This window comes from Odocoileus virginianus, chromosome 8, assembly GCF_023699985.2.
Source record: "Odocoileus virginianus isolate 20LAN1187 ecotype Illinois chromosome 8, Ovbor_1.2, whole genome shotgun sequence".
In the NCBI taxonomy this organism is placed as follows: Eukaryota; Metazoa; Chordata; class Mammalia; order Artiodactyla; family Cervidae; genus Odocoileus; species Odocoileus virginianus.
Genome location: NC_069681.1, coordinates 53,772,423 through 53,844,511, shown reverse-complemented (window position 1 = coordinate 53,844,511; position 72,089 = coordinate 53,772,423). Strand labels below are relative to the sequence as shown.

Genomic DNA, 72,089 nt, shown 5'->3' with positions numbered 1-72,089 from the left:
TTTAAAAGGTGTGATTATATTTTAAATACATTTGCAGATCAAATTCCTGGAAAGATTACTATTATTGCTCTACAAAACCTAGAGTTACAAAGTATTGACAATAACTCTGAAAGGTGGAGGAAGCCTCTAGGATGTACATATATGTGAAAACATATATATATATATATATATATATATACACACACATATATATACACATTATGTATACACGTGTGTATATATACAATTTTGGCGAGGGAGATGATACTTAAAATCAAAGCAGGCATCCCACTTGAAGCTTATTTAATTCACTTTAACATCATAACTGAAGCTTGAAATTCCCTTTACTCAACGTTCTTCTCCTTCCAGCCTCCTGCTGATAAACCGCTGTACCCCTTTTGAACTGTACTCTGGCTGTTTGCTTGGCAAATAAATGCTGTTCCGCCCTATTAAACCTTTTAGGTAGTTTCATCTTCGGATTTCTCAAATACGGAGCTAATAAGGAGGTGCTTTGATGCTGTTTTACTTTCAAACTATAGCCTCGAGGCGTTGAGACGCGCAAAAGGTAACCGAAAAAGTAAATTGCCACGAGCAAGACGCACCCTCCCTTTCAAAATCGCTCCGACCCTCTGCATCGCACTGCGTGGCAGCCGAAAATCGCCTGTTCCCGTGCAGAACTGCGTCCTGTTGGCAGCCCCCGGGATTCTGAACCCGTGCCACATAACCCGGAGGATGAGGAGAGGGGGAAGCACTTTTAAGTTTAAAAGCCCTGGGATCCCTTGAGGGAGGATGAAGACAGGAGGCAGAAAAGGCAAAGCTTCCCCAAAGTTGATTCTAGACAAAAAAAATATCAGACGGGAAGTGAAGATTAAGAAAAGGCAACCTGTTTAATCACTCAGTAATCAAACTTTTGCATAAGGCGTGGAGACGGAGCACAAGAGCGTGTTCTTTCTTAGGCGCTAAATCTGCTTTCAAACCTTGGGCTCTGATTACACTTTGGAAGGAAGACCCCGGCGCGCATTAATGCCTTTCACACATTTGATTCCCCTACAAACCCAGGCACGCGCGCGAACACACACACACACACACACACACACACACACACACACACAACCTCTTAGTTGAATATAAGCAAATGAAACAATTGAAACCATATCTGTTTTCTTTAAAACTGGGATGAAAGAGACACCCCCTCAAAGGCGTCATGGTTCCTCTTATTTAGATATCTTCTCAGAAGAAATGAAAACCCCCGGGAGATACCTCTGCCCAGAGTCAAACGGATCCTACCTGCTTTTTAAAATGCCTGTTTTTTCCATTGCTAACTCATAAAATACATTTTAAGCAGGGTAACTGAGCTCCAGTCTCAGCCTCAGAGCTCCTTGTCACATTCTGCTTCTTTTCTTTCCCTTTCTTTCATCACAACGCCTTGGTAAAGTCGCGTAAGTGATCAAAATTAACATAAATCATTATTAGTTATTAGGATTTGCTCTAAATTACACTGTGACTATCGCACCAGCCCCATCTGCCGCCCCTGCTCTCACAGCAATAGATTGCAGATAAAATAAATGTCCTTACCCCATTAGAAGGTTCCTGTCTCTGTAGCCAAAAGCCAAACAAAAGCAATAAATACCGGGCTTTTTCTCTCCACTATTCAGCTGTGACTCTTTTCATCAGCTCTTCTAGAAAAGCTCGATAGCTGCCTGAAAATATTGCATTTTATATCACCAAAGGGCGATTAATATTGCATTAACTGTATTTAACATTTTTTTTAAGCGCGAGTACTCTACAATGAGTTAGTTTCCGTTAATAAGTACAGGGGGTATCAGAACTACTGCAGATCACTTAAGATATCCGTATAAACACATTATTTGTCTCACACTTTGTATTTTTACATATATGTAATGTTACAGTGTAGCGCGCGTTGTTTGAAGTAGAAGCCGTGCTAATGGTCTGCTTAAAGGATTCAGACACTGACTGGGAGACAGCCAGATCCCTGCCTTCATTAAATGTTTATTGTCAACACTTGGCGGGGGCGGAGAGTGGGGGGCGCGCGGGAAAGACTCTTGCAAGAGAATTTCCAAGGTGGGAAACTGTCAACACTTGTTTTATTCTGATCTTGCCTACAAAAGTTTGCATGCGTTTTGCTGCCCTAAAGCCAGGTATCAGAGCTACCAAACTTTGGTTTGCAATTCGATTTACCTAATCAATGCAAGGAATCTGCCTCTCTTTCTCCTGCATCCCTCCTTCGCCACTTCTCTCCAGGCTTCCTTACTTTCCCTTCTCTTTTCCCTATCCTTTTACTTTTCTAAATCGGAGAGAAGCGACCTCCTGGGCACTCAGGCTGGGGGCAGGGATGGGAAGCAGGCGCTCCTCGCCCCAACACTGGGGCTCAGGAGCTGAACACTGGTCACTCTACTTGAGCTTTGCCAGCACCTCTCGGGCCCGAAATTTTCATCCTCCGTGTTTCAATCCAGAACTCCACAGAATCCTCCGGGACAAATGCCCAGCGGCCAGCCTTCCTTCCGCGCCCGGTATAAGTTCTTCCCTAATAAGGTCAAATTAGTAGCAGGACTTTGCTGGATGCATCCTAACAGCAAAACAGAGACCAAGACCTTATTGCTCCCCGTTCTTTTACAAAAATGACCAGTTTTGAAAGTTTTGCGGTGTTTAAGATGTCTCTTGACTTTAAACAAACGGTGGGGAGGGGGAGTCTTTTTTAATCTCTGTGAGAGACTAGTTCATTCCCCTATTCTCGCAGGACGCCCTCAGAAGCACTTACAGGGTGGGAAAGAATATTCCAGGAGCGCTTAATTACCAGCTGCTGAACTCCGGCACTATTCTCGGAGGTGATTCTGCCCACGCACTGCGCATGCGCAAGCTCGGCGCGCCCGCTGTACGTCCGGAGCGCGCCGGGTCCGCCCGGCGCTCCCAGCGGTCCGCACCCCGCCGGGCACGCCTGCGCACGCGCGCCGGACGCCGGGGACTCGTTCGTTTGACCTGCTCGGGTCATCCACACGGCCTGCCTGAGTCCCGGCCGGGGCCAGTGGGCGGTGGCTCTCCCGCCGTCCGAGAGGAGCTGCGGCCTCGGGCATCTGGAAGCCTCGGGACCCGAGTGGAGGCCGGCGGCGGAGGGACGCAGACCTAGCGTACCCAGGGCGCTCAGCCGCGGCTCGCACGCCTCGGGCGCTGGGATGCCCCGCGCGGAATGTCCGGGTGGAATGGGTGTTTCTAGGGAGAACGGGGACCTTGCCTGGTTCCGGGGAGAGTGGGTCCCCTCCGGGCTGCAAATTCTGACACAATCAGCTCTGCTTGAGGTTTGAAAAGGTCCCCGCCACTCCACCCGCTCCAAAGTCCAGCGGGGAGACGGACGAGATGCCGTAGGGGGCTGGAGGGGAGGGAGCAGCATCCGGGGCCGCCTCTGAAATCACTCCCGGAGCGGGAGGAGCGTTTGTCCGCTCGCGTTTCGAGGCCCATCCGGGCCCGCGCCCCCCGGCCCAGCGGAGCCACGGGATTTCGAAGAGTTGGGGGAGGGAGGGCTGCCAGTCTCCCACCAAGCTGACTAGACAATTACGAAAGTTTTTAATTAGCTTCTTGTTATCATTCATTTTATTAATTTCCAGAACTCTCAGGCCATGAATTATTCAAAGGACAAGCCGACCCGAGCGGGACTGCTGGGCGCCCCAGCCGCACGTTCCCGGCCCGGCTCGGGCCTCGCCGCTTGCCCGCTGCCCCGCGAGGGCGGGAGGCGGCCCGGCCCCCGCCAACCGCGGTGGCACAGAGGTTTGATCAAATATTAAATAACGTAATTATTACGACAAGACTTATCTCTCAGGTGGGAAAGAGGTCCCCCGTGAGATTTAGAATTCGGCTGCTATTTTTAAAAAATCAATTAAGCTTGCGTTCTCCTTTGAAACCCAACTCGAGAGGACTGGGGCTAAGACTGCGGCAGCAGGAACACCCATCAGCTCACCCACACCAGAGAGTAATTGTGATCATCACCTTTGTCACCTCACCGGCTGCCAAGACCATTCGAATGGGGTGGGGAACGCTGCTTTTAGCCAGGTCAAAAGTCACAATTCCAACTTCATGAATTAGAGAATGAAAGCCAATCCAAGTGAAAGACGGGGTGGGATGCTGCGGACAAGATTGGCAGGAAAGACCTGGACGACGGGGCAGGGAGCTGAGGGCGCTAGCTGGCCAGGTGAGTCCTGGACCCAGGGCACCCTGTCCTCCTTTGGCGCAGCCTTGTGTAGGAACGGGACCGAAGTCATCTTAGTATCACAAGAAATTAAACATCGATACAGTCACGGCAGTGAGTGCCTACGGTTTATTTATGAGAGTGTAATCGAAGTTGAGAGCAATTTCAGAACACGCATTAAACAAAAATCTATTCAAAAGTTAGTTGAAGCGTCTTAAGGACATCATTACCTAGACCGACAGAAGGAGCGGCCCCAGAACTAGGACTGGGTAAAAGGAAATTTAAAACGAATGGATGACTTAAACGTAGCAGATGCATTTTATGTTTGCTTTTCTTTTACCTTTCCTACTTCACCTCCGCCTGGATTTCCTGAGAGGCTGAAATGCAAACACAGCACAATTTCCCCACTCTCTCCAACTTATTTTGACATTATTTAAAAGAACCACCCACTATTTCCACTCAACGACTGGTGCAGGAATTCGCTTGAAGTTCTGCTCTTCAGAACCAGCAAACTTGGTAAGGCGAACTACCACTGAGTAGCAAGCCTTAGCACCCTCTCCAGGAGGACATTTGTTGGCTTGTTTGTTTCTTCATGTTAAAGGTATCCTTACAGTTATTTGACAGTTAAAGGTATCTTAGAATAGTCTTATTATTCATTGGGACAGTACACAGATTCACTTACTAGATAGCAAGACATTTCTTGTTTTGCACAGTTTCCTACTACATAAAATGTAAAATAGGAAACTCTGCAAAGCCTGTATTTTCATGATCTGTTTTATTAACATAATATTGTCTTCTCTTTATTTGGTAAAGATTTTACTTAATACAGAACAAATGCTTAGGTTCTTATTACATACATTGATCATCATTATATAATACAAATATATTTGCAACATTTCCATTTGGGGCAGACTTTAAAAAAAAAACAGCCTTTGTAAATTGTTTATTCATTCCTGGTTTTCCAACAATGAGATCTGGTCATATTTTTCTATAAAATAACATTTTTTAAAAATGCATTTTATTTAAAACTTTGATGACATTTCAAGTTAATAACAAATCAATTTTGATGGAAGAGATCTATTTTTAAAAATACCTCTAATGCTCTTTTAAAAAAAAATTAACTTTAAAATCACAGCTTTTAAAATGTACTCTTCTTTTTTTTTGAACATCAAGCATTTTGTTTCACAGATTTGCCGGTGAAATTAAAAAGATTTGGCTAAAGTGGGATGACTTCAGAAGATATAAGCCTAGCTATTAAGAAACTTGATACATTTGGCATCTGATCTAGTCCCAGGTCACCAATAGGGAATCTCTAATCCCTCCACAGCAGTAGGTGGCACACTACAGTTCCAAATGAACAGAGGCATTTGACACCACGGCTGGACAGATCAGTGGATGGTTTTTATTTATGTTAACCTCCAGAGAAAAGTTCTTTAGTTACAACATCTTCTTAGAAACGTTTTTTTTTTTTTTTTTTTAGACTGGAACAATACATGTAAACCTCCAAATGCCTCTGCCCCTGAATCCTGATTCAAGTATTTTGAAGGTGCCTGGCTATTACCTTCCACCACTCTGAAGTGAGGGCTGTGCTTGAAGAGATTCTGCAGTTAGAAGAGAGAGAAAAAAAAAAACTTTGATAAACACAGACAACTAATATAGAATTCATTTTATTCAAGAGCACCGCTTTCACATGAGTTATCTGAAAGTGAATTCTGATTCAGCAGAAAAATACATCATTCTCATCCTTTCCCCTCTTTGTGCGCCCCCCCCCAACTTAAACATCCTCCCCTTCCCTGTATTTTTGGTTGAATTGAGTCTCATTTGTTGACTGGCTCTACTGGGACTTGGCCCAGTAGAAACACAAAAATGCACCCAAATCATAAAACTGTTCTTCTTTCAGTTATGTTTTATTTGTAAGTGTACTGGGACATATCTCTCTGTTGTATTTTGGTGCACAAAAGTGGTTCTGATAAGGGAGGAGGGAAAGATAATAGAGCAAAGACATAACCAAGGAAAAAGCTCAGCAGACATTGATGGACAGGTAGATCAACCCGTGAGGCATTTCAGGATTAACACTGGCAGTTTGTAACCACTGTGTGAGTGTGTGCGTTCAAGAAAATATTTACAGTAATCTTCCTTTTTTCCTTTTCCTCTAAATACAAGAATATGACAAGAATGTTGTGTTTTCGGTGAAAACAGGCAGTCGACTGTGAAATCACACTATCCACAAAACGGTCTATCAGAAAGCTAGCCCAGTTTAGTGCTCAGTTTCAAATGCATAGAATGTTTGCGCTGCAAACAATGATATACAACATAATTAAATAAATAATGCCTAACCAGAGTGAGATCTAGTTGTGTTTCTTCCTGCACCTTTCAGATCATGCATGGTTTCAGTCTTGTGTCTTATCTGTTCTCAGTTTTTTAGTTCTTACTAAAGGATGGTAATAAACCATCTCCACCCAATCAAGATCAAGGGTGTCTTGTGCACCAAGCAGGCATTTAACCTAACCACCTTCAATTGTTTTCTCTCTTTTTAATCCATCAGCAGTTCATAAAGTACCTTTATTATTACTATGAAATACTATACATGATTTTCTATTTGGGAGACTGATAGTGCAAATTAAAGTTCTTGCTACCCAACATTTATCCCCAGCAATAAATTACTTTTGGATAGTAATAATAATGAAACAGTTGTTCTGCTTCCCCCCCCTCCCAACATGCAGACCTTTTTGAAATAAATGGAGGGCTTTAAGCCTGTCTTTCTCTCATCTGGGATTTTAGCTGATTTTCTCACAGCCAAGTCCTGCTCCAAGTGAAAGCAGAAACTTCTCACTATTTCAATGATTTCGTGTTCTCCAAAAGAGAAGGAAAGGGGACCTAGAAGAGTAAGATGGGTCTTGATCTGTGGAGAAAACGGGTCAGAGTATCTCTCCTACTGTCTGCCACCCCATCAATCTATTTGAATCAATAGAGAGAAAAAAAACAAACAGTAGTTTAAAATAAGCCACTTAGGAAAATAAATTAAAGGGCAAGCAAGTTCTATGAGTGGAGGGAAAAGCTTATTTTGAAATGGTCTGTTTTCTAGATCTTAGCAATAAGAGCGCGTATAGAAAGAGAAAAACCTGATTTAAATTGTTTTATTTTCCTAAATAAATATTTATTTCAGAGCCTCTAAAATTCTGCTTTTTAGTCAGCTCTCTCCCTAAAGACCCTCACCGACCAATCAGGCCACAGGAGTATATAGGCTGGGTCACTGGAAAACTTGGACTTCACCTAAACAAGCAGCCACTCCCGCCTCCTTCCTTTCAGGTGGGCTCCCACTGCCTTTCTGGCAATGGAGAGCAGTCATCGGAGGAGTCTTATTGAAAAAGAAAAAATAAATCAAAGAGGGTTTGGATGGGGTGTAAGACTTAGAGAGAAAATTAAACACAGTGACAGAACAACTAGCTTTGCTACCCAGAATTTCACCTTCGGGTTCGTCTGGTTTTTTTGGTCTTTGACTCAGTTCCTGTGCGTAAGGTTGGGGCGGTGGTAATAATCGTGCGTGGTGCTCTTTTTTTCTCTTCCTTAAGAGTTGTGGGGGGAGGGGGGGGTGGAATGAAGCTGCAGAATACGGCTCTCTGGAGTTACATTTCTAAAGTATTTTTTTCTTTGCTTTTGTTCTGTTTTATTTTAGTTTGTCTTTATTTGTCTAGTTTTTGGTGGTTGGTAGGTTTTTTGTACATTGTTCCTTGGTCCCCAGGAGATTCTGATAAGTGTCTCTGGTCAAAAACAGTCCATTTCCCTACCCTTCCCGTCTCCCCCCACCCTCACCCCCAGAACCATCCTGCTCCTCAAACCCCCTTCTCCAGTCTCCTCTTTCCTTCCCCCCACTCCGCCTCCCCCAAGTGCTCCCCCTTCACCTCCACCCTACTCTCCGGAGTACACACCGGGCACCCAGTCTTTTAGGCTGGGGAGGGTAAGGACGGGGAGGGCAGAGGGGAGGTGGAGAAGGAGCGCTCGAGGAGGTACTCCTCAAATGCAAGCAGGATAACGGCCGCTCTAAATCCGGGGGAGGTGGGGGCTGATGGTGGTAAGCAGGCTCGGGGAAGGCCCCCCTCCCGGCGAAATGCCCCTTCGGCTCCCAGCTCTGCCCCGCCCGGTCCCTCCCATCTCCCCCCTCAGTAAGTGGCTGAGAATTTCATCCGCTTCTGCTTCTGTCTCTGGTTGCAAAACCACACCCGCACCACGTTCTTTTTGAGGTCCAGTTTCTCGGCGATGGCGGCGATCTTCTCGGACGAGGGCCGGGGCTGCACGGCGAAGTAGGCCTCGAGGGAGCGCTTCTCGGGCGCGGCGATGGAAGTCCGCTTGCGCTTCTTCTCGCCGCCGTTGAAGAGCTCGGGCTTGTTCATTTTCTCGCGCTGCGCGCCCTCGGCCTCCTCCAGCCACGCCTGCAGGATGGGCTTGAGCGCGATCATGTTGTTGTGCGAGAGCGTGAGCGACTCGAACCTGCAGATGGTGCTCTGGCTGAGGGAGCCCACGCCCGGGATCTTGAGGTTGGCCAGCGCCGAGCCCACGTCGGCCTGCGTCACGCCCAGCTTGATGCGCCGCTGCTTGAAGCGCTCGGCGAACGCCTCGAGCTCTCGCGGGTCCGTGTCCGAGTCGCAGATGGACGCCAGGCCCGCCGCGCCCACCACGGCCGCCGCCGCCGACGCCGCCGCCACCTGCCCGGCCGCTGCCGCCGCCGCCGCCGCCGCCGCGCCGTGGTGGGCCGCGGCCGCCACCAGCCCCGGGTGCGGCAGCCCCGACGGCATGTTCATGGCGGCCGCCGCCGCCGGGTGCGACAGGTGGCCCAGGCCGTGCATGTGCGGGTGCGGGTGCGCCGAGCCGCCCAGCAGCCCGCCGCCCGGGCCCCCGCCGCCGCCCCCGGGGCCGCCGCCGCCGCCGCCCCCGGGGCCGCCACCGCCGCCTCCGGGGCCACCGCCGCCGCCGCCCCCCGGGCCGCCGCCCCCCGGGCCGTCGTGGGCGCCGCCGCCCGCCGCGCTTGCGCCGCCCGCGCCGGCCATGAGCGCGAGCGAGGGCGACGAGATGTGATCCAGCAGGTCGCCGGGCTCGAGCGCCTGGTGGTGGTGGTGGTGGTGGTGGTGGTGCGCGAGCGGCACGGTGGACGTGGACGTGCAGGGCACGCTGTTCATCGTGTGGTACGTGGCGTCCGGCTTGAACGGGTGGCTCTTGCCCTGGGACACGGCGATGTCCACAGCCGCCAGCGCCTCGGCCCGCGCCAGCAGCGTTTCGTCTAGGCTGGCGAAGAGGTTGCTCTGCAGCTGCAGGCGACACAAACCAAACCAAAAAACAAAACAAAAAACAACAACACAAAACCAAAAAAAAAGCAAAAACACGGAACAAAACCACACAAGCCGGAAAGCACAGCGAGCCAAAGGCAACACACAAAGCAACCAAAATAATAACAACGGGAGTGGGGATAGTGGAGACCGGGAAAGACAGAATAGGGACACATTGGGGACGAGATAGGGGGTCAGACGAGAAGGGACGGGCGTGTGCGGAGAGGGGGGCAGATGCAGAGGAGAGAGGGACATGGGGACACATTCCGGGGACGGGAGTGAAAGACGAAAAAGGAGGGGGAAAGAAGAAGAAATGAAGATGTAACTCGCAGCCGGGGACCGTGTCACGCACCCGAACACGCACAGAGACCGCCTTTCCAAGGCATGAAATCAACAGAGAAAGTGGAGGGAAGTCGAGAGACCTGGCCCCAGCGCTCCCCACTCCGATCGCCGGCGCCCGACACGGAGGCGGAGGCGACGGGAACCTGACATTAAGCGCCAAGGTACAAAGCCTGCCTCGCAGCGGGATTCTTCTAAAAATCCCCGCCCGCGAATCCCCGCACCGGGATCTGTGCACATATCAGTACCCGACATGCAGCGTCTCGGAGACGGGGAGGGGGCGGGCGCATGGGCCGGGTCCGCGGGCTTGGGGCGCTTACCGGCGGCGTGGGCAGGCAGGCCCGCCGGATGGCCTCGGAGCTGGAGTGCAGCGACGGGTACTTGTGCTCAGGGAGCGTGGGGTGCATGGCAAAGTGAGGCTGCTTGCTGTTCATGGACATCATCTTGATGGTTTAGCATGTAAATCCACAACTCCGAAAGTCCGCGGGAAAGTGCGCACGCCGGCTCCCCCGGCCTCGCTTCGGAGGCTGCAGCCGCGGCGGCTGGCGGCGCGGAGGCGGCGCAAGCGCCGGGGGCCGCTGCTGCTTCTGCCGCCGCCGCTCTCGCCTCGCACTCCCTTTGACCGCGCAGATCGCCGCGCACCGGCCTCGCGATCCCACTTCTCCGCGAGCTCTAGCCCCGTGCGCCGACGGGATGCACTCCTCTTACACCTGAGCCCCAATTCTCGCGGCCGGTCCGGGGAGCTCTCGCGAGAGCTCGCGGGCCAGCCGTGCTGACAGGCATCAGCTGTCTCCGTCTGTCTGATGCGCGCTCTCCCTCTCGGCGGCGCCTTGCGTCTGCGCGCGCGCGCGCTCGCCGGGCCGCGACCGGCGCGTGGGAGCCGCTCTTATAGTGACCACCGGCTAGGACAGCGCAGGTGATGCACCTGTAGCTACCCGGACATGCGCACTGCACGCCTCACCTTTCCCATCGCGGGTCTGGAGAAGATCAAAAGGGCCAGCTATTGTCTGAGGGTAGGCACTTTTTAGGGGGGAGAAAGACAAGATGCTCGCTGGCCCCTAGATGGTTTCCCTCCCACCTCCGAGCCCGGACCCAGATTGCTAGCCCTGAATATATGCGCATCACTCGGGCACACCTCCTCTCGGGGACGTCTAACAAGCTGTTATATAATGTATACAACTGAGCATTTGTATGTTAAATTATGCCCGCGCGTTCCTCTGTATACAGTATAAATAACACAGAAATGCAGAAGGTGCTGTCTTTTGCTGCAAGAACCTGTTTCTTTTCATGGTTTATAAATAGGTTCCTGGAGAATAATCGCGGTGACAGACATTTGTTTGAAGCAGTCAGCTGGTATTGATTTCCATATAATTTAATTTCCTCCGCACACTTCGTTGTTGTTGCGACTATAACTGTATCAGGCACCGACAGTGACAGCCACTTAGGAGCCACAAGGAGCGTGTGCTTTCTACCAGGGAACGGCTGTTGAAATGAAATTGTGAATTTCTCTTATTGTTTGTCTGCTTTAACCGTGTACAAACCCACATTTCAAACGAGCTCCGGGTGATCTGAGGCTTCTTGTAATCAAAAGGAAAAACAGTTTACAGGGTGTAGTTGGGATCCTTACCTCGCTTCAGCGTACACACACACACACACACACACACACACACACACACTCACACACTCACACACACTTCATGTTGGAAACTCCAGGAAAAGGAAATCGCTTCAGAGAAAAGGGAATAAGATATTGAAGAGAGCTTTATTTTCCCTTACATCGTGTTGGACTGTTTGCCTCTTTCTCTATGCATCTATCTATAGATAGATGTATATACACACACTTTTTTTTCTTCACTAGGAGACAGAATCAAGCCAGTTTATAGAAAAGCATGATTAAAAAATTAATTCAAATAAATTTAAAAGAACCGGACTCAAGCTCTCTTCCAGCCTTTATTTTTATTTTTTATTATTTTTATTTTTTTATTATGAAATCAAAACGTAAGAGGAATAAATCAATTAGCCAACCTGCTATATGGCTCTTATGTGGCAGACAGATCAAGGGGCTCCTGGGGGAACCCAGTTCAGGTGCCCGAGTCCCCAGGGGCTCAGCGCTTGCCCAGGGTGATAATAACAGCCCAGATGTTATCGCATCTGCGGCGAGAGAGCTGGAGAGTGGCAAGGGGCTGCTTGTGGGAGGCAGAGATCAGATAGATAATCTTTCTGGTCTGTCTCACACCAAGGAGATCGGTATTTCCACCAAAGATTAGATTCATTTCTATAAGCCTAATTTGCGTTCCCGTGGATCTCTGGATAAACGCGAGCGTGTTTAGCGGACCCATTCAGTACTCACATTCCAAGAACAGCCCACAGGCGTCACCAGGGCTTTTTTCCTCTTTCTTTTCTTTTCTCGCTACCTTTCTCTCTCCCCCACCCCCTTGCAGCTCGAGAGGGGAGTAAGAAGGATGCTCACTTGCTAGTGTGAGAAGGAACCTTGTTTTCATCCATTACGCTGTCCCCTGGGACTGCTAAATGCAACTTTATCTCTACGGGGAAAGGACTGCGAGCAGGACATCGCTGGAGGGAGCGAGTGAGTCTACGGTAGTCGTCGCACAGGGTGTCCAGGCTTAACTTAATCCTTCCTGACACCTATGGCTGCGGTTCCTTGAGCTACCCGGCGGGGGAGGGGGTGGGTGGCGGAGGGTGGGGTGGAGGAAGGGCCCCGCAGAGGAGGAGCGCCTAGATCCTGTCTCCCCCACCCCCTAGGGAAACAGTGGCTTTTAGGGACCCCAAAGAATGCAGGGGGGAAACAAATTTAAATAGCTACATGGACTGTACGGTTTGGGGCTACACGGACTCTGCGTTGGGGGGGGGGGCTCCTGAGTCCCCGAAGCCCATCTCAGTTTACCTTCCAATTCTAAGAGGGTACCAACTAACCCACTGGTAAGTCCCTGGCCTGAGGGCAAGAGTTCACCATCTTGTTGAGACTCCTAGTTCACTTGAGTGAACTGGCCCAGTTGGGGATGGGGGGCAGATCTTTGCCCAGAGTATCTCACTTTTCTCCAGGGTTGGGTACAATTACCAAGTCACTACCCACCCCTCCCAGTAACGGATTGGAAGCCCATTTAGAGCACATCTGTGTGTACCCTGGCACTTAGGAAAATGCCCCATAGAACAATACATGTGTGTAAGAGAAGGCAGATGGGGAGGGGCGGGAGCAAAAAGAAGTTCAGCAAGCCAGGGTCATTGGGGTGGGGGGCGGTGAGGAGGGGGGCCAGAGGGAAGATCACTGAAGGGGTCTCCTCTCTACCTAAAAAGGGAAGAAGATTCGAACAGAAGGGCCTGCTGTCCCCAGGTAGAGCTGCGTATCTTGATTCCAGACAGCTCTTTCTCCAAAATAATTTATTTCATCCCTCCCTCATTTACTTTCTACCCTATCTTCCTTCCTCAAATACTTGCTGAGCACCCATCTCGGCCAGGGCAAGACACTGGAGATTAAATGAAGTACAAAAGCCAGGTATCTGCCCTCTAGGCAGTCTATGATAGTGGGGTAGCTACAGGTGAAGGGGTGTTTCTTTGTGGTCCAGGGCAAGACCAAGGTGCAAAGAGAGGGACTTGGTGGGGGATGATGCTTGGGAGAATTAACCTACCAGTTCCCTGCCGGGCCTTAGTTCCAGGCTAGAGAGTGGGAGACGGTGGTGGATCTGCCGGCAGTTCCTTGGATCTTATCAAGCCTTTCCCTACGTTCCCCAGAGCAGTGAAAAGAAAGGGTGGCCAACTGGGGCTCAGTCCATCCATGTTACTGCTTTGTTTTCCAGGTTTGGCGACTGCAGTAACTGGATGGCCCACGCCTGAACTGGTGATACCCTCATGGGATCAGAGCCCTGGCATAGAATTCTGGGCAGGTTTTTTTTTTCCCCCTGTTTAATGACCAGCACAGATTCCCTCCTTCCCCATCTCATAGCTTTGCAGTTTACCAAGAGGGAGGTAATGAATGCACAGCTATTGATTTCCAAGGAATTTCTGCCCCCAGGGACAGGGAGTCTATCATCTGGATCAGAGACACATTTCTTTCCCTCATTAATTAATTTTCTCCTCCTTCTTTGGCAGGCCCCACTTCACGTTTCCTTTGGCAGCGCCTCTTTCTCCAACCCAGGGAGCAGACGTTGGTCGGTGGGAGTGAACACCGGCGGGAGAGAAGCGGCGCAAGGGAGGGACCAGCCGGGGGTGAATGCCCCCCGCCTTTGACCACCCCGCCTGCTCCACAGCTGCCACTCGCGGGGCAGCCTTTCTCTCTCCAGAGGAGCGCGGGGACAGTCTGCCCCTACCCCCCCCACCCCCGGTGGGGTTGAACCCGATTTATTAATCCACATTCAGGGACGGGGATGGGGGTGGGGGCGGTCCTGAGGGATGTCCACTGAAGTGAGTGGAGATTGTGTGTGTACAAGTGGAGGAGGTCGGACCCCACGTTCTTGCCCAAACCCGGGGAGCTGGGCCAACCTACAAGCCCGGGCGGCCCCAGAGGGAGCTCTGCTCCTCGCAGACCCGGGGCGCCCCGTTTCCTCTGGGCTCCTGCCCAGAAACTCGGCCCATTCACTGCGCAGCCGGCGCCCTGCGCTGGGGAAAGTCGCCAGAGCCGGGAGTTGGCCGGCTTCCGAGGCCTCCTGGGTTGCCTTCAGCGATGAGGCTGAACTGGTCAGCAGGGAAGTAGCAGGCCTAGAATTTGGGGGTGGGGGTCGGTCCTTGGAGGAGGGAATGCACTTGGTCTTTAGACCCCCTTCCCCTCCGACACCATCTGTCCGAAGGGTGGGACGGAGGAGGGACTCCTGCCGGACTTTCGCTTCCCCTCCGGGCGGCGGTGCGAGCGCCAAGGCTGGGCTGCTCTGACCTTGGGCCTCTCCACCCCTCACGCATCCCGGCCCAGCCCTCCCGCGGGGTAGAACCAGGCTCCTGGCCCGCCCGGCCCGCTCTGCCCGCCAGGCCGTCCTGGGCGGGTGCCGGGTCCTGTGCCATCCCCGAGTCCCAGCCCAACTCAAGGCGCGAGTCCACAGCCAGGCTCTCGTACTTTCCCGAAGGCCTCTTCCTTCCTTTTCCACCTCCTCTCCCACCCGCACCCTGGCCTCTTGTCCCGCTCGGTCCCAAAAGGCCGTGGGTGAGTTACTGAGGCCGGTGGTCATCAGCTCCTGTAAAGCTCCGGGCTAGGACCTGCGGCGTAGGTTCTCGAGGAAGCCGATGGATAACCCACTGCTTTCATTCCTCTGGCCGTTTAATTCAAAGGCAACGTCCGTTGGGAACATTGCGACCACCCCACTCCCTGATACACTTGCGACCTGGGTGATGAGGCAGTAAAGTTCACAGCCGGTCATTATTACTCTTGGCCGGTACATTTGTAGATATCTATGTATATATACCTCCACCCTAACCCCGCGGTGGACTTAAACCCACCTACCTTGTGAAAGCCCTAAGGATGATGCATGACCACGTCTCCGTCCTGACAGGGGCCGGCCTCCCCCGCCCGCTAGTTGCCAGGACCAGTTTCGCTGTCCGAGTGACAAGGGTGGGATCGCTAAGCTTGGTCACGGGGCCCCTGGGGTTTAGGTCCCAAAGGAAGCAGAGCTCCCCCGCCCCGGCCCCTTCCGGAAAGGGAGATCGCGCTGGTCAGAGAAGGGGCTTCGAGGTCTCCTGGTTAATTAAGAACAGCAACCAACCCATCAACTCTACAGCAGACACCCGCTTCCCTGACCCCACACGACGAGATGGAAGTTGTGTCGCCTTCCTGTCCCCGGAGAGCCGCCGGCGCAGCGCTCCTACCCAAACGCTCGCGCGAGCTAAAGGAGACCGGAGGACCCCCAGCCCCCCGCGAGTGCAGTTCCGGGGACGGAGAGACGAGCGCCCATCGCACTCCGCAGGCTAGGCTCTGCCTGCGGGAGCGGGATCCCCAGGAGGGTCCCGACGCCGCGGAGCAGAGCGCTAAGCCGAGTGCGCACGCCGAGGTGCGGAGCTGGGTCCTGCCGCCCGGCTCCAAAGCTCGCCCGCGCCGTCATCAACCGCCCCTCCTCCCCGCCGCCTGCACAAATCAAAGCCCCTTGCGAGGGACTGGGAAATAGTTGCCTTGTCATGTAACACATTGCCCTGATTTATTATAAAATTTTAACGAAATCATGCATATTTTAACAGCCTTTAATCACTGCATGAAAATTTAATTCATGGACTGTAGCGCGTTTAAATAAATGAAGTGTTAATTCATTAGGATTAATTAATTTGTTAAAGGATTGTGTGCAAGGTTAAGGTGGAAAGAAAACTCTTTGTTGGTTTCGCGTCTTAATCGCCAGGTTTCGCGAGTAGTAATAAAATGAAAGGAATCCTCGGCCCGGGTCCCTTCTCTGGGTGGAGCCTGAACGGGAGCTTCTGAGAGCGCCCTCAAGAGCGCGGGAAACTCGAGCTGGAGGGGCGCGGGCAGGTCTGCTGTCCCGGGAGCCTTGGGGAGGTGGGGGAGCGTCACTGGCTTCGAGAATCCGGGAAGGAGGGGTTCGCCGGCACCAGAGGGAAGAAAGCGGGATCGCAGCCCAGACAGACGGGCCAGACCACACTTCCCCGCCCCCAGCACAAATGACCCGGTGAGTGAAGCGAGGTCGCGCCTTCCGGCCCTCGGAGCGCCAAGCCTCGGCTTAATGGGCAGATGATGGCCCAGCCCTGCCACCTCCTGAGCCTGCCAGCGCCCAGGGAGTCACAGTCTCGCCGGCAGGCCGCCGGTTCTAGCGGCGAGGGCGAGCCTGGAGTCTCAGGGGACGCCCAGAGAGAGGCGGCGGACCAAAGCCAAACTTGGCAGCGCAGGCTGAAGCAATCGGGAAGTCTTTGTCCATCGGGAGCCCGACTTGGGTTTCTTCAGCACCTCTTCCGTGACGGCTGGGAATAGGCGCCCACTGGCAGGATAGCGGGTACACACGCAGAAGTCGATGTTCTCTTCTGCATCAAGCTCTTATCCATCCTAAAGACCCAACACAAATAGCGCTTCGGAAGCCATCAGCTTTCCTCTCTGCTCCAGGCTATCCCCGGTGCAGACACTTTTGTACTCACCAATTTTATAGAAGAATTAAAGTGGGCCGGACCTAGGTCCTCCTTGGTTTATGTCTATGTGAAATCCTTGCCCTAGGGTATTGGATCTTTACATCCTCAAATTATGTGTCACATTAGGCACACACTTCTACACACTTGGTTAATCCAACTAACATTAGAGAGGATCTACTCCCTATTAAGACAAATCAGACCTAGGAATGTACCTAGTTTCAAGAAGTGGAGCTTCAATCAAAGGTATTCTAGACTGCCTCTGTCACAGCAGACTGAAGATCAACCAAGCCTAAGCTTCAGATGGGTCCTTAAAAGAAAACTGCAACTTAATAGATGCTTCCTCTCTGAGTGGGGTTCCGAGAATTAGGCAATAAATGTTCACTATGCACTCTGAGATCATTGCTTAAAAGGTTTTCTCTCTGCCAAGTATTATTAAAAGGATCGGGTTACATCATGATAGGCAAAGACTGTGGTAGGACTCCCTAGAATAGGAACAGAGACCTTCTTATGAGGCTTCAGGAAACCCTTCTAATCTAATAGGCCAAACTCCATGAAATGAAACTGTTCTCTACAAATATCATCCACAGGTACAAAAATGAGGAAGGGAAATTCTAATGCATGAATTACACTTTGAATAATTGAATACCATTCAAGTATATAGAAACAAGTTCCTGAAACATCTTAAGAATCAAGACCAAAGTTCTTCCCTTGTTCAGTGGTACCTTTAGAGGTTTCAAACCAGTGTAAATATGAGTTTATAAGAAAACACAGCAGATTTGATATTAAGGGACTATATATCTTAACGTCTGCCGTTTTAAGTCTCAGTTGATCCATTAAAACAGGAAAAAGACATGTAATTTTGAATGGGATGGAGATTTTAAACATTAAAAGATAAACACTAAAGGTCATGTCAAAAAAATACCTAGCATCTTGCCACATTCGCTTAGCTATAGCGAGATGAGCAGTCAAAAGGTACTGTTTTTATAAAGACATGAAGTGATGTCTTTTCCCTTTATCACTTGCACATCTTTTTCAAATATAGCCTTAGTGCTATTTTGAAATTCATCTAAATGTCGGAATTAATGTGAATCTTTATAAACTTAAAAGTGGCACACACACAATTCCCATCCCTGAGCTTCCATTTAGGAGCAGCCTTAGATCCAGGGCATGGGCAGGAGTTAAATGCTACTTGAAAAGAAACATGCTAATACTTCCAAAATACTACTTAAAAAAAAAATCCTTGGAAATTTCAAATCCATTCATCCTTTGGCCTGCAAATGTGAGCTCCCAAGCATCTGATGCTTGAGGGATGAATGCTACAATCTCTGGAGTCTGAGGCCCAGCTCCAGGACAGGGTTCTAAGCCCATGCTAGCTGTGTGATCACTAATTCTCAATTCACTGATTGGTAAACTGGAGAAAATTCTTGGCTCACAGAGTTTGAAAAGATTACACAAGACAGAGGCTAGCAGAGTACCTGGTATCAATAAAAGGTAGCTTTTGAGTGTGTATATACAATAGATACATTTTAAAATGGGACTGGGCCTCCCTGGTGGATCAGTGGTACAGAATCCGCCTGTCAATGCGGGAGACTCGGGTTCAATCTGTGGGTCAGGAAGTTCCCCTGGAGAAGAAATGGCAACCCACTCCCATATTCTTGCCTGAAAAATCCCATGGACAGAGGAGCCTGGTGGGCTACAGTCCATGGGGTCGTAAAAGAGTCAGACATGACTGAGCGACTAAACAACAACAAAATGAGACTACCATATCTGTCATGACATTTGAGATTATGGTAAAGAGGTTAGGAGTACAAATGTGAAGGATCATTAAAATCAAATCCTGCACAGATTATTTCCTTTAATTGAGTAATGTCAGGTTATTTTAATATGATACATGAGATAGTGTTTTGGAGAGGATGAAGCAGTGTTTCTGAAGCAGCTGGGAAATACTCCAGCCCGAGAGAGACACCCTCACCCCCATTAGGCATTAGTCAATCAGGCTGCACACTCTGCATTTCCATGACACAGTGTCAGTTTGTATTAAAAACTAACACACTCATGGTGAAAAAAAAAAATTACAGACAGAATTAGAGTGAGGTTTACCCCCAAGTTTACTCTATTCAGAAAGATTTTAGATTTCTACATTTAATAGAACTTCAAATGCATATCCAATTGTCAAAGATATTTAAATGGCAGTATCTATGAAAGTTTACCCACTAACTTAAAGATTATCAGAAAGACAAAGTCATGCACAAATACTTATTGGAAAAAATATGATAGAACAAAAACTACACTTTACATTAAGCCTTTTGTCGGGGTGGTGGGGGGTGGGGGAGATTCTTATTACTTCTAAAAGCAGAGGTCATGATTTTTGAACTCATAAAAGTGATTTTTTTATACTTCTATGGTTTCATTGAATCTTGAGTCAATTACAAGAAAGGTCAGCAAACTTCTCTGTAAAAGGCCAACTAGTAAATATTTTAGGCTTTTTGGGCCATATGGTCTCTGCTGCAACTATTCAGCTCTGCTCTAAAAGTGCTAAAGCAGTCCTATCAGATAAAATGTAAAACGTGTAGCTGTGTTCGAACAAGACTTTGTCTAGAAATATTGAGATTTAAACCTCATATCATTTTCCTGTGTTATGAAATATTCTTTGGATTTTTAAAAACCATTAAAAATGTATAAAACATTTTTGGTTTACAGGCCTTTCACAAAAACAGGCACAGGTCAGAATTGGGACCACTGGCCACAGTTTGCCAACCCCTGTATAATAAGAGCAATACAATAAAAAATGCTAAGTTGTACTGGTCTTTGTAGGCTAATTCAACATGGGACAACATGAAGGATTACAGTGTTTATGACATCCTTTATTCAGTTCACATAGAAAAGCATGCAGTATTAATGTAAAACAGTACAGTATTAATGTAAAATGTTCAGTGCACATTAGATAAACAAGTCATTAACATACAAACCATTTTTAAAGGCCTATACAGGCATACCAAACATGTTTAGAATATACTTTTTAAGAACCTAAATTAAAAATTGTGCTTAGCTCACCTATTTTCACCCTCCTCTCAACACTCTTCATGAAAAACAATCTTTTTTTTTGTCCTACATAAAAGATAATCTTTTAGCCAACTGAAACTTCTTTTTCTTAAGTAAGTAAAACAGTGCAAGCAAGACCACTACCATGCATACCAAGTTTCCATAAAGAACAGTAACATGCAAACAAGAACTTTACCACTCCAAAGAAAGCTCTCCTGGGACATAAGTGGATCAAGAACTTGGCAATGAATGCTTTTGCACCTATCTGAAATAATGAAAAGCTACCATGTTTAATCTTCTCCAAACCCAACTGTTCCCTGCCTTCTTGCTAAAGTAGGCAAATTTCTGACTTTCAACACACACAAAAAGGTAAAAGAATGAAAGCTACCGGACAAAAAACAAATATTTTCATACAGAAAATGTATTCTCTCTTACTAGCAACACATTTTCACAAAGACTAGACAAAACACACTGTTAAAAATGCAAACATATATGTAAAACCTAAAAAAAGAGCCAATGAATATTGGACTAAGGTTTGAGTGCTGTTTCTCCATCGTGGCCTTGAATAAAAGTTAGACTATCACTAAACATAAATAAAAAGGGGCAGGAAAAGTAATTTCCACCCTAGGAAGCTTTAAAGAAAAGTGTCTTATGAACAGTATATAGACTGCACCAAAGCTTTTATTTAAGAAATCCAAATTCTGAAGATAACTGAGGCTTACTAATAGGTCATTGTATCTGAATAGATAAATCAAGATTCAAGAAAACAAAATATACCCAAACCAGACACAAAACGAACCCTCTCCCTAACTTCTCTGGTCAAAAAAGATCAATAAATGGAAATGAAAAGATTAACTCTTCAAAATGAACAAAAGTATCCAGGGTACAGGCTAATCCACCATTCTGACTTGACACCTGACTAAAGATTATCAATTCAAAATTGTACAGAGCTTTCATGAGGGGAAAAAAAAGTAACTTTAAAACCTTATATTCCTCTCAGGACAAAAACATAAATGACATCTTTCTAATTTGTCAACTTTTAGTTGCTTTTGATGGGCTGGCATTGGAAAGGCTGCTCTGGATTTTTCTTTTTGCTGACTGATTCACATTTTTATTCCTCTTTTCAGGCACAAAAGAAGTAGACCAAGGAGACTGAAGGTGGTTATGAAGACCAGGCATCTCTGAGGACATCTTAAACAAAGATGACCCAAACCTTTGATCCTCAAATAGCCGGTTTGTACTGCTTAGCAAAACACCCTGGGAAAACTCAGTCTGAAACAAACAACTTGGTGGTTTGATTTCATTGGTTCCTGGGTTTGAACTGGAATGGAGTGAAAAATCTTCATTCATTTCTTGGTCAGATGGAGAGAGGAGAAAAAAAGAATTGGGTTTCCATTCATTTCCATTTTCTAACTGATCAGTAGTCAGAGAACCTTTAGAAAGGTTTGGTTTAGTTCTTTCTTCCAACTTATCTGTTTCCTCAAGGAATTCACTGCACTGAGATGACTTTGATAACCCATCCAAGTCCAGCGACTTAAAACCGTTATTACAGGGGCTCTTGCTATTGTCTGACTCTGACATCATTGAATCCAGCTCCGAGATTTTGTCAAGGTAAGCTGCATCCATTGATGCTTCACTGGATGTTCTTGTCCGATTCATTTCAAAAGAGCGGAGAGAATTCAACCTCTTGGATAAACATGAACCTGGTTTCTCACTCAATTTTGAAGAAATTTCTCCAACACAATTTGCTATTGTGTTCTCCTCTGAGCTTTCAAAGTCCAAGCTGGGGGCATAGCTTGTGGAACAACAATCCCAAAACCCTGTCTTTGGGGAAGTAAAACACTCTGATTTCTTTTCACTCTCACTTCTATCATCTTCTGAAGAATCTTTATTACACACATTCGGAGAATCACAGAAATCATCAAACATCAATTTTCTGAGATGGTTTGACTGCTTTTTAGACCCTCCTGCTTTGACCACAGAGCTCTCTCTATTATCTGGCGTATTGAGCTGAAGACAACTAAGGGACAAAGGAGTACAGGAAGCTGGAAGATCATAGAGTTCTTCATCTTTGTAGGGCACGCAATCACTTGGCTTATTTCCCCATTCTCTTTCCAGATAGGTATCCATACTTGTATCTGTCACAGTGAGCATTGTTTCCACTCGCTTCTGATACAGGTCTTGGTTCTTAGAACAGTTTGCTTCTGCTTTGCCGGTGCCTTCCTGCCTGACAGAACTGCTAGAAGGTTTTGCCAGATGAGAACTCGAGGGGGCTGAGCCGAGCTGCTTTCTGGCACCATCACCTTGGTTCTTGGATGCCATATCCTCCTCGGTGCCTTTGTTCCCTTTGCTGTCTGTAGAAAGTGCTCTCTGACAAATGGCATTCATCGCTTCCTTCTCGTCACTTGAATTCTTCAGCTGTGTAATCTGAGACTCCAGTTCCTCTATATATTTATCACTTCGTTCCAGCGCTTTCTTGAGACGATTGGTTTCACGTTCGTACTGCTCTACTTTGGACTGCAGAGCAGCCACTGTAAACCTTCCAAACCTGCAAGGAATGGGAGGATAGTTAACCTTACAGTTTAAGCTTTCTTCTTTCTAAAGTTTAAGAGTGCAAACTGTGTCCACCCATCCTAATTTCATGTAACAGTGCCATTTCAGACTGCTCAATGAACAGGATAAGAGCAAGGACAGATGTAGTATCTTCAAAAGAGGGTTTCCCCATTTATATAATTACAAGCATATGATAATAACAGGAAACACCTAACAGGATACTTCTGTGGTCAAATCACACTAGTGCTGACAGCGAGGCAGAAACTTGCTGATGATTTCCCTCCCCAAGAGCTGGCGCTATCAATTCAGCTCATATATGCATGAAGAGTTATACCCTAAAACAATGGCAAAGATTTATGATAACATTTGAACAGTGGTCCACATCTTGAAATATTTACATTCAATCATTTTCCTATTGTACAGCAGTGTTTTACAATACATTTCTTATACAATGTCACCTTGTCAAACATAAAATGCCAATTTGAAATTCAGAAATCTTAGCAGTTCCAGCAGGGAGTGGTTTTAAATACTTATTTGGACCCTTTCAATTACAGCTACCCTTGATCTGAAGTTTTTACTTGGCCTTTCTGAATACTGGGCTTTAACTCATTTCAGGTCTACTTATTTTTGGCATTTTACAACTGTGTGGGACATCAATCTCATTTCTTCCAACTTTGAGATACAAAGCCAGTGCTTGAGGTTCCAATGTAATACACATAAAAACATTTTCAGATTTTCTGAAAAGTATGAGAAAAAGAACACAACAATAATTCACTCCTCTCACTTGGGATTATCTTGTGTTCACTATTCCCTTAAGAATGGGTACTGGGTTTGGCTCAGAAAGCAGTTTTTGAGCACCTAGTATGGCTGCTGATATATTTGGAGCTGATGATAAAATGATTGGTAGGACTGTCCAGATCCAAGGGACTTAAAACATCTACCTTAAATTCTATCTGATCTGACCACCAAGGAAAATTTCATCTTTCAGGAAACTGCTTCATAGGAGTCAATAAACATGGGTTTTATATTCTAATCCCATGAAAAATAACTTCTCTCCACAAAAGTATTTTAGAAGGCTTTTTATTAATCATCTTTTCAATGACTTAAATAGAGATTCATCTTGAAGAATTCAGGGATTGTCTGTTTGGAGCAAGGTACTTAAGAGAAGGTGATTTTTAAAAACTGCTTTAATCTATGGGTTTATATTTCTTTTTTTCCCTAATTACAAAAATAATTAAAATTAATAAAATGTACTAAGTATTAAAAAAAAAAGGAGAGGGAGTCAACAGTAACTGTACCTCTTTGAGTCACCCACTGTAAGTTCTATGACTCCCACTCAACACCCATCACCTCCTCCTAAACTAAAGCCCAATTCACTCCCCAACTCTCCCCTAACATGATTCCTGCTCTTGTCACTAAGGGATAAGAATAAGGGCAAAGGTAAATATAGACTCATAAAATCTCAGGATTAGAAAGGACCTTAAAAGACAGGCTGCTGAATATTCATCTATACCCTGCAATTAACTGAACTCCCAAAAAGAGCATACTCCCTTCAACTTCTAAAAATCAAGCAGGTACCATGAGTATAACAAAAATAAAAGCAACTACAATAACTAGCCTCCTTGTTTTAAAGATAAAGTTTACAATTACAAGTATTTGGTTAAATCAGTGATGGCTGGTTTTCCTTTTTTGCCAAAGAAAAATAATTTTGGTTTGTAAAGGTGGTATTTGACAGAGCAGCAGTTTCTGCAAGAGAATTTTAAAAGGTAGATAAAGATCTTTAAGTTCATTCAGCAAAAATATATGTGGGGTTTGGGGACTTCCCTGGTTGTCCAGTGGTTAAGACTATACTTTCAATGCAGGAGGTGTGGGTTCAATCCCTGGTCAGGGTCCAAAGACCCTGCACAGCTTAGTCAAAGAGTTAAAAAAACAAAACAAAACTGTGAGTTCCTGATTGTAACTACTCTGGCATAATCAAACCCACATATTTTTTAACAGAAAAACTGTGTAGCATGTTTAGTTAATGCAAACAGCAAAAGTGACAGCTTTAAATTTGCTTACCAAGATAAAACTTCTTTTTATTTCTGCAATTTTTATAATAAAACTATCCTCAGATGAAATATCAATAACCTCAGATATGCAGATGACACCACACTTACGGCAGAAAGTGAAGAACTAAAGAGCCTCTTGATGAAAGTGAAATAGGAAAGTAAAAAAGTTGGCTTAAAACTCAACATTCAGAAAACTAAGATCATGGCATCCGGTCCCATCACTTCATGGCAAACAGACAGGGAAACAATGGAACCAGTGACAGACTTTATTTTTGGGAGCTCCAAAATCACTGCAGCCATGAAATTAAAAGACGCTTGCTCCTTGGAAGGAAAGTTATGCCCAACCTAGATAGCATTTTAAAAAGCAGAGACATAACTTTGCTAACAAAGGTCCATCTAGTCAAAGCTATGGTTTTTCCAGTAGTCATGTATGGATGTGAGAGTTGGACTATAAAGAAAGCTAAGTGCCGAAGAATTGATGCTTTTGAACTGTGGTGCTGGAGAATACTCTTGAAAGTCCCTTGGACAGCAAGGAGATCCAGCCAGTCCATCCTAAAGGAAATCAGTCCTGAATATTCACTGGAAGGACTGAAGCTGAAACTCCAATACTTTGGCCACCTGATGCAAACAACTGATTCATTTGAAAAGACTTTGATGCTAGGAAAAATTGAAGGTGGGAGAAGAAGGGGACGACAGAGTACAAGATGGTTGGATGGCATCACTGACTCAATGGACATGAGTTTGAGGAAGCTCCAGGAGTTGGTGATGGACAGGGAAGCCTGAAATGCTGTGGGTCATGGGGTCACATTAGACAGAACTGAGCAACTGAACTGAACTGATCCTCAGATGAGGAAAAAGAATCAAATCAAATCAAAATTATTTGATTTTAAATAATTATTTGATTTAAAATCAAATAATGTTACTAGATAGTAAGTCAGCTATTCCCATAGGATGTCCCTGGGGACTCAGTAGTGACAAACAAGGAATGTTTCCCAAAATATTAGCAGCTTCTTATTATAGGTTTTAGCCTGAAATTCAGAGATAATATCATTTTATGATGCTATATTTGATGATGCCCCTCATTTTTTATTATGATGTTTTTTTTTAAGTTAGTTAACAAATGTTCTGAGTTGAAGTCAAAATGATAGCCTAAGTGTAATTTTTGTATTACTTTGGAGAGAAAGCCAAAGTGGCATGAGAACTAACAACAGAGGCCAACAACAAAGCACATCTGAGAGGGACAAGCCAGGGGGAGTCACTGACGGAGCTGCTGTTTTCTAAAAGGTAACTGCCCTCAATTCTCCAAAGTTCTACTTCAATACTTCATAATACTTTGAATAGTACCTTTTTACCATGCTAATAAGAACCCTGAGCTGGTGGGCAAACCAAAAGATATATATAGTGAAAGTCAATGAACTGATCAACTAAATTAATTGATCCATGTAGTTTATCTGTTTTCTGTCTCTTTCTCATTAGAACATAAGCTCCAGGAAAGCAGAAATCATGGTTAGCTCCCTACAACTTGGTACACAGTAGTTTCTCATTAAATATTTCTTGAATAAATGTTATTTTCTTACTTCAAGATACATCAATGCTTTACATTAAGACAGAGGCAACACCATAGGATAATCCAAAGGTCCTTGGGCCTCTTTCACATGTATCAGGAGTCACCATATTAGTAAACTAAACGTTCCATATGTCCGACTGTTTATTTCCTTTTTGTCACTGACACCAAGGAAAGCAACAGAGAATGAGACACACAGTGGAGCTCCTCTTTTTATACAGGCGTGCTGCTCTACACTCCACTGAGAGTAACTTTCCACTTTCACCTTAGGAAGAGAATGAAAACGCATGAGACTTCTGACACATTTTTGGCTTACCCTAGATACTGATATTAAATTTGGCAAAAGACACTTTACTTGCTCATATACAAATAGCAATTAGAGATGCATAACTGATGCTATACTTCCATGGAAGAAAACAATGAGGATAAGAGCTTATTTAACTTGGGTTTTAATACTTCCTTATTCTCTAATTCCAGATATTTCCAGAGTACACAGCATTAAATGAATCAATGCCAAGGCAAGCTAGAGGGATTTCTAAAATCATTTATCATACTTCCTTTTCCTGAGCAAATTTCAAAATGGAGTATTTTTATAAACATTCCATTAGAGACCAAAGGCTTTGATTTTCAAAGCAGCAGTGATGGCCAAAGGCTTCATTATGTCAGAGAAAACAGAAAGCAGTTTGAGAGCCGCATCTGATATCAGAAGTATGTTTTGCTATAATCTAAGAAGTTTCAGGGATTTTTTTCTCTTGCAGTGTTAACTGATGTACACATTCTGGCTGAAGGCTCTCCTGTTCAAAAAACGACATAGGTACAGGAGTGTTCCTGTCCCTACTGGAAGTAAGGGAAATGAAAGTCCTACTGGTTTGACCTCTGAGGTATCAAACTAGAATAAGGGCCTCTCTAATAATGAAAAAGTCCCATGACCACACTTTCTCATAGCTTATCACACAAGAGGAAGAGAATCTGGTGGAAGGGGCGAGGAGAAGGAACTGTGGTGCAAGAGTAAAGGCCAGACCTAGGTGTGAAAAGAATGGACCTCGAGAACTCTGCAGCCAGCCGTCAATGAGCTGCGCAACATGAGTGACTGACTTTGCCTCTCTAGTTCTCCATGGCAGCCTGAACAAAACAGATTAATGCAGCAAGCCCAGTAGGCTGCCAAGACCACCAAATTTCAGAAACATCTTCTTGAGGAACAAGAGGGGCTCTGGGGAAGTGAGCCCCTCTGCTTCATGTACCTTTGATTTTATATCTTTTCCTAACTCGGCACCTGAGCTAAGAGTGAAACAAAATAAAAGTAATCTTTGGATCTGGGCCAGCGTTTGTGATCCAGCCTATCTGTGACCAATTGGGTCATTTCTCTCCAAGTTTGAAAGTGACTGTGCACACATTACCCACTTCACACACAGACAATAAAACATAGAGTTGTGTTGTGACATGACATTTTTACAGAAATGGAAACTCAAAACTGGCCAACAAAGATAAGATGTAGCAAAGAAATCATAAAGTGATTAATGCTACTAGTCAGTCAGTTGAGTTACTCAGTTGTGTCCAACTCTGCGACCCCATGGACTGCAGCACATCAGGCTTCCCTGTCCATCACCAACTCCTGGAACTTGCTCAAACTCATGTCCATTGAGTTGGTGATGCTAGTAGTAAAGTTAGAATCAAATGGAAATATAGAGAAGAATAGCTGACCGTAGGAATGCTGAAACTGTTGCTATTTAAGAAAACCTAGGGAAGCCAGAGGAACTGGAAAAGGTGAACTTACACAAACAGGAATATGACAATTTGTTGAAGTGTAAGAAAAACTGCTGCCTTTATTATTATAAGCTATATTATAAGAAGGCAAGCACTATTCAAATTATTATCCATAAGTTTTCAATAAAGAAATGACATTCCAATTCTCAGTGCTTCTAATGTACTATATATAATTCATTGTACTATATAAATATTAAGTACTAAATAAATAATCAGTTTTACTATTTTTTCATCTTTATATACATTTATAGAGACTCAATGTTTTGATAAAATTATTAAAGTTTATAGATCAATCTGATTTTTCTCACTGATTATTAAGAATGCTTTGCATGGTTTTAGTTTGAATGGTCATTTTTATGGCTCTGTACAACATGGAAAGTGAGGATTACCTGTACTAAAGTAATGCTTGGTATGTGGGAAAACCAAGTAAGCTTAAGTGAGTCTTAATAATTGTTTTTTAAAGAACTATTACACATACCTAAGAAAAAATGACCCAGTCATAGAGCAAATTTTATTGAAGCGCTGCCTGGCTACCTAGCTGCAGTTGCATACCTTCTCATTTCCTGACTTGCAGAGATACCAAGCAAGTATCTTCTTCACGTTAAACATGGAGGAAAGGTAGAGCTTCAGGGGAAAACACTTCCTATTGCTCCCTTCCCTCAGTATTTTCTCATAAAGCATGCATGATATGTGAGCTGGAGATCCCTGAAGTCTGCAAATGCCTCTCTTTGATTCAGTTCAGTTCAGTCGCTCAACCGTGTCTGACTCTCTGTGACCCCAAGAACTGCAGCACACCAGGCTTCCCTGTCCATCACCAACTCCCGGAGATTACTCAAACTCAAGTCCATCGAGTCGGTGATGCCATCCAACCATCTCATCCTCTGTCGTCCCCTTCTCCTCCTGCCTTCAATCTTTCCCAGCATTGGGGTCTTTTACAATGAGTCAGTTCTTCACATCAGGTGGCCCAAGTGTTGGAGTTTCTTTTTGATTAGACGCAACTTAAGTGAGTAGTGTGTAATTGGAGCTCCTTGGGACCTGACTTAGGGTATAAGTGGGAAGCAGAGCAGAGGTCCCAGTGTGTGCTTTGCACTGCGCATGTGTGCAGAGGATGGGGAGGGGCGTACTCCCGGGAGAGCATACAGCGAGGACCAGCACTGAGGCAGCTCAAGACTGTATCTGCTGGTGGGGGCCTTTCTCTTACCCGCTCCCAGTGACCTGTCTGTGTGTGGCCCGCATCTGTTCTCATCTCTCTGTGTGTAACAGCAGGACTGGGGAAAGCGTTCTGTCTTTAACCACAAGAGCTTTGGGAAGTGCCCTAGACATTTTCAGCCACTGCTGAACCCAATGACTTGCCAGGGTTTCTTCAAGAGAGTTTTCTCAGTTTAAAATGGAACACTCAGTTATGAAAATGCTACATTCCTTGAGACTGTGGTAATCATAAAAGTTACTATCTATGGCCAATCCTGTCACAATAGTTGAGTCCATTTCTAAGCCATATGAAGCCTACTGAGAGAGAACTGGAAATAAACTTTCCTCCTGAGGACCCAAAACAATGTTTCTATTCCCTGGCCCAACGTCCAAATAAATAAGTAAAAGTGAACTCTGGGGATGGAAATTACCAAAAGTATAACAGGTGAATCTACAGTAGTGTGACGACTAATGACAATGATGGTGATAGTAACAGCAGCAGTCACAATTTACTAACGTTTACCTGTGTCAAGTACATTGCTATATACTTGATATATATTGTCATGTCACCTTTATGAAGCATGATCTATGTTTCTTATTCTAAGGATGAAAAAAATGAGACATTTAAAGCACTTGTCTCTTGTCCCAGGTTATACAGAAAGGAAGCAGTAGGAAGCCAAGTCTGTCCAAGTCCACATACCATGTATGAAACGATGAGATGCCTGAACGTGAGATCCCTGCTTAAATAATATCAGCACCTATTTATACTATGATGTAGTAAAAATGCTAGCATGTCTACTGAGTGCCAAGTCTAACACTGTTGTAATATTTATTAATACATACATTTGCTAATAGAAATATGGAGAGGAAATAACAAGATGTAGGAAGACATTTAGATATGTCTGCACAAAGCCAATAAACATTTATCAAATATCTATCATGTTCTAGACATAAGTTCAAGAGAAATTTTCAAGCTGCCAAAGATCATTTATTAAAATGGCCTTCCTGGAAACTGTAGCACAGATCAACCTGGCAAATGCCAACCCAAAAAGGGTGACTATTTTAACCACAGATATGTAAACTAAATCTGAACTAGAAGCATAAACTGGAAGCTCCATCTTTAATTGTTCTGTGTATAAAAAACATACCTGATCTTGTCTACCTCATGCACAATCAGCAGGCATTTTCAACTACAAAGAAACAAAGCTACCGATGAAATGAGGAAAATTTTAAATGCAAAAATTTTAGGATCTAAACATCACATAGTACTTACTTACCTAAGGGTCTAATAGGAATAAAAAACATAAGCTATGCTATACTGCCTCTTAAGTTTTATCCCAAAACAGAATGTGCTCCAATATTTGCAAGAATTAAAAAAAAAAAAGCCACAGTTTCTCCCTAAAGACAAAGGTCAGCCATTGCAGCCATTCCTTTTTCTTCCACCTCTCAAAAAATAAAGGCAGTGTCTGGATTTGCAAGTTTTCAAACACAGAACTGAAGTTAAAAATAATAGCTCATACTACTAACATGACTTTAAAGAAAGCTTTTTTGTGTATGTTTATTTTATTAAACTAATCATGCATCTGCCATTTCAATTCTACCTAGAAATTCTTAATAGAGAACATTCAAGTGTTGGGCACTATATGTAAATTGAAAAGGAATAAGTTACTATGAAATAAATTCCATTCTATTTGATAAATATATTTCAGTTCCATACAGGAATGCCCTAATTTTCTATCTTCTAAGAGCAGCCTTGAAGTTGACATGACATAAATGGCAATCCTAATCTTTCATGGAAGGAGAGAATGTTGAGACATGCTATTTCATATCTTTTTACAGTCCTCAGAGGAATAAAGGATTTCATACCTTTCCCCAAAGTATACTAACCTTAACAACAATAAAATCTCAATAGTATAAAAGAATACAACTGCGGTTGGGGGAAAAAAGCATACTTAAAAATCTCTGGACTAATACGATCTATACATTTGTCACTACAGTTAAATCAATCTCTCTCTCTCAGCATGAGGAACAATATGAAACAAAATAAAACAAAAAACTGTGATCCAGCCACTCTGTAATTATTACTCAGATGACAGTTACTGAAGACTAATATATGCTGAGGGGCGAGGAGGAAGAAAACAAAAGGACATTATCCTTGTTCTCAAGCAGCTCCTAATCTTTCTGACAACCTTACCGCTTAGTCATTAGCATGCACTGCAGGCTCCTAAAATATCTTATCAATACAATAAAGACAAGGGGACAGAAACTGCAGTAACTGTCCACCCCCAATTAGCTGAATATCCAGAGAAGGGCCCCTCAGGCGGCTGAGGGGCCTGAGCACACCCGGCTGTCACAGCCTGGCCCCAGGGTATCATCAGGCTCCCCTGACAGCCTACAAGTTCCCCTTCCGGGAAAACCAAGGGGCATAGCAGAATCAGTCAGCGGATCAGGCTGGGGTCAAATACCAGGAATCATTGTGTTTGTCAGAGCAGAATCATGAGAAACAAAAAAGGCCAGAAAAGGTCAGGAAGAGAGAACAGCCGAGGCCAGCAAGAGCAGAGATGTTGCTGAGGACGCTGAAGCCAGGCACGGTACTGGTGGTATGTCTTGAGACACAGCTGAGGAAGTGTTTAGACCTGTGAACTAGGAAGGGGCACAGCTCACAGTCAGCATGGAGACAGGTAAGGGCAGGAAAACCTGTCCAAGAGGAGACTCAGACTCAAAACACAAGCCCTGACACTGTCTCCTCTCTTCCTCTTTCAAACTCTCAGTCTCTAGGGCAATTTTGGAAGACTTCAGGAAATCCCTCTGCTCTCCTCATTTGGAGAATGCTGGGAATCCCACTCTGCCTTCTTAAACCCTATATACCTTAAGCTTCAAGAAAGCTCAAGTCTTAATTCCCTCGGCCGTTCCCTCCAAGCAGCAGTGGAAAGCATTAAGAGTGTGAGAATGCTATGTCCTTTTGCTATGTCCCAGAGGAAAAATACACATACACACTTTATATAGATACACACTCAGTTCATCACACACACAAAAAAAGTCTTGGGAATTCCCTGGCAGTCCAGTGGTTAGAACTCTGCACTTCTATCGCAGGGGCATGGATTCCATCCCTGGCCAGGGAACTAACTTCCTGCAAGCCATGTGACATGGCCAAAAAAGAAGTCTTAATTCCAAGGAGTTGGAAGATTAACTGAGCATGACAGTCATGGAAATGATCAGTATACAGCATAATCCTTAAAACAATACAATCAAAGGACAACAGGAGATCTTAAGAGAGCCTTATAGACAAAATGACAACTGGGCTCAGTCTCAAAGGATGAGTAGGGATTAATCAACCTGAATAAAAAATGAAAGGCTAATGGAGAGGACCAGGGGCAAAGGAAAAGACATGAGCAAAGGTACATGTCACCACATGCAAATCCAGGCCCAGTGAGAAATTCATCATAGCTACAGCAGCGTACAAGAAGAAGAAGGCTGAGGAGAGGCTAAGAAGGCTAAGCTAAAGTCCTATTAGTAAAGAGGCTCATGTACTATACTAAGAAATCCGGCCTTCAATTTGTGAACAATGGGAAATCGCCCAAGGTTATCAAAAAGAGTGAGACGATCAAATTTATATTCTAGAATTCAGGCAACATACAGCACATGTTCCAGAGCTGTGACAGGACAAGAGCAATGAGTCAGAGGGCTATTAAAATTGGCTAAACACAAAACCATGTGGATCGAAACTAGTGGGAACAAGAAGAAGAGTCATTACATAGGAATTTAATGGATAGGATAGAATATACTGGACAATAAGGAATGGGATGAGAAGAAGTGGTGGAAAACACAGGAAAGAAAGACTGAGGTTTTTATCTCGGGCAACCAGATAAGTAGTAGAGCCATTAACGAGGACAGAAACAAAGCGAGAGGATAAACAGTCTCTAGTGTGGGATGGATAACAGATCCAGTTATTTAGACACAAACCTCTACCAGTTCCGGTAGAACTGGTGTGCCAAGGACATCTTCAAAGTGGTACATTATACGCATTTTACATAAAGAAAGTAATGGCCCCAACAGGTCAAGTAATTTATCAAATGTTATTTATCTATTTATTTAATTACTCAATAGGTATGTATCAGGTGCCTTTCAGGTACTGAGGTTTTGCAAGTGAAGGAGATGGGCAGCAAGGCTAGAATCAAGTCATATAGGCTTCATTCAGATTTCATGTCACCTCAGAAGAGTTATTTGAAAACAAGCCTTCTGTACTTCAAGTTAGTTGATTTGAAATATTTAACAATTGCTAACAATGTATTTGCAAACATTAGTGTGGAGTAAATTAAATTTCATGTTGAATATTTTCAAGCATTCACCTCATAAAGCCACCGTTAAATGTTAAAGAAAGGGAAGGAACGAAGGGAGAGAAGGAGGGAGGGAAGCTACGAAGGAAGCGGCCCTCTGCTTCTGCACCTTCCACTTCCTGACTCAGTCTTAACTGCAGTGATAAAATCATGGCATGGTGAAGCAATACAGCATATGATTATTAGCACAGACTCTGGAGTCAGACTCTCTAGAGCTGAACTCTGGCTTTGTCTACCTTCTAGCACTGTGATTTGGGGGAAGATATTTAAACTTTCTGTACTTCAGTGTTTATCTTGTGAAATGGTGCTAGTAGTAGTACCTATCTAATAGGTGGTGGTGAGGTTAAATGAGTTATAAAACTTGAGATGTACTTATAACCGAGCCCATAGTTAATGCACAACCAATGTTACAGTATTACCTGTCTTCTTAGCCCTTATTACTGTCTGAAATTACCGTGTTTGTTTAGTTGCTTGACCTCTTGTTCTGTCTTCTCCATTCTAAACTCCACAAGAGAAAGGTCATACGGACAACTTCAGAGGACTGCTTTAGATGGAATGATCAGGAAAAGCCTCTCTGAATCTGATAATAGGAGACAGCCATATAAAGATGTGTACATTCCAGGAGAGGGAAAAATTCTAGCATGTTTTAGAAACAGAAGGCAGCCAGTATGGCTAGAGCAGGATAAGCTACAGGAATGAGATGGAACAGGCAAGCATCGTGACTAGAGGGTAAAGTGTCCGGATTGTATTTTAGGAAAACACTGGACAGTTTCAGATAAGAGATTTAATAGCGTGATTTACACTTGAAAAAAAACCATTTTGAGTATAGTGAAAATTGAACTGGGTAGGGGAAGGAGAGAGTGGAAGAAGGGAAACTTGAAACCAGGTAGTCTGTCTCCAGAATTAGGCATTTATTTAACTCTTGTGCTTCGCAGTGAATTTAAGGTATAGGATCTTGAGTGAAAGTATAAAATAGACAGATGGAAACATGAATCTACAGTTTAGGAGAAAAGGCAAGGCCAATGATTTAGATTTTATTTTGCAATCGCTGACATATTAAGAAAATGATTATTAAAGCCATGGGAGCTGATGCGATGGCTCAAGGAACACAAACACAGCAAGAGGGGAAGAACATACAGCTTATGATTTATGAAGTCTATTCTGTCCTACTCAGAACACTTCTTTTCATGTCCTAATAGAATACTGATCACCACCCAGGAGTATCTGGAGCATTCATCTTCCTCCAGAAGTTGCTGAGGCATGGGTAAAAATGGATCCATAATGATAAGTCTTAGGGTTGCTGGGCAGTAAAAATGATGCTTGCAGGGAAACACTATCAAACCCACAGATCTCACTAAAGATACAATAACATTACCGAATACATACTTATAGAAAGGAAAGCCATTATTAATCCAATTATAACCAAGTTTGATTTAAATGACCTATGGAATTCTATGTATACAAAATTTTATATATGTACATGTATATTTCATACCCTACACTATTAACATAAGTTAGAAGCTAAGGGCGTAAGCCAGCTGCTTTGTTTAAGCCTCAAAATAGGTGGCAACATGGCACAAACTCTGCCCAGTGAGACTAGAGCAAAAAGAATGGCACAAGGGAACAGAGTGACCTTGGAGAGAGGGCATCATACTTTCAAATGCTTTCCAAGTCATTAATAAGCTTCATAACATTTGAAGCTAAAAAATCACTAAGGAACTCCTAACTCTATCAAGGACAAATATATCCACACTTCTAGGCACAGTTTAGGAATAGGAGAAACGCAGTTCTACCTTCCTTCAGCTTCTTATTTTTGTTTCTTACTATGTGGAGGTGTGACACTCTTGGGATCCCCCATTAAATGGGAGATGGAGAAGAGGAACAGGAAAAATTACTCAATTTCTTCATTAAATCTTTGGCAAAATGGAAGGGGAATTCTCTCAGGAGCTACGTTTTTATTCATTTACTCAACAGATATATATACTAGGAGCAGAACTCTATAAAATGCATGGCTATAATAGTGAATAAAACTATAGTCCTCACTCAGAAAAATATGTAATAAGTAATAGTTGTTGTTGTTCAGTCACTAAGTCATGTTTGACTCTTTGCGACCCGATGGACTGCAGCATTCCAGGCTTCCTCATCCTTTACTATCTCCTTGAGTTTGCTCAGATTCCTGTCCATTGAGTTGGGGATGCTATCTAACCATCTCATCCTCTGTCACTCCCTTCTCCTCCTGCCCTCAGATCTTTCCCAGCATCAGGGTCTTTTCTAATGAGTCGGCTCTTCATATCAGATGGCCAAAGTATTAGAGCTTCAGCTTCAGTCCTTCAAATGAATATTCTGAATTCACTGGTTGAATTCACTGGAATAATTACACAAAACTTTAATATTCACTGAAATAAATACACAAAACACTAATTATTAGTAATTGTGATTATGTGTTAAAAAGGGAAAGTACAGAAACAGTATTTTGCACAGTTCAAAGCATCTAGGATACTGTCAAGTAAATACATGTTCAGTATTTCTGGGCTGGCTGGAAGAATGGTTTTTCTTCATATACCAGTCTTGCAAACTAAAGGACACTATCACCACCTCTTGAGTTCTGAATATCAAATAAGTCTTAGAAGTCCATGTTAGAGAAAACCGAAAGGGCAGGCAGATGGTTTTATTCAGGTAAAACAAATTAGAAGAGAGAGACTAACTCAGGAAGTGGCTACATCAAGTCAAGGAAAAAAACTGCATTTTTCTGGACCACCAGTTTAGCTATCAGGACAATGAAGTTTTGACAAAGAACAGAATGGATATTATTGAAATCCAGAAGAGTATGCTTAGTGCGATAGCTGCCACACTGCACAAAAGGGTTTCCAAGCTAAAGTTGAAAAAGGAAAAATATCCAGGTACACATTGAGATTGAATATAATGGAGGGTAAAAGTTAGACTAGAAAAACAATAGCAGCGGAGATAAATGATAATCCAGATTTCATTTTAAAGATTATACCACTGTTTTTAAAAATTATAAAATACATTACTTTTATACAATACTATTTACTTGAAATCAATGTAAATGTCTAAGTCCCCTTTGTTCACACTGGATTGTAGTCTAGTTTTGGGGCAACAGCATGATATTTGCTCGACTGTGCTAAAAGGGGGGCTTCTCAGGTGGCATAGTGATAAAGAACCTGTCTGCCAATGCAGGAGACATGGAGATGCAGGTTCGATCCCTGGGTCAGGAAGATCCCCTGTAGGAGGAAATGGCAACCTGCTCCAGTATTCTTGCCTGAGAATCCCCATAGACAGGAGCCTGGTGGGCTACAGTTCATGGGGTCGCAGAGAATTGGACACAACTAAGCAACAGAGCACACACGCAAGTCCTTAAAAGAAATACCTTCTGCTATGGACTGAATTGTGTTCCCATTCTTCCCCCACTCCCCCACCAAATTCATTTTTGAAGCCCTAACCCTCAGTATGACTATATTTAGAGACAGGGTCTTTAGGAAGTAATTAAAGTTAAATGAGACCATAGACAGGAGGCCTTAATCCAACAGGACTGGTGTCCTCATAAGAAGAGAGACCAGAGTACACACTCTCTCTCTGACGTGCAAAGACATAGTGAGAAGGTGGCTGACTGCAAGTCTAAAAGAGACCCCTTGTCAGAAACCCAAACTGCTGAACCTTGACCTGGGATTTCTAGCTTCCAGAACTATAAGCAAATAAATATCCAATGTTTAAGCCACCCTGTCTATAGTATTTGTTATGGCAGCCCAGCTAACAAATACACCTTCCTAATTTTTTTCCCTCTCTAGTATCTAAAAGCTCTCTTCTGCCTGATTCATAGAGTATGTCTGAACAACCTGAAAGCTACATTAGACACTCAGGCCACGTATATAAAAAGTACACCTTGACAACTAACCAAGTAGAGGAGAAAAGTAATTGGTCAAGGCACTGCCTAATCAAGGAAATGAAATGGAATGGATGGCTTCTGTTTGCTTGCATTTACTTTTAAACTCTCGAAATTTCATATTGTTTTCAATACAAATAAGAGTGTTCCTCAAGTGAACCAGATCTGGATATTTTCAGCTGTGGTCAGCTTCTCTCTGACTCCCACTAGGGTTTGGTGATGCAGAGGTAAACAAGGCTATAAATCAAATGCCATGCTTCTAATACCTCAATGCATTGCAAATTGATCTGGAACAGGGGTCAGTTCAAATCGTTTTTTAAGTGAACCTGTTCCCTTCCCCTGAAGGGAAGCAATGGAAGCTAAAACAGCGAATCCCAAAGTTATATGAGATTCAGAAGTGTAACTGCTTGTGAGAACTGACAGAGGTGAGGTTTCTTTAGGTGAGATTCTTCAGTTGTTTATCAGGTAGGAATCAAGGATATTTAAAAACAAAACATCCTGGTGGCTAGTGCTAAATCTGAAATCTGGTGGGCAACTTTTCAAGAAATAAAAGCTACGAACAAAATGGCTTTAGTTCCATTCAGCCTGCTGTGGGAAATGGCTAATGGACAAACATTATTATGACTGGCAAGGCGAGCTGCCAATAAATAAGAAGAGCAGAGATTCAAACCACCATATATTAATGGCAACACTTCCTAAACTTATTTCACTAATTCATCAAAGTAGGACATTATCTGAAGTGAAAAGAAAAATGAGGCTGGAGAGCACAGGGGAAGGAACTATTTAAAAGTAAAAGCTATGCTTCTTTCTCTATTGGCTAGTTATCTCTGCTTTGAGGAATTATGGTTTACTTCTACCATTTCCTGACACCACAGTTGGTTTTACTGAGGGCAATATTTTCTCCTTTTCAAATGACAAGCAGAGAACTACCTCTGGTAGGATAAATTTCCATTGTTTGTTTATGCCTTTCTTGTCTTTTTCCACAAGGAGAAAATGGCTGGACAGGAAGAAAGTGTGGAGTTCTGATATGCCACTCCTCAGAGGGGTGGGGGCCACATTTTCTTTTCACTTGTCTTTTTTTTTTTCCCCTAGAAGAGTAACAACCTCAAGTGCTCTCTCTCATGTTTTCTTAATCTTCAAGTCTTAATTCTCAACTGTTTCTTAGCATTTTAAACTAACTGTTCAATATGTTGCAATCTCGTATCTTTTGGAATGGAGTGAAAATATCCCCATTATAAAAGAATTCATTTAATTGTACAGTTCAAATCAGTACAAAATTCAACAAATGAAGCCTTAAATTCTCTTTCAGATAGGCTTTTTAGAGTGATGAGTAGTGTAACAGCTTTCAGTGTAATGTAACAGATCACAGCTCTGGGGCTAGACTACCTGGGTTTGAATACTATTTCCACCACTTACTAGCTGTGAAGATTTAGAAATATTAATTTGATCTCTATACCTCCATTTAATCATCTGTAAATGGAGAATAGTAGTAGTTCTATATCACAGATTGTTGTACCTGGTAAACACAAAACAATGGATGAATTTTAACTATCATTAAGATTATTTCAAAAAATATCCAAAAGGCATCATGTTAGTCTCCCTACTCTTTGTTAGGAACATTAAACAGTTATATGTAAAACCAAGTGGAAGCTCACCAGTCTTAGGTCACCTAAAACAAACCTCTTGGTAATTAGGTAAAGGAAAAGGATAAGAAGGAAATCCTTTCTTCTGACACTAGCGTTAACCCCTCACTAAGATTTTACCAATAACCTAAATATACACTTGACATTTACAAGTAAGACATTCTATTTAAACTTACATGTTTCAACAAAGAATCCAGTGAAAAACATAATGTAACAGCAGCTTATTCTAAAACATTGACATAACCTGAAACATTGCTCTTTGAGCAAAATACATACTTCTGAGGTGATCTGTTATCAACTTCAGCTTTCAGTCGTAAATTCTCCCTCACCAGGCCACTATTTTCCAATTTCAATTTTTTATTTGCCTTAAAAAAAAAAGTGTTGAAAATAATTAAGCACAAGTTAAAAACAAATGTGTAAAAATTATGACATGAGCCATCTGTATTTTTTAGAGCAACAGTATGAGAAAACTGAATACTAAGAGCATGTCTTTAGAAACTTAAAATCACCATTGGGAATGACTTGGGAAACTGAACATGATCACACATTTTTAATCCAAATTCCCCAAGCACTTTGCAAATCTTCTATCCAGGGAAATAAACAGAGCTATGTTAGTTAGCTTAGAGTTGTTATGGGACTAAACTAACGACATTTTTTTTTTTCCTTTTTCACATAACTGAATACTCTAAGCATGGTAACAATATACCATAAGCAATTATTCACAAAACTAATGGTTAAGTATCTTGCACTATGAGACTGATTTTTGGTTGCTATTTAAAAAGTTTTTAGTGATAACATATCTAATATTGTTAAACTACTTGCCTATTTTCTTCAAAATGGCTTTCCCAAATGCTCTGGCTCACAACTTCTTGGATCAATATTTTCTAATAAATTGTATGGATTCTCTTTTGATTTTTTTTTTTTAATCCCAAGTATGATTTCCTTTTTTGAGTTGCATGATACCTAAAAACTGCCTGACAAAATATTTATTGCTAGAAAATCTAGAGGCTCAATATTGATCCTGGGCAGCCCCAAAAGTAGAGTGTCTATTGTAGAATCTTCTTAAAAGTGACTTCTTTTAAATCTGCTAGTCATTGTGTTTCTGAATTCCAACAAAAAATAAGACTCCCTAGGCTAGGAAACAATCTCACTAACCTAGCAAGAGAAATTCATTGTCTCACTATTAACATTCAATGTGTCAGAACAACTGTCAACAAAAAGGTTTAAACTAAGGAAATCTGAAAACAGATTTAAAAAATCTGACCAATAATTTCTAGAATTTTTGACTATGTTACTTGCCCATCCACACACAAATGCCCCAAGAGGGTGACAAGAGAAGCAGGACAGAGGACACTCTTTTGAATACCAAGCTTAACTCTCTGAAATGTATCCAGGTTCCTTTTGGATTCTGAGTACCTGCTTATCTTCATGGATGCAAACCAACCAGGAGTGTGGAGAGTTAATTCTTTAAGTGACTGATAAACACCATTACTGCCCCTCTGAAGACACAGGAAAGGTAATATACTTCCTCATACACACACACACACACACACACACACACACACACACACACACACACAATGAATTAAGCCCTCAAGCGTAGCACTGTAAGAGGAGGCACTTAGTGAATGCTTTTTGATGATGAATGACAAGCTTAAATTAGAACCTCATTTGATTTCTTTTCCCTATCCCCCTTGACAAGGTCTCTCACCAGTCCTGAAGCTTTCTAGATGCTCTTTATAGGCTGGCTAACCCTCAATTATCAGAGATATTTTCAAGTTCAGGAGAACTGGATGGGTAAAGTTACAAAGGGGAGAGTTCTGCCTATTTGTTGCACCTAAAAGAGTAATAAAGACTTCAGCTAACTATTATACTTTGCAATCTCAACATTGGCTTCATAGTGGTTCAAAACTCACTGTCTTGGAAACATGAGGGAAAAAGTTCATTTCACTCAATCTAGGTAGTCCTTTATTCTGAATCTTCAGAATTCCTATATTCCTATATTTGTTTTATAGTATGCTATTATTTTGTACTTTAGTTTTGCCTCTGTAGTCCATGTTTTTTTAGTTTATGTTCCAGTGTATTGCCTAGTTCTACCTAATTCCTCCACTAGGTATCCAAAATGGGCTTTTCAAGTATCCCAAATAATTGTGAGGTCTCAAGGTAGCTTTTGGTATCAAATTTAACACATGATCTTATCTTATGTATTTTTCTTTTACATACATCCCTTATACCACTCTTTTTTTTTCCTTATACCACTCTTATAAGCTCAGAGTAGAGTTTTCATACATATCTTCATGCTCTAAGAAGCATTTATTGCCAAATATTTTAGTGAAATTGAATAATATAAGAGGCCATACAGAAATTACTGATAGCTCAAGAAGGAAAGTTGATGAGGACACGGCTGATTGATAACACTGTGACTTCTCAGCTAGCTTTCCTTTTCATGTCCTCTTCCCTTCTCAAACACACACAGAAATGGAGGCCACTATAAACCAGAGAACAATACGCTTCCCCTAGACTTGTAGCAAACTCAGCGCAATTACATCCACAGTTTCTTTTTTCTCTGAAAGCACTATGTTCCCAACTTTCTCTCATCTTGACCTTCTCTGAGCCCAAATGGCATTTATTTTATATGTGGGTATGCAATTTGACTTAGAATATTCACACTAAGTTGTAGATAATTCTCTGCTTCTTAATCTCACTGAGGACCAGAGAGCCGGGATGTGGCAGCACACCTCTAAAACATCATGTCGAGCATTAATGATTTCAGGAGGTGCAATGCAGTGGTTCAGCAAAGTATTTTAAGAGAATGCGGGTAGGCTGAATAGGGGGCTGTGAACCTGGATACCACAAACCCATCTCTGTTCAGTGCAAGAGGCCTCCACTGTGGATAAACCTGAAGCCAAGACAAAAAGGCTAGTCCCTCTGGCCAGTACAGCTCTTCATCACTTCATTACCTCTAACGCTGATGCCATGGAATTCATCTCCTTTCCTAGACTGGAAAATCCTAGAGGTTTGCCCTTTTCACCTATGCTTTCTCCATCTTCTTGCCTGGATGAAGAATAACTGAAAAAATTAAACTGCCTCTCAGCCACAATATTCTTTTACATGGAGTAGTCTAAAGCCATCACTCACAGTTCTCTTGGAATTAGTAAGTCTTTAACTATTTACAATATTAAAACATCAGAGAAAGGGAGTGCTAGAAAAAAGATGGTCCAAACCTTTCATTTTATAGGTAGGGAAACGGACAGGTCTGTCTGTATGCATACATGGCAGTTACTGACATAAGCTTTTTAAAAAAAGGAAGCCAAATCACAAAGAGGGGAAACAAAAACACAACCTTTAAACTGATGTCGTTCTTCCACAAGAAGATGTAAATTCATACAGAGGCACTACAAAGTCTCCAATTATAGTCACAAATGGGACCACCTGATATTTCTTGGCAGCTATTTAAGATTTTAGGAGAAAAAGTTTTCTTATTGCTTATAAATGCTCATCCAGGGATTTGTCCCTTCTCCCCAAATCATCTAAAGGATGACTCAAAATAGTATGGCTACTTATTCTTTTGAAGGTACTTAAAATACTACAGAATTTTAAACACAACTTACCTCTTTTAGCTTATCCACATCATCTTTCACTTTTTCATAGATTTCGTTAGCTGTTCTAAGCTTTTTCTTCCACTCTGCTACAGTTTCTGGGTCAATTTTACTTGGATTATCTGCAACTGGAAGTTTATCTTCATTTTGGTTGCCCTGCATCAAGGTTAAAGGATCCAGGATAGTCTTGATCTGTGATTCCAAGCTGAGATTTTTACTCTTAAGTTCATCTACCTCTTTCTGCAGACAGTCTATTTCATCCTGAAAAAGCATTGCACAGCCATCAGGTAGACACAGACACTAAACACATACCCATGCTAGACGGAAGTCAACGTGTTTGTAAAATTTACATTCAAAATCCTGTAGATAGATACACAGATTCTTTATGCATCAGAATAACTCTGTAGACAGAAAGTCACATACAGCTGAAATTCTCAAAATGTATTCTGACTGATAAAAATTGGCATCTCTATTGCTTTTAATTCAATGATCGTTCATGATTAAAAAAATGAAAATATCAAATCTTTAATTCCATTTTAAATATTCAGAAAATATGAAAAGTCACATGAATTCAACAAGGAAGTAGATTACTCAGAAGAAAATTCTGAGGTATGTTTAATTCCTTTACTAAGGGGCATTTAAAAATACCATTTTGATCAAGGAAATCTGCAGTTTTGGCTGATGTCTCTCTTTTGCTTCATATAGAAGTAAAACTATATACCATGTCCTTTCACTTTCCATGTCAGAATAATACCTGTAATTTTGAACTCTTCTACATTCTAGCTCTTAAACTACTACTGTGACTATTTCAAATATTAGTTTTCCCATGTAGAACCACCGTGAATCCAGCAACAAAACATTTGGGGCTATAACTCTCTTCTGTGATACCATTTATTCATCTATAATGGATATTTAACCTTAAACTAAAATTGTTAGGAATTCCGTTCTCAGAAAATAAACTTCAACATTTCAGCAATCTCCTAAACCATTAATTTGATTAGTATCTAGTGTGATAAATATTCATTACATGAATAAGAATACATTTTAGAGTTAACACAGAATTATTTACTATTTTAAATTACAATGTTTTGAGTTAAATGGCATCATAAAATGAGAAAAGGGCTTTACTTGTTTGAATAAATTAATGAATAAATAAGTATAAACAAGAAAACACATATGAATGAACATTTATTCAGTCATTTATCTATGCCCTATTTCAAAAATTTTTGAAGCAGCTGATCTGGTTTCCAATTACGTAGTGTAATTTAAAGATATTTTGTGTCAAAGGAAGAGAGCAATATTATCCCCCATTTAGTCAATATAAAATGACAACTGGACTTAATGTTTATTCAAAAGTATGTATATCCATTAGCGTGAAGCTAATTTAGAAAAAATTCCATCACCATGTCAAATTATCTGCATGTCAAATCATATGCAGAAAACAACTGCATGATCTCACATACATGTGGAATCTAAGAGAGTCAAACACATAAAAACAGATTTAAACAGTGGTTACCAAGCATAGAAGGTGGGGGAAATGGGGAGGTGGGAGAAATAGGGAGATGGTTCAAGGGGTACAGAGTTGCAGCTAGAGACAGTCTAGAGACCTACTATATAGCAATGATGACTATAGGTAATAATATTGTACATCTACTGGACACTAATGAGTAGATTTCAGGTGCCCTCACCAGTACCCCCCTCCCGAACACACAGTAACTATGTGAGGAGATGGCTATGCTAATTAGTTTGACTGAAGTCATCACTTCAACACGTATATGTATATCAAAACATGTTGTACACCTTAAATATACACCCTAATTATTTTAAACATGTTTTAAAAATTCAACAAACATTTATTTTTTTTTTATTTTTTTATTTATTTTTTTTTCCATTTATTTTTATTAGTTGGAGGCTAATTACTTTACATCATTACAGTAGTTTTTGTCATACATTGAAATGAATTAGCCATGGATTTACATGTATTCCCCATCCCAGTCCCCCCTCCCACCTCCCTCTCCACCCGATCCCTCTGGGTCTTCCTTTTTTTTTTTCCATTTGAAAATAATAATTTATTGCTTTTCCTTCCAAAGCTTTGTGAATTTACAAAAAAAAAGTTGACAGGCTGCTCAGTTCAGACTGAGAATGCAAGAGGTGAGAACCTGGGCCATTTAAAAAATGTTTTTTAAAACATGCCAAAAAAAAAAAAAAAAAAAGAATTAAGCAATAGCATATCTCAAACCAAAATCTCTTTGTCGGAAGCTGACATAAGTATATTTTCTTTACCAGAACTTATCAGACTTATAATTAGCAGTGAATTTACAAGTAGAAACAAATACAGAATGAAGGTTATAGTACTTGTTTGCATTCATAACACCTCTTGGGGTTGGAAGACTGATGACTTCTACATGAGAGTTTCCTTTATCTCCCAACTTCTTGATGGAGCAACTTAAAAAATGATGTTTCTCACATATATATGGAATTTAGAAAGATGGTAATGATAACTCTATATGCAAAACAGAAGAGACACAGATGTACAGAACAGACTTTTGGACTCTGTGGGAGAAGGCGAGGGTGGGATGTCTCGAGAGAACAGCATCAAAACATGTATATTATCTAGGGTGAAACAGATCACCAGCCCAGGTTGGATGCATGAGACAAGTGCTCGGGCCTGGTGCACTGGGAAGACCCAGACGGATCGGGTGCAGAGGGAGGTGGGAGGGGGGATCGGGATGGGGAATACATGTAAATCCATGACTGATTCATGTCAATGTATGACAAAACCCACTACAATATTGTAAAGTAATTAACCTCCAACTAATAAAAATAAATGGAAAATAAAATAAAATATACAAAAAAAAAATGATGTTTCTGTTGAGGACAAATTTAAAATTAAAAGCAAGAAAAAGTTTCCATATTTGAAACAGGAAAGGAAAAAAGAATTCATCAAATAAGATATTTTTAAACTGGCATTTAACATGAGATTTCATTGGATACTTACTCTAAGAAGTCCAGATTGACAGCTCAGTTTTACCTAGAATTCAATGCTGTCATCATTTAACATTTTACTTAGTATTTACCTCATATTCTTTGTGGAGTAATTCAAGTCTAGTTTTCCGAAGATGCTTCCTGACTGTATGGCTTAGCATGGGCTCACTTTCACTTGTTCCTCCTACAGGGACCAAAAAAAAAAAAAAAAATCTAACCTTTCATTCTGATTTGGGTAGAATGAAAATTAAAATGAACCCTTTCCTTATTGTTCTATGTAGTTCTCTAGCCTAATTCCTATCCTTTTTCTTACATCCACTTTGTGCTGCCATCCTTTTCTATACTTCAATTCTGAGAAAAAATAAGTAACACCATCAGAAATACCTTCAGTAAAATATCATGTTATGTTTACTTACCTGTGTATCTTATTAAACTCAATGAAGGCAAAGGCTATATTTTATTAACTCATTTGGACTATTGCAAATTTTGAATATCAGACAACTGTTAATGATAAAATCACTGATTACACCTAACCAATAAGCTGTATAATTAAAATATTATTTGTTGTATAAATCAATATTATCTATATATAATCAAATATATTATCTTTATATATTATAATATATATTATTTAACTAATGTATTCAAATATATAAAGTTACTAGTAACACAACTGAAAAGATGAATGTGTCTTTTCACTGACTAACAACCCAGTTATGATGGATTATAAATCACAGCATTAATTGTATGCACACAATAACTCACATATACACACTCAAATGTATTCTTCCTGAGAGCTCTTCACTTATTCTGTGGTTACCTTCTTTGTACTTCTTAGCATCATGATAACAAAGGCATTTACAAATGTTCTTTTTCACAGGACTCCATCCAAATGCAAGGAAGGATGAACCATTTTACTTCAGAGAAATTATGAAATATCACTTAGACACAAATGAATGAAGAAAGAAGGGATGTGAAAAGAAGCTGGGAAAAAACATTTAAATTATTTTAATCAACAAAGCTCATAGTCCGCAAGGAGAGACCTGACTCCTGGTAAAGATCAGTGCAAATAAAAAAGTAGAGGCTGAGAGATTAACACTCCAGTTTGTAGAACAGCAGAGAAATATTCCCTTATAAGACTTCACCCAGGTACCCAAGAGAGAAACCTTGGAGCCACCTCTGATTCACTTTCAGATCGTTTAGTTTCAAAGTTCCAATGGTGGTTCTTTCGTTCTAGCATATATATCTTCCTTTCTATTGTAAAAATTTTATATACGTCCATTTTCCCTAATTTGGGACTATTACAAAGATGAAAGGTTTTTTCCCTATGATTCATGCTATCATCAATTCACTTTCAATTTTTCCTAAAACAGAAACAAAAATCATTTTAACAATCTAAAAGAAATAACACTATAAAATCTCTTTAAATGGTTCATTTTCTAAGAATCTTCCAGCTCAAGTTTTATCCCTGCCACCTTCCCCCCACCCCACTTTACCTATGTGACTGTAGCACTGAATGCTCTTTTTCATACCCTTAACCCAGATTCACATTCTCCCTCACCTGGGCAAGAGTCTGACCTACTCATGCCCTGTTTCTCCCCTGGCGCCCAAACTATGTATCATCACCTGAGTAATATTCCTAGTACACACTTTGGATTATGCCCACCTTACCCTTCTCACCCATACAGCAACACCCTGATTTAGTCTGTCACTCAAGATGCTCTGTGCTAAAGTCTTAATTTACCTTTTCAGTCTTATTTCAACAGTCAGACCCAACGAGACTTTCCTGTTTCCCAACTGCAGTGAATGCTGCTCCCTCTACAAGAAATGGCCTCTCTCACCTCCACCAACTGAAAATTTATCTATCCTTAAATCTTAGAGGCCACTGATTCATGAATCCCTTTCTCCATGTTCCCAGCTGAACTAGCTTGTTTGAACTCTGTGGGCCTTTTTGTTTGTCTGCTTTTTAAGCTGTTGGCTGAAGTTAGGAACTGGTGCACCCAAATAAATAAATAAATTTTTTTTTTTAAATCTTCATCCACATGGACAGCCTCTACCAGAATCAAAGTTCCAGAAGGCTTTGCGATTTCTCACAGTGCTTCATGCTCCTCAGTTACTCCACTTATATAGATTATGCCAAATGATCAATCCACCCAGTATGATACTGGCAAAATAACACCACCAAAAGTTGTCTGTTTCAGTCTTCCTCCAAACAGACACTATTTAAACATTGTTTTAAATCAGTTTCTATGTGTTTTTACAATAGACCCTTACCAATAATTTCTTTGCAAGGATTTTCAGGAGTGATGGGGACTCTGCAGGCTGGACATTGGCTATTATTCTTCAACCACAAATCGATACAAACTGAACAAAATACATGGTTGTTGATGCATATGACAGGTTGGCGTACCTTTGAAAAAAGAAACACTACTTTTAGTACAGGGCAACAGTCATAACAGAATCTCAACAGGTTTAGCTTAGGGCAAACAAATCGCTTCTCTAGAGTACAGCGGTAGGTGCTTTAAGAGGACATATCTAATATTCATAAAAACATTGCTTCTGCTACCACAGTTTCTTACACACGTATAACAGTTACTAGCTTAGATATCTGGTCATAGAAATGGAAACTTTTGATACATTAAGAAATGGTTTTATTTTGTTCCAAATCACACTTACTGCCAAATAGAAAATGCATTTTGTTCCATTAAGGCTGGGGCAATAATTTTTCTTCAACTATTCTAGTCAAGGATTATAAAATGTCAGATCTAGAAGGTTCTTTGAAGATTATTTAGTCCAGTCATCCATATGATGCTTGAAATCCTTCCCTCAATTCATTCCACTATATTACAGAACAATAGCAATCAACAATTTAGCACTGACATCTTACAAGAATGCCCTCAAAACCAGAGGCACAAAAGTTAAAACAACCCTAAAAGACATGACATACACTCAAGTGGTTTACAATCTAAATAGCAAACAATGCTGACAGAAATACTGACGGACATCAAATAAATAAATCTTTGACTCAATGTAATCAAGTACAAATACTTTACATTTATAGTGTCTTATATTTCACAATGAGTTTTCCATGCATATCCTCTCTCTCTAATCCTGAAAGATAAACAGTAAATATACTTTACAAATAAGGAAACCAAGGTGAAGAGATCAGGTGGCTTGCTCAGGGTTAACGATGTAAGTGTTTCGTTTTGGCTGTGTGTAGCTGTTATATCAGAGAGAAAATAGAAGAAAGAAGCTGATTTAGTTTTCTACCTGACTTTATACATTTTTTTACATATTTCTTATAAATCTGTACTTATCTCCCCTTTTAGAATGGAAACTCTGGAAGAGCAATAACTTCCTTCATCACATTCACTTCTGAATCTCTAGTACCTAGGGACAGCCTAGTACACAACAGGTACTCTAAAGGTTTGCTGAATAAAGTAATTGCTATTAAGACAGTATTTAAAATTCCACATATTGGGGAACTTGCCAGAGGGAATAATGACTGAATATTCTTCAAACAGCACAAGTGTAACAAGATAAAAATAGAAAAGGACACAGAAACGCTTAGGGTTTCACTTTCTTTATGTGGTATTTTTACCGTGGGACTCAAAATACTTTATAGCCATTTTCAATATTTTGCTCTAATAATAAGCACACTACCACTGTAGAGCCCATCTGCATTGGGGACTAGAAGATCAAGGGAAAGTGGAATGAGGGGGAGAATGACAGGCAGAACCACCACAAACCACTTTTCACAAATGCTGATGCTGCTGTTTGCCTCAGAAGGATACTGAGTATCTTGCCCACTGATTTGAAAGGGGTCCCAACCCTCAAAGAAATCACAAATGCACAACGATCCAGGCCAGGCAGGCAGTCGTTTTAAGTCTCCCTGCAAAGAGCTCTCTGGGTTTAGTTTGGCTTTCCAAACATTCAGATGCTCCCGTGATTCTGAACACTAACAGAAGAAAACTAAACAAAGCAGATAACTCTGCACAGATTTAGACTTCCTCTTGGAGAAATACCAATTCTAATTCATTGAGTTCAACTGATTTGATAGGGCTGATTAAACACAGACAGACAGACGGACTTTCAAACAAAGTAAGACCATGAAGCACAGCACTCCTCCCAAAGCGCTCCTACCGACAACACGGAGTGAGTCCTCATCTGGGAGGTGCCCCTGGTCAGAGTCTCAAAAGGCAGACAAACCTGAACTCTCTCTGAGGCTAGTTTTTTCTAAAAATGCATCTGTTTCTGAAGTCCAGACCACAACACATTCAAGGGTGTTTTAATCTTATCCCTAAGTCAGGAAATGTTTTCAGAACAAAAAATTCTCAAAGGAAGTACCAGGAAGATGCTAGTATGCCTATCGGGTAGCTTCCCCAAATACAGGCACACAGACACACACACACACTCCATGTTCCTGTAAGGTTCCTGGCTGGATATGTACCCCCAAATTAAGATGGCTAGTTAACAGTTATCTCCTTGGACTTTTAGGGCAGTGAGTTTATTTCTGTTTTTAGTCATTAACTCATCTGAAAATGGATGAAAGTCAAAGGTGAAAACATAAAACTGTGCATATTAAGGGGATTCAAAACACTCTTCCACTCCATATTAGATGGCATTTTCTAATTGGTATTTTCTAAGTAAATGCTCTCATAACAAAGATTAAATATCTCCCCAAACTAAAAACTTCCCTGGTAGCTCAGCTGGTAAAGAATCCATCTGCAATGCAGGAGACCCTGGTTTGATTCCTGGGTCGGGAAGATTCCCTGGAGAAGGGACAGGCTACCCACTCCAGTGTTCCTGGGCTTCCCTGGTGGCTCAGCTGGTGAAGAATCCGCCTGCAGTGTGGGAGACTTGGGTTCAATCCCTGGATTGGGAAGATCCCCTGGAGAAGGGAACAGCTACCCAGTATTCTGGCCTGGAGAATTCCATGGACAGAGGAGCCTAACAGGCTACAGACCATGGGTCGCAAAGAGTCAAGACACAACTGAGCAACTTTCACCGCAAAAAAGAAGGCCTCACACATGGTGGAAATCAAGAATTCTGCTTTGGTCTGTTAAGTTTGTGATACCAACCTGGCTTTTAAATGGACAAGGCAAGGTCTGAGGATCACTGGCATAAACGACGGCATTTAAAGGCACAGCACTGGAGAAGATCCCCTGCATGGGCAGAACAGTATACATTCCAGCACACAGAGGAAGGGGAGGAGCAACTGGAAAAGGGAAATGAGGAGGAGGGGCCTGTGATGGAGGACAGGAAAACATGGTGTCACACAAGGAAGTTTGTCAAGAGTGGTCACGCATGTCAAATGTTGAAGAGAGACTGAATTTGATGAGGACAGAGAAGTGACCACAGGATTTAACTGCATGGAAGTCACTGTGGTCTGTAATTGACAAGCACTGTTTCCAGTGAATAGTGGGGATGGAAACTTGATTCCAGAGTGCAAGACAAGGAAAAGTGAAGAAATGAAGACAGAGACTACAGGCAGGTCATCTTTCATGTTTTGCTGTAAAGGAGAGAGGACGAAATGTGGCCACGGAAAGGAATGATAATGCGGATGGTACAGTAAAAAAAGCAGGTATTAGTTAATGATGGAGGAAGACAGGGAGGGATCAGAGCCACAGATAGCAATGTTGCCAAGCAGTCAAGAGGGGAATGAGATCCAAAGCACAAGCAGCGAGATTGTGGCTCATATGGAGTGAGGAGCTATCTTTCAATTTAACAAAAGGGAAGAAAGACCAAGGCTATAAGAACAAACACAAAGAGGATGGAAGATCTGTTGATGGAAAGATGAGAGAACTCAACTACTTATACTTTGTCATCAAATAGGAGGTGAGATTACCAGCTGCAAGTGGGAAGCAGGGAGGAATATCAACTGGAGAAAATAGATTAAAGCAATTATTTTGAATGGTAAGAAAGTACATTTACTAGGGTCATGTATGGAGCAGGATGGTCAAACACTGTTGAGTCTGTGAGTGTCAACGATGACATGAAAAGGCTGAAGTAACACTGGAGGAGTCGGTGTGATGAGAAGAGGAGCGGAAAGTGAGATGCTCACAATCAAATTACAGGAGGTGGTCCAGCTGCTTGCCCTAAAGTCTTGTCCTGGGACATCTTACCTGACAAAGTTCTATCTGCTCTCAATCTCATGTATTACACAGTGTTACCATCTTTTCTACAGTAATAGTTCCTGAGAAGCCTCTGTAACTGGATCTCAGTAAGTGGCAGAGCTTAGGCTTGAAAAGAAACCTGGGGCCGCCTCCAGCTCTACTACTTATTGAGCTGTTTGACTTTGGATTAGCCCGTTAGTTAAACAATGGCATCAGTTTCCTGTTCTGAAATATATGATTTAACCTAGTACACTTTTCATTCAGCTGTTGTTCAAGATTTAATAATATAAAGATGTAAGCACCGAGACTTCCACTTAGCAATTCCTCAAGAGAAAAGCAAGAAAAGGCAAAGAAAAGAAACAAGGGTGGGGGGAGGGAGACAAGGACTACAGTCACATGCCCAGAAGCCAACTCCAGGTAGGGATCTTAAAGCTGCCCGACCACAGTGTGCCCAAAGACGAGCCCAGCCTCCACACACTCACCCGCTCCTGTACTCCGTCCTAAGTTAATGGCATCTCCAGCTCACCCCTTGGTCTAGAACACTCAGAGCTGTCTCTGACTCACCCTTTTTACTCACCTTCACCATCCAATCTGGCACCAAATTCTGGTATCATGTATCAGTCTAAAAAGCCAGGGATTTTAAGATATATCCATATCTTATGTATCACCAGGAAAAAAGGATGAAAAATGTAAGATACTTGAGTGGGCAGCCTGTCCCTTCTCCAGGAGATCTTCCCAACACAGGGATCAAACCCAGGTCTCCCGCATCGAAGACGGATTCTTTACCAGCTGAGCCACAAAGGAAGCCCTGTAAGATGCCACGGCTTATAAAATACAACCAGACTCCAGAGATGGTATAATGTGGGGAAATAAAGTATATCCCCAAATAGTCAAAATGTGGCAAATCTACCACTAAATGTTCTTTTACTTACCATCTATCCCTTCTTTTTCCATCTTCAACTCAATGAGTTCAGGTTTCCCTTCTCTTACTCCAACTACTGCAATGAGCTCCTCCAAGCATCCTTGCTGCCACATGTTCACTTCTGTCCACCTTTCATACTGATGCCAGAGCCCACCCAGCTACAATACAGAGCACTGCTTTCCTGCAAAACAACTTTTTCCCCCTACTCACAGTTTTGAGTACAGCATCCAAAGAATAATGCAATCTGCTTCTTAAATGGCCATTTCTTTTGATCCATTTCAATACTGGACAAAACCAATACTTCAACCACACAGATATACACCTGATATTCATCAAAAAGAATATGAAGAACAGAGACTTATTATTTACTGGGCTCTCATTTTTTAGCTTGATATGTTCTGCTGGCCTGCAACTTACCCAATCAAAATAAAATCCTTCCCGTCTTTTGAGATGAAGATCAAAGTTTACCTCCTCTGTGAGGCCTTCACTAATCTTTTTTTAGAATTAATTGGATCCTTATCGAATTCTCATAAGGGCATTTCTTATGCACTGATTTAATGTTCACTGGACTTGAAAAATTGTTTATATCCTGCTTTCCATATTAGATTTTAGGCTCTCTGGGGGCAGGGGCACTGTCCTGCTCATCTTTGTGTCCACCACCAACAACTTATACAACGTACACTCTAATATTAATTTAAGTGAATTTCGATGTATTAAAATGAAAGGCTGAGATAATACTCCTAAAAGCATCTCAAGAAGCAAAAGGTCAACAGCCACTGCCAAGTTTTGAAAAAGTGAAAGTTTAACCTTTCCATTTAATTTGCCAAAATGATACAGAAGAACAACCGCAGGCAGACTACTTGGCTCTGTCAGCTGAAAGCCGCTGGCAATGTCACCCAAAGGAGAATCGTTTCCACTGTCAATACCTGGTATTATCACCACCATTGTGTTGGATTTTGAAACAGCTGACTAATTCATTTCTTTGGATCATGTACTTATCAGATGAAGATTTCTAGACAATGGTTTAAAATAGGAGAACAAGAACCAATAAATGAGAAAGAACTACTAGAACAAATTACTTGTTATTTATTTGACCATAAACTATAAAAACAAAATACAAAGAATGTAGCCCTCCCTCAACTCCTGTCTACCCATCTCCTCTACTCAGATCCTGCTATATATAATAGCAAAACACACACAAATTATTTTCTTTAATAAGATCTTCTCAAGATACGAAATAGTCATAATTTGCCTATGTTATTAGACTTTTTATCCTATTTACTCTCAAATGAGATCTGCAGCATTAACATAGTAAGCACTCTTATGAAAAAAACATGCTAGACAACAATGGCAAAGATAAGTGGCATATACAATTCCAAACTCATCTGGAGTAAGCATGCTGAAGTGATATCCCAGGGTGATGCCCAGTGAAGCTGGTGAGGAGGAGGAAAAGGAGAAAGAGAAGATGAAGGAAGGTGTGAAAAGAGGGCTCTTCTCTCACTGGAATGGACCTGAGGAGGCAGTCCTAGGTACAAGAAATATTAGCCCAATAATACATAATTCTACTGTGTAGTGTCTTTTATCTGAAGACGTTTCCGTTTTTGAGAGACTTTACCACCAAAATCCCTTTCTTAAGAAGCAAACATCTGGAAGGAGTCCTGCCTAAAGGTGCTGTCCATTACTGTCCATCCTGCGCTCAGTCACTCGGTTGTGTCTGACTCTGTGACTCCATGGACTGTGGTCCACAAGGCTCCCTGTCCCTGTAGTTCTCCAGGTAAGAATACTGGAGTGGGTTGCCATTCCCTCGTCCAGGTGATATTCCCAACCCACAGACTGAACCCAGGTCTTCTGCACTGCAGGCAGATTCTTCACTGTCTGAGCCACTGGAGAAGCCAAAATCTATCCTAGACTTTCCTAACAGGAGTTACACATTGGTCTAGGGCAGGGTTTGTCCATTTTGGCACTACTGACATTTTGGAACAAAAAGTTTTGTGTTGTAGAAGGCTGTCCTATATATTATAGAATGTTTAGCTAGCAGCACCCTGAGGCTCTGTCTACTAGATGTGAGTAGCACCGCTCTGAAGACAATCAGAAATGTCTCTGGACAATGCTAAATGTCTCTGTGGAAGGAAATGCACTCCCATCCTATTGAGAACTGCTGGTCTGGGAAATGTACATGAATTTCCCTAACAATCTAATGGGGTTAATAGTATCAAATTAATTTGCAGCCAGTGGAAACTGAGACTCAAGGAAATAATGATACGTGTTCTAAGTGGCAGAGCCAGCATTCAACTACCATTAAACATGCAAATTGAGTGCTCTTTCAATTAAGAAATAGTTCTTTCTTCCTGAGAGCTAGTAAATAATAATCAGGGAATAAGAAATAGACAAAACACACCTGAAAGAATCGAGACACTGGGATCAGGAAGGATTGCAGAAAAGAGATACCATATTGATGGAGGTGATGCAAGGGAAAAGGCTGTAAATAAACTTTACCAACTGGTCTGGCAAATACATTTAAAATCAATTTCTCTGCTCTTCAGTCACCTTTACCTGAGACTAGAGCTAACTTTTCTTTTCCCTTCTCTTGCACCAATATCGAAACTTCATGGGTTTCACTGCTGCTGCTAAGTCACGTCAGTCATGTCCGACTCTGTGCGACACCATAGACGGCAGCCCACCAGGCTCCTGTCCCTGGGATTCTCCAGGCAAGAATACTGGAGTGGGTTGCCATTTCCTTCTCCAGTGCATGAAAGTGAAAAGTGGAAGTGAAGTCGCTAAGTCGTGTCCAACTCTTAGTGACCCTATGGACTGTAGCCTACCAGGCTCCTCTGTCCATGGGATTTCTCAGGCAAGAGTACTGGAGTGGGGTGCCACTGCCTTCTCCGATGGGTTTCACTAGAGGAGACCTATTACAGAAAGACTGAAGAACAAAGCTGAGGGATAAATGACTGTAGGAAGAGCCTACCTTCTCAACCTTACAAATTTGGCAATTTTAAAAAACAAAATTCCTGGATTGCTCTTGCTATGTTGCAAGAAATCTTTGGCTCTGCGCCAGAATTTAGGACTAGAACTTTAAAACTGTGTGATCCTGAGAACTAAGCTACGTAATGCCTATTGGTCTGGGTCTCCACTTCGGTCTGGGTTAGAAAGAAAGATAATACACCTCCCCTTTCCAACCTTTATCCCTATCCAGAAGGCTTTAAGGATAAACTGGAATCATATTTGTGAAGTAAATTATATGCCAGCTATTATATGCCAAACTTGAAAACTACTAGAATATATCAACACTTTTTTGAATTAATTTTTATTATACTCTATGTGAAAACACAATATTGCTATACTTTTCTGGAAGTGTCTGCATTCTTGAAGCTTATTTTAATCTAGTTAAGGAAGAAAAAGCAGAACTTATACTCCACATGGCTTTTTTCAATGCAAACTACTTGGGATGATTATGTACAAGGCTGGTTCTTAAATCCACTCTTGGGAACTGAGGGACAATCAGGACTCAACCATGGACTCAATGTACTAAGGAGGATGGCTCGCTGGCCAATCGAGCGTCCCTGATGAGCACTGATTAAAGAATTCAGTCACCAAGAGTTAGAATGCTAGGTTGCTAAGGTGTTACCTCTAGCCCTATGTTGGCAACCTTTTAAATCAACGATACGCGTAGAAAGCAAAGCAAGAAGTCCTCCCTGAAAGAAGGGTTCTTTTCCCATAGTATTCCCAGTGGAAAACAATCTAGCCTACTACTGGACACATCGTAAGAAAGCTAATTTCATTTCTGCTTATTTCAGCCAGAAAATTTCCATTTATATTAAGTATAAATGTTAATATAGTAGAGCTACAAAAAGTTTGATTTCCTTCCAAATGAAAATATTTTTAATTATTTAATGATTTGCTCTCATGTCTGTTCACTCCAACACTATTCTGTTCCATCTATATTCCAACCTCAATTTCAAATCCTTTCCAGCTGATTTCAAATACTTCAGTTGATGTATATTTATTTTGAAGGGTGGTGCCCGAATCTGGATTCATACTCAAGTGAGAAATAATTGGATATGCTATGTCACTGTTAAAGGGTATCAGAAGTCTAGTCGCTTGCCACTTCTCTCAAGAAACTCCTTTGTCCTTTGATTAAAACCAACTGCGGTCCACATCTGGCTGTCACTCATGGCAAAACGCAGAGTTGGTCAATAAAACTATCACGTGCAACAATTTCTTTTCACAGCTTGAATCCTAATTGAAGAGATAAAAGCCTGGAATTATCTAGAGATAAACTGGTCTGTAGAATTCTGGTAGCAGTACCAAAATATCACTTAACATATCCTGGGCTGGATCATTTCAGCTTGCTGGCCTACTAGCCCAAGGTACGGGAAAAAATTAAAGCAGAATAGGCCAGAAAGTGTTAGATATGAATTGTCCCACATGGTGTACTTCACTTCTCCAGGTCACACAGAGCTCTTACTCACAATATTGGCAAGGTTGCTAAACACTGAACAGAGATAATCCAGCTTTAAGACTAAGGTAGAGCTGGGGGTGGCAAATACAAAATGTTCAAACTTTTCAATTTTAAGTACATGTGTATTGAAAAGGCAAAGAATTAACCACATACATATTTGGGCTATCTCGACTACTGCTCCCTGCCATTCTTCCTCACCTTCACCCTCATTCCAAGCAGCAACTATCTTATCTCTTCAAATTCAAAGTCTCTCCCACCCATTTTCCTTAAGTAATATGCATCTTTTTTTTTTTTTAACAGTAACTCTTCAGGGATAATGGTCCCTAATTCTGTTGAAAAATAAAAAATGAAGACTTGTTAACTCTGTAAGGGACAAATGGCCAGAGCAGCAAAAGATGAGGCCTAGCCAGGAAGGACTTGAAGGCAGACGCCAGAGGTAGCCAGAAATGTGGGTGTCAGGGAGACGGAAGGCTGTCTCCAGCACCCCATAAATACAGGTGTTGGGGGCGGGGAGGCTGAGTAGCACAAGCAGATCAGATTTGCTTTAACTACACAAAAGGCAACAGGAATATGGAAAGCAAAAATCAATGGATGTACTGTGGCAATTTCCAGAGCAAACAGGTCCTCCTCTTCTGGAAATGTACATCTTCATCAAGTGAGTGTACTGGCCTCAGGAAGCAACTGGGAAGAGCAGTGACTGAAAAGGTTGGTTTCTTCATTTTTGAGGGTCTGTCTGCCTCAGTGCCCGTAACAAAGGTTAACATTTCTTAAATGATAAGTGTCAAGATACACGCTATGTATGTATGTGTTTAGTCACTCAGCCATGGCCAACTCTTTGCGACCCCATGGACTGCAGCCTGCCAGGCTCCTCTGTCCATGGAGATTCTCCAGGCAAGAGTACTGGTTGTTATGCCCTCCTCCAGCGGATCTTTGCAACCCAGGGACTGAACCCGGGTCTCCCGCATTGCAGGTGGATTCTTTACTGTCTGAGCCACCAGAGGAGCCCTAATACTATTATTATTCCCACTGTACAGAAAGGAAACTGCCCTTAGCGACGTTAGGTAACTTGTATAAGTTAAGTAACTTGTATAGAATTAGTTAAGCAGAAGACCTGGATTAGAACTTAGTCTGAATACAGTACTCAGGGCGTCAACCAGCTGCGCCTTTTTGTCTCCATAGTAGACAAAAGAAAATGTCTATTTACAAATCGTTAACCTTTTGTTATTCGATTTAATTCTAGAATACAGCTAACCAGTATAGGAGGGAAAAATTCACCAAAAGTGTCTGCTGTTATGCAGGAGTTCAACTGAGTTTTTGGATGTAACTTAACTGAAGACACAAATGCTAGCAACACAGGTTCAAATGCTGGAGACGCTATGCCTTAGTTTCCTTACCTGAAAAATGGGGAAACCAGCCCTACCTTTCTCATAGCACTGGTGAGAGTGGTTAAATGAAATAATAAAACGCATACAAAAGCATTCTGTAATCTGCAAATCACTACATTCTATTAGTTATCATTTTTGTTAAAACACAGAAAGCATAGGCGTGGAAAATCAACCAGGCAGAAGACATCTTCAACACAGCCTATTAACTAATGGAAACTAGATATAAAGTACACAAGTACAACCAAGTGAAAATTATTTCCCAAGGATATTTTATAGGCCTTTTAACAGGCTACTGTTGCGAGTAAATTCACTCAGAAGTTAACTTGTGGAACTTCAGGTCAGGAGCCAAATGTAGACTGCAACAAACAGAAACATCTTCTCCTCCCAGCTACCAAGGTAGGCAGTAGTGGAAAGTGCCAGCTCAAATAACCCTCCAAAGGCCATTCTTAAGCTCTCCAGTCAGAAGATCTCTATATCCTCTCACAGCATCTTTGCTATTTCCTTGGCATTTCATTCTGATGGATAGCAAGAGCTATCAGCTTCTCCCAAGCCTAACTTCCTACTACTTCCTGAACTCAGAAAATTCACATAGACTTAAAGCAGACGATTAGGTGATCATACTGACTGGCACTCAAATGCTTGCTCCATGAAGTCTGTATTTCTTAACGCTATGCCTGTGGCTGCAGTTTCAGTGTGGGGCGTAAACACATCACAGTCAAACATATCCCACAAAGGTATAAACAATTCACCGTGGCGCGGGGGCGGGGGAGGGGGGTTAAGTTTCTTTTGGACCTACATAGTAAAACAACATATTCGTTTAAAAACCAAATGGGAGGCACAAATGGAAATGAAAGAGGAGACAAACGCATGAGAACCTTCAAAACTCCGTTTCTAATTCAGAACTCATAACTTTCTCCACCTGGTTTCACAAACACGGTAGACACCTCTTGCATCACAAGAGTGACGGTATTCTACCTCGTGGCTGATCCGTTCTTGGAATTAAAGACCACATCTCCCATTCTAAACGTCATTCAGGAGTACTTACTATTTACTTTTTCAAATTTTGAACCCAGAGCAAAGGTCACTCTCAAGGCCGAGTGAAGTAAAGAAAATTATCTTGAAAATGGAAAAGCCTCCCCAGCCAGCACCGAAGGCCCAAGAACAAAACACTCTATCTAGTTCGTGCATGGGACAAAGGAACCGTCGCGAGTTTCCCAGAAAACATGATTTCAGCCGCGATGGGGTGGCACCGGGGGGGGGCGTGAATTATGGGGATTCATTTCTGACCAGGCCTCCTTGGACGCCGGGAGTCATCCGGCTGAGGCCATCCTACTTCCCCACCTCAGGCCGCTGTCATCCTCCTCCGAAAGGCGCACAGATGACCCCGTGAGTCCCGACGCGTCCCCTCTGTCCCCCGGGGACGCGGCCTCCCTGGCCAGAGGAGAACGCGGGGTCGGCGTCCTCACCCAGCCCGGCGCCTCGCGCCGCGTTCCCGCCGCACACCCAGCCAGCCCTGGGCTCCGGAGGGCCCCTGCACACCCAACCCCGATTAGGAGCCGTGTCAGGCATCACCCATTACCTTCCCCAAGCAGATGTGACATGTGATGGGCAGAGTGAGCGACAATGTAACGTTCTGCACGGTCTGAGCCATGGCAGCGTTCAGAATCCCGCCAACACGGAAGTCCCGCCGACCGCGGCTTCTCCCAGCGACTGAGGCCGCGCGAGGCCGGCTACGGCGGCCGGGCAGGGCCACGACGCGCCGGCCGCGGAAACGAAAACGCGCTTTCCCAACGGGCGGCCGCCGGCGTCTGGTCCCTTCCTCCTTTCCTTCCTTTTTAGTTCGAAAACAAACTTTCCTCGGTTGGGGAGCTGCAAGGATTCCTGAGAACGGGAAGGAAAGCTGGTTACTACGGGCGTCGAGGATCTTGAAAGTTTGAATGAAAGTTTGAATGGTAGCGAGAGGAGAGGAAGGATGCGGAAAGGCGATTTGAAATCCCAGAATCTTTCCCGGAAGATGGGGAGTTGGGGGAGAGTTTTCCGCCTAAAGATTAAACATGACAGTCTGCAAACGCGGCGCAGTCAAAAACGGAAAAGGAAAGACATTGTCTCTGCGTTTAAATTTTTCCAAACAACTTCGTGCGCTCAGCTCTCTTTACATTCTTAAATGATGTAATGTCACCTAAAAACGACACAGGGTGATTATCTCATTTGTTTCAGAAACGTTTTGGGTACATTAATCGCTGCTTTCCGGGAAGACATGCTTTCACTGTTGGTTCTCCTGTAGTTTCTATCTGAAAGAGACCTAACGATCAGAGCCGTGGACTGTGATTTACACCCCCATGTGAGAAAGCTGCTAATAGTGTGAACCATCCACACTCCCCTACAGCAGTCCCACAAGCGTTTAATTCTTCATTTCAGGCGCCTGGCTGGGAATGAAATGTACCACTAGGCTGTTAAGCTCTGAAGAAGAATGTGAAGCTGTAAGTTAGCATTTCCTACCAATGAAAGACAAAACAAAACTCTAAAAGTTCCTAAGTACATCTTGAGTATAAATAACAGATTTGGAGTTTCACTGCAGTATAAGTAAGGAAGAGCCAATGTGATCAATTTATGCAAACAAATGCAGCCTGTGAACAAGGAGATTTAGAAACAAAACAGTGTAGCTATTTTTAGTACTCTTTTTGCAGGGGAGAGCAGTATAATTACAAGAAGCAATCTTATGGTTAAAAGAAGGGATTCTGCAGCTGGACTGCGAGGTAGAAATCCCAGCCTGAACAAATTCCTGGCTCTATGGGCTTTTATTTGTTTAACTGTTGTTTAACCCCTCTGCTGCTTAGCTTCCTCATTGGTAACGCATGTGTGTGTGTGTGTGTGTGTGTGTGATGAATGAGGTCAATATGTTTACTATCACCTCTATAAAAAAGAACATATCATAATGAGATTGGAGCAGGCAATTCCAGTTCAAAATCGACTCACAAGTGACAGTGAGAATTCTTCCAAACAGCTCAGTAACTTAATTTCCTAAGAACTGGAGACCATGCCCTGTGCTTGGAATTGGCGATCTGGGCAAAATAGTCACATTGTTTGTCTGTTTAACTGGCCACTTTTCCAGAAAGCCTGGGCTAAAAGTCATCTGGTTTGGCTATTTTCTGGCTGTTTGAAGTCATATTCAATGGAGTCTAGGCTTCACATGTTTTGCTAATGCATCTTTCATATTCCTGGCTGTAGGTTAAGGCTTAAGAAAGAGAAAGATCCAGGTCATTACCTATTGTCATTCAAGGTTTGCCTTTTCCCCATTTTACTGTATTCTTCCTTGTCCTGTTGTCACCTTGCTTAAACCTATCATGGTGTTTTAGTACCTATCATTCCCATAATCTTGAGTGGGATAAAGGGCTGAGATTATTCTGTCTTTCCCACTGATCCCTGGAGACTATGCAGTAGGAAGATATGTTGAAGATAATCTAAAAAAAAAAAAAAAAAATTCCAAAGCTACTAGGGAAAGTTCACTTCTTATTAATCATCCTGATGATTGGTGTTAATACTGTCACAAAAATATATTTAGAAAATAAAAACCTGCATTTTAAGTAGAATGGTTAAAGTGAAAATGTTCGTCACTCAGTCGTGTCTGACTCTCTGCAACCACGTGGACTGTAGCCTACCAGGCTCCTCTGTCCATGGAATTCTCCAGGCAAGAATACTGGAATGGGTAGCCATTTCCTTCTCCATGGGATCTTCCTAATCCAGGAACTGAACTTGGGTCTCCCACATTGCAGGCAGATTCTTTACCATGTGAGCCACCAGGGAAGCCCCAGAATGTTTAAACCTAGACCATTTCCAACAGCCCTTCCCACGTTAGCTATCATCATCATAGCTTCTGAATGCTCTTCTAGTGCTCTGACCATGTAGCTGTTTCCGTGCTAAGCTAACTTTATTACATTTTATTATAGTTGTTTATGTGCTCGCCCCCACAACAGTTTCTTGAAGTCTGGGATTGTATTCAATTTATCTCATATCCAATACTGAGTGACTAGTCCATGAACCATAGTATTTTCATTAGCCACAAACTAACTTTATGAGAGACCCAGCTACCTTAAGCATTGTGTTTACCTGTTTTTCACTTCAAAGTGGAAAACTGTTTTACGTTGTGCTAATTATAAGCATAATAAGAATCATCTTGAAAATGATGCCATTTGTAAATATATAAAATAATGAGCAAAAGTTCCCCTAGCCTTATGCTTCACCTCTCGATCCTGTGTGGTAATCACTATTAACATTCTGTAGTGTATCTTTACATTTTCTTTCATATATTACTGTGTGTATAAGCACAGATAGGATTATACCATAACATACCTGCTCTGCTCACTAATGCTTTGTAGATAAGTAACGCATACACAGACACACACACACACACACACACACACATATATATCTGAGTAATACTGTTGGCAGTATAGGCTGATTAGGACTTTCTCTAGGTCCAGATTGATTCCAGGTCAATCCCCAGGCTTTGCTTTAAATAATGCAAATGCTTTAAGGCCAGGAACTCATTCTTCCCTCTGCCCCATGAAAGGCATTTCTCTTTTTTGACAAATCATATTCTAAACAGACATTGTATGGCCCAAATCATTAAATAGTGTTGCTATTATGTTAATAGGCAAGAGTACATGGCTCATTAACTTTCTGCTCAATTTCTTTCTCAACTTCTTTATGGCCCCATGAAGCATCCTGTGACCTGAGAAGTTTGATCAGATACAGTACGTGGAATGAGCTAAAGCCCCCCCAGAGCCTTAGAATTATAAATTTTTAGAACTTGGAAGAATCTTTAGGGGTTTACATGCAGGCCTTTCCTTTTACAAATGGGGAAATCAAGACCTAGATAAAGTAAATTACCAGGTAACAGTGGAAGAAAAACTAAGTCCTAGATTGCACTTAGACTCTTTGAGATTGTTGGCTAAATGCCTTAGTGTAAGTGCAAGATGTATTATTATTAATAAAGTAGTTCAGTAATAAAAAGTCAGTCATAATAGAATTTCTTTGCTAAGAAAACCATCAAATAGCCATGGAACACCTTTTACCCCTTGTTTAAATCAGATTCATTTTTATGATAAATTATTTAAAAGCAAGTTAAAAAAAATATAAAATCTTAAGTGCTATTAAAAATTGATTAGGAATGCATTATTCTTTCATTGACCCAGTTCAGATTGTTTTTTAATTTTTTGGTCAAAGCTAATAAATTTGAGTAGATGTTTCAGACAGACGTTTTGTAATCATTTGGTCATCAGTCAATTAATCACAACTTCATAAATATTGATTTCAGATTACGTTTATTTTTCATTCCTGAAGAAGATCTTTTTTTTCCCCTTGGTTTTAAATTTATACACCCCCACTTGGATTGTGGTTAACACTGAGAAAACTCATAAAAGTTGGATTAAAAATTAATCAGAGGTGCTGGCCCAATTGTGTGGATGTCAAGCATGGTGCCATCTTCTCATGGGCTGGAAATTCTGAGCTAAAATGTCTCAAGATGGTGTCATGAAAGATGCTTGTTACTATAGCAGACAGAGGAACTTAGGTTTTTCTTCCACAGTGGTTTTTTGTTGCTGTCTTCTTGCCATTTTTCTTTTTAGAATAGATGTTGGAAGTTAGCACTCATTCATCTAATGTATTTTTATTTAAAACATTACAGAAGACTAACTCAAAGTTCATCTCATGGAGCTTACATTCTAGTAGAAAAGTTGCAGTTACACCGCATTGGCTTAGAACCAAATCCTGGCCTCTTGAGTAGCATTTGAGGTTTTAATACTGAATTTGCTCATCAAATTTGTATGTAGTCACAATATAAATGATCACAGAATAAGTAAACAAATGTAATTAGTTGTTATCCCACCAACATCTAAATACTTTTTATGTGCCAGGCACTGAAGAGCTGGGTAGACAGCTGTAAATCAGAGAGTGTCCCTGCCTGTATTTATTCATTCAACAAATTATTGATTATCAGTGATGTGCCAGCCCCTGTACTATTAATGAGTCACTTTATAAATGGGAGTACCGAGTCCAAGTCTTCTAGTCTAACGTAAAAATGTCTATTTCGACAGTGATTTCTCTTCTGGGTGTTCTCATGGTTGGTTAGCCCCTGGCATTATGATGTAGCAAGTTATAATTTTTAATATGTTTAAATGTTGCAAATTGGGTGGTTGTTTTAAATCAGGTAATTTTTAAAAGAATATTTTAGTTCCACCTAAGGCTAAGAGGTGCTTCACAAATGTTTGTTGAATACTGAAGAATAAATGTAAGAAATATTACCTCCAGGAATAGCATAAGAGGAATCACAGGACAGAGAGGTTGTAGAGCTTGCCAGAGAAGCAGAATAGGGACCCCCGCTCCAAGACCCTGGCTGGTTTGTCTTTAAGGTGCCCCACTGGGGCTCCCCTGGCAGTCCAATGGTTAAGATTCCATGCTTCTGTTACCAAAAGAACGTGGAGTCCAACTGCTTGCCACTCAAAAGCCAATAAACAGGCCAGGTTGGTGGAAAGGAAAGTTTACTTTATTTCAGATGCTGGCAACTGGTGTTGGGGGATGACGAATGCCTGTCCAAAGGCTGACTCCCCCCACTGACAGAGGGGAACAGCTTTTATAGATGGAAGGAAGGGGCTACATGAAGAAACAGTGTAGTCACCTCTGACAGCTTCAGATTGATCATCAGTGGTCTGACCAGCATCATCTTGATTGTTTTAGGTACAGTTAATCTTCAGTTCCAGGGTCGGTTTATTTCCATTTCTTTGAGGCCAGTTCTCAGAATTGTGGCAGCTTATGTCATGGGTATAGTTTGGTCATCATGTAGTTAACTTCTTCTACCTGGCGTTTCAGTAGCTATAAGATAGTTCATAGTATGTGGCTCAGAATATTACCTATAGCCCTTGAGAAGGAACGTAAATGTCCTTGACTATGCCTAATGAGCACATTATCATTATTTGGTCTCCTTTGACTGTTTTCTTTTGTTTCTGCATTTCTCATTCCTCTGATTAAATTTATTCTTTGAATAAAGTTTTCCCCAGATAAAAGGCAGGCAAAGGATATGGTGGGGCAAGGACTATAGGGTCCTGCTCTGTTTTACTTGCACTGCAAGGGGCGCAGATTCCATCCTTGGTCAGGGAACTAAGATCCCACACGCCATATGGTATAGCCAAAAAATAAATACTTCTTAAAAAGAAATTTTAAAAAAATACTTTTAAAAAAACTGTTTAAAAAAAACATGCCTGACAGGTAACAATCTTTTCTTCTTGCCCTTAGTTTAGGTGTGAGCAGTCTTTCCAAGGTGAGATTCTTAGAACTCATAGGAACTCAAAGCTAGGACGCTGTTCATCCCATTCACTGACGCCCTACAATTAACTGCATTCCACCTCTGAGTACCTCTCTAACAAAGACATCCTGCCCTTGGCCATAGAGTCCTCAGCAGCTGCCGGGTGGCTTTACCTCTTTTAGTAAAGCACCAACACCCTCTTTACACACTCAACATTCCCAGTCATTATTTTAGCAATTGAATCACTTATTACAAATGTTATTTCAAATATAGCTTCATTTCCCCACATCACCAGCCTCAACTCTTTGATCTATGACTTCTTTTTCTTTTCCCCCTCACTCCATTCATGGAGCTGACCAACTCTATGACCAAATCTTAAGTCTCACCTCTTTCATGATGCTGCTTCTGTCTGTTTCAGCCTCCTTATAATCCTCTTGCCTTTCAGATGCTTGATCACTTATGATCTATATCCACCAGTTTTTGTACCTCATGCATTTATTCTGCCAACTATTATTTCACACCTATAGTGGATCACTTGGAGGGGAGCATGGCAACCCACTCCAGTATTCTTGCCTGGAGAATCCCCATGAACAGAAGAGCCTGCCGGTCTACTGCCCATGGGGTTGCAAAGCGTTGGACATGACTGAGCGACTAAGCACACAGCACAGTGGATCGAGCACCGTGACAGATGCTAAAGCTAAGAAGCTGAAAGACAAGACCAGCCCCATCCTGGTGAAAGTTACTTTCTAATGCAGGAAGTTGTCAATTATACACTGAGTTAATTCCTACAGGAGTTGAGAGGGAGAGCACCCAGCTGAGCCATGTGCAGTGGCATATAAACCTCTGTGGGGCTCTACATGTTTGGAAAAATCTCTTCATAACTAAACTGGAGGCCCCTGAGCATGAGGAATCCTGCATTATCCATATGTGACACAGCACACAGTGGGTCTCAGCAGATAATGGTTTACTGATTGGCTGTCTATCCCCCTTTATGCTCTGTGTCTCTCTGTATATTTATATAGCACCATTTTTTAAATGTGTATTAATTTATTTGAGCTGTTGTTCTAAGGATTAGAAAGGACAATTGTGTGTGTGCTTGTGTGTGTATGTATTCTTACCCAAGAAGGGTGTTTTCAAATCATCATACAAATGAAACAGCGGGATCTGTCTGGAAGGGCAAGTCTCTGGGCAGGATAGCTGTGCAGTAAACTAGTGCAATGGCCTCGGCTGCTACCCAGCATGTAAATTCAATTTAGAGGAAAAGGTGCAGCCACATCACAGAATGGGCTCCCAGGTGGTTCAGTGGGTGAAGAATTTGCTGACAATGTGGGAGATGCAAACAGCTGAGTCCAATCCCCTGGAGGAGGAAATGGCAACCCACTTCAGTGTTCTTGCCTGGAGAATCCCATGGACAGAAGAGTCTGGAGGGCTACGGTCCACAGTGGCGCAAAGAGTCGGACATGACTGAAGTGACTGAGCACTCATGCGCATCACAGAATAGGTCATAGATGATATTTTCTCACAAACAGCTGGGGGATCATGGCATAAAAGTGCCTTTCTTTCACTCTTACCCCACCAACTGCTTCCATGGTTGTTACCCTCCCTTAGAGAGTGCTGTCCTCTACCTCCAGAAGCTTGACATGGCCTCCAGAGGGACAGTAGGCTCCTTCCTACTAGCTAGTTTGATGACCATTCAAAGAAAGCATGAAATTTTATGATCCCTTTAGAACTATCACATACACAAAACAATTTTGAAATTGTCATTTTTCACGTATCTGTTCAGTCGGTACTTACCAGACTCACCTTAATCAAATTCATGGACACTGAAACAAGAAGAAGAATGTAGTCATGAAACTACAAAAAGACAAAACTCTTTCTGATGATTTGTAGCTTTCATGTAGTGATCGTTGCTTCAGGAGGATGAAGAGTCTGCAGGGACCTTGTTCCCAGCTATGGAATCCTGGAGAGATCATCACCAGAAACTTATCTTAAAAAAAAAAAAATTTAATTGGAGGAGAATTGCTTTACAATGTTGTATTGGTTTCTGCTCTATAACAACTTGAATCAGCCATAATTATACATTTGTATATCTCCTCCTGAAAATTTTTCTCTGATCTTTGGAATCAGAGGCTGTCCTAACTGGACCAGGTAGGATACACAGACACTGCTGATGAGTCTCTGTGCCTTGGGGTCTTGGCACTGCTGTCCTCTTTAGTGACTTATTTGTCCTGTTGATGTGCCATTACTACTGATTAGCTGCAGCGGATCTCTGCTTCCAGTCACCTCCGAGGCCCTCTGCCTTCTGAAAGTGGATATGCCAGAGGTGCACATTGAACTTTCAGAGGGTGGCCTGGTCTTTGGGACAGATAACTTATCACCCACAGGTGTAAGAAGTACCTTTTAGGGGTCAAGAGGCTGGACCACTGAACTTTTTGTCTTTTATTTAAGAGTCCTCAGTATATTAAAAAATGGAAAAAAAAACTCCAAAATAATTATCACAAATACTGTCATGTATTTTGAATATTGACATTTAACAAATTACTTCCTTTAGCATTGTTGTTGTTCAGTTGCTAAGTTGTGTCCAACTCTTTGCAACCCCATGGACTGCAGCATTCCAGGCTTCCCTGTCCTTCACCATCTCCTAACTCATGTCCATTGAGTCCGTGATGCCATCCAACCATCACATCCTCTGTCAACCATTCTCCTCTTGCAGTCTTTCCCAACATCAGGGTCTTTTCCAATGAGTCGGCTCTTCATATCAGGTAGCCAAAATATTGGAGCTTCAGCTTTAGCACCACTCCTTCCAATGAATATTCAGGGTTTATTTCCTTTCAGATTGACTGGTTTGATCTCCTTGCAGTCCAAAGGGCTCTCAAAAGTCTTCTCCAGCACCACAGTTTGAAAGCATCATTTGTTCATCCTCTGGCATCAATTGTTCTTCCTTTAGAATGAAATATACTAAATCCTTCAAGGCAAAATAAAATACAGTATAATTACTTTCACATTGACCAAAATAACTAGAAGATTCATCCTATAATCTTAATTCTTGGCATTAAAGGCAGTGTTAACTTGTAAAAGTTTGGTTTGTTTCTGTCTTCAATCCATGGGTCACATCCCCATTAGTGGGCCATGAAATCAATCAGTAAGTGAAAAGCAGGGAAACCAAGGTATAAAAATCTCCTTTACCCTCTTACCCCCCAAACCAGGATGAATTGGCTGAAATTTTTTACCTGGAATTTGTGTTTGTCCCACTTCTAGACCACAAGCCCTTGGTAATTTATACTGATTTTTTTCCCTTTTCCCATTCTGCCACCTTCAGCTCCATCTGTCTTAGTTGCAGCCAACACATCGAGAAACTTTCAATAGAGGAGGACAGAATATGAATACACAAAGCTTTTCCTGTGGTAATGGTATTATTTTATGCTGGGTTGTGATGCAAAGTAGAGAATTCTAACTGTGGTTTATACTAAAAATGTTAAGAGAGTGAACTATTATCTTGATATACAAATTTAGGCTGAATGATGGATGTTTCTTTTTAATATCATCAGTGTGTGTAGGATGAAGTCTTTAGATTCTGAGATAACACTGCAAGTCAAAATTTGAGTCATCTGATAAATGAATCTTCTCATCCTTGCCCTGCTAAGCAAGAAGGTTGTTTGCAACCCAAAGGGGCTTTGATGGAAACTTTCTTTTCCTGTTCCCATCCCCTCCTCCTCTTACCCCTCCTCCAAATTTAGTAATCTCTAAATAAATAGGAAATCATCTCAACTACATTGCTTTAACTTTGCAGAAACTGAGAAGAAGCAAAAGGAAAAGGTCTGACTTTCACCATCATTTCCTTCACAGAATGTAACTCTGACAGAGCTGCAAAGGGTAACCCAATGAGAAGGGTGGTCCAGCCCAACAGACATTTCTGGAAAGTGTCCGATGTCTTCCTTACAACCGTGATAGACAGCCCTCCATTCTTCCTGTTTTATAGCTAGAAAATTAAGGTTCAGAGAGGTAGCAAAACTACACAGCTGTTAAATATTGTAAATAGTTTTTGTCTCATATTTCAGTGGCTGTTCATCTAACGATCATTTGTCAAGGAAGTCCAGTGTTCCAGAAAACATGTCTTATACTTAGAGGATATTAAATTGAATGAGACATAGGATCTGCCCTCTAGGAGCTTGAATCACCCTGGGGTTAAAGATACATTTAAAATTTGATCAAATGTAGTTGGAAAAGACAGCCGTAATAACCAGAATAATGGCGCACTTATTCTGAGCCCAGTGGGAGGTCACACCCTTGTGGGGACCTTGAGGAGAAAGTCTTTTCAGCATAGGGATTAGGGAAGTTTTTCCATCCCCAGGAAAGGACCATTAGAATATCTAGCAGTCGTAGGGAACAGCAAGGCCCCTCAGAACAATGGGAACTGTGGGTGCAGAGGAATTCTCCGTAAGACAGAACCTTCTTGTTAACAGGATGTGGAAGAGGGCAGCAGGGGGCAACCCATCAGAACCCAAGGAAGGGGGCCTGCCCTGGCCACATCCTTTGCTGTAGCTCCTTTCTGAAGTACCCAGATAAAAGTATCTCATGCTATTTTGTGAGTTTTTCAGATGCTAAAAAACAACTGCCAAGTGGAGGAAGTCGACTACGTGACAATCAGGAGCACATAGCCCTCAGACCTTCTGGCACTTCCCATTGTTACTGTCACTACTGACCTCTGTGACAGTGCCCTGTGACCTCATGCATGCTTGCATGGTCAGTTGTGTCCCATTCTTTGCAACCCCAGGGACTGTAGTCTGCCAGGCTTCTCTGTGCATGGGATGTCCCAGGCAAGAATACTGGAATGGGTTGCCATTTTCTCCTTCAGGGGATCTTCCCAACCCAGGGATCCAACCTGCATTGGCTGGCTGATTCTTTACCCCTGGGCCACCTGGGAAGCCTGTGGCCTCACCATCAACCAATCAGAGAATTGACCAGGAGCTGATCACATACCCCACACCACCCCCTCCTTATTTGGCCTTTGAAGATGCTTTCCTGAAACCCTTGGAGGAGTCTCGGGGGGTTTTTGAGCATAAATCCTGCATTCTTCTCAGATGGCCCTGTGATAAACTTTTCTCTGTTCCAAACTCCAACATCTCGGTTTGTTTGGCTTCACTGTTCATCAGGCTCAGGAACTTGTCTTCAGTAACAAGGATTGTACCAGAATTTCTAGCTTGCCCGACAAAGGTAAGGAGTGGAATATGTGCTATGACTGAATTTTATAATTTAATCAATTTTCAGCATTGTGGTCCTCGTTACTCTCTGCCTGGAAGAATGAACACTTTCCAAACTACTAGGTTTGTGTGCATGCTAAGTAAGTCACTTCAGTCATGTCCGACTCTTTGTGACCCCATGGACTGTAGCCTGCCAAGCTCTTCTATCCATGAGATTCTCCAGGCAAGAATACTGGAGTGGGTTGCTATTTCCTCCTCCGGAAGATCTTCCCAATCCAGGGATCCAACCTACATCTCTTACATCTCCTGCTTTGGCAGGCAAGTTCTTTACCACTAATGTTGTCATAAATAAATAAGTTGTGGGCAAAGCTGATGTAATGAAAATCAGGTTTTTAAAAAAATTGTTGCAGGAATTTATTTTAGAAAAGCAGAGTATAACTTGGGATACTTCTATATACAAACCTCTCCATGAAGGACTCTTACCTCTTTGTTTCAAATCTATACATAAAGGATTAAAAAACAGATTAGTGAATTAGGACAGTTCAGTTTTAGAAAGTTTCTATAGATATAGGAGACTGATACATTCAGTGGAGAGTGGAGAGTGGACAAATCTTTACCAGAAGATCCAGTCTTTTTGAACAATAACAGGATACTGTTAAAAATAAAATTTAAATTTATCCAAGTTTCAAGGGATATGTCATTATTTTGGCAGTTCTACCATTATTTGGATAGAGGTGCAAGAGGTGAAATACCATCGTACTCTTTAAGGTACAAAAGCACAAGTCTTTGGAAGTCAAAGCATGTGCTAAGCGAAAAAATTTTAAATTATTGCCTAAAGCCTTTTTTTAAGCTGGTGAAAATGTTTTATTAGAATATTCCATGCTTTTTAGGGGAATGTGGAGGCAGTGTTCTAGAAGAAGAAAGCAAGGCAGAAAGGAAATGTATACAAATTCATACTGTGTGTGTGCTATATACACACCCTACCTCATACACACCTCCCTTCACATACCTGTGTAACTGACATCTCTCATAGTGAGTTCAAACAATCAGAAAGCTCAGATAATCAGTATCAATACTACACAATTATAATTGAAATTCTTTATGATGATTCCGTGACTCTGAAGAATCCTAAGATGCCTCTGGGATCCTCAAGGGTATATTAAATTATGTCAGG

At 42.2% G+C, this 72,089-nt stretch overlaps 2 protein-coding genes across 3 annotated transcripts; both read right to left on the bottom strand.

The window, feature by feature from the left end:
* Window positions 1-8,090: 8,090 nt before the first annotated feature.
* POU4F1 (POU class 4 homeobox 1) lies at window positions 8,091-10,512 on the bottom strand. The gene is made up of 2 exons (XM_020891154.2): window positions 10,158-10,512; window positions 8,091-9,480 (listed from the first exon to the last, which is right to left on the bottom strand). The coding sequence occupies exons 1-2, from the start codon at window positions 10,278-10,280 to the stop codon at window positions 8,338-8,340; spliced, it is 1,266 nt and encodes a 421-aa protein (XP_020746813.2). The 5' UTR covers window positions 10,281-10,512; the 3' UTR covers window positions 8,091-8,337.
* Window positions 10,513-19,745: 9,233 nt separating this feature from the next.
* On the bottom strand, window positions 19,746-60,144 carry OBI1 (ORC ubiquitin ligase 1). 2 transcript variants are annotated; one of them, XM_020891150.2, is made up of 6 exons: window positions 59,994-60,144; window positions 47,804-47,939; window positions 45,622-45,713; window positions 42,557-42,805; window positions 39,222-39,310; window positions 19,746-22,492 (listed from the first exon to the last, which is right to left on the bottom strand). In XM_020891150.2, the coding sequence occupies exons 1-6, from the start codon at window positions 60,063-60,065 to the stop codon at window positions 20,977-20,979; spliced, it is 2,154 nt and encodes a 717-aa protein (XP_020746809.1). In that variant the 5' UTR covers window positions 60,066-60,144; the 3' UTR covers window positions 19,746-20,976. The 2 variants fall into 2 exon arrangements, with proteins under 2 accessions (XP_020746809.1, XP_020746811.1); XM_020891152.2 differs by lacking the exon at window positions 59,994-60,144 and adding an exon at window positions 52,578-52,770.
* Between the last annotated feature and the right edge of the window lie 11,945 nt (window positions 60,145-72,089).

Excerpts from the sequence above, each read along its gene's own strand:
- POU4F1 (XM_020891154.2), bottom strand. The coding sequence starts at position 10,280 with ATGATGTCCATGAACAGCAAGCAGCCTCACTTTGCCATGCACCCCACG. Across the intron at positions 9,481-10,157 it reads CCTGCCTGCCCACGCCGCCG|CTGCAGAGCAACCTCTTCGC; the intron begins GTAAGCGCCCCA and ends TGTCGCCTGCAG.
- OBI1 (XM_020891150.2), bottom strand. The coding sequence starts at position 60,065 with ATGGCTCAGACCGTGCAGAACGTTACATTGTCGCTCACTCTGCCCATC. Across the intron at positions 45,714-47,803 it reads TCCTTGCAAAGAAATTATTG|GAGGAACAAGTGAAAGTGAG; the intron begins GTAAGGGTCTAT and ends TGGTCCCTGTAG. Across the intron at positions 42,806-45,621 it reads TACTCCACAAAGAATATGAG|GATGAAATAGACTGTCTGCA; the intron begins GTAAATACTAAG and ends ATGCTTTTTCAG.